Here is a 72,089-nt window from a genome sequence, read left to right as displayed (position 1 = left end):
AAACTTAACTTAAACTACTAACCGGCAAGTGAACCGGTCGACTCTAGTACAGCTAAGTAAGTCCGGATATTGAACCCACGAGACTCTTTAAATTACGAAACTAGCAAATAAGACTCAACTACAAGACACGACTATTTGTTAAATATATTTGAGGGGGAATTTAATACTAATAATTAAAAACTCTAAATAATAAATAACTAATTATTACTTTACTATTAAACTAATACTAAACTAATTAAAACCTAACCCTAATTAATATAATAATAAAACATAATCATTAATTTAAACTTAATTAAATAATTAAACTTAAACCTAATCAATTTTAGACTAATAAACAATTAAACACTTAGATTAATTCAAATGATTAAAATAACTACTAAGGCCGGAATCCCCAAAGTTACGATTATTAATTCAAATGGAAAAACGAAAGTTATGGAACCGAGATCATAAGATAGACCCTTGACAGAAAACCCGAACAGGACCCTTGAATTTCATGAAGACGCCTATGGATTTCTATCAAGTTTTAAGATTCACCAGTTTTATATCAAACTTCCTTACGGTTATTTAATTGCTTATGTCTAAGTATCTTTTATGACGAAACCTACCTTACAGCGCGGAATTCAAAAGATAGCAAAGCAAACCCAATTAATTTAATAGACTAAGCTGACAATCAAATTTATACGGACTCATTACGAAGAACTAAATCTAGCAATCCCGACAAGCAAAGATCTATTAATAGCCTATCACTTTACAGCTTTTTAGACTAGCAGCTCACTTTTATTTGTTTAATTGATTTTATTGTTTCTATGATCTTAATCGATATCAATCATAAACTAGTCAAGAACACACAGTAAATGACCTAACAAAACCCTATCCTATGAAACAATCAACAAGGGCAATGTGAAACGATAAATTCAAGTAAACAAAACCAAGCAATCATACGCATCAACTAAATCAAACTCAACCGTTTACTTAGAAAATAATATCCATAATGAAACGAAAATCCAAATAAAATCAAACCGAACTAAGGTTCATCACGACCTAGGCAGTCTATGGAATTTAGCCTAGCATATTAAAATCCAAATCAAACAAAACAAATAACAACGAAAACATGGTGAAAGTATAAGAAACGGGGAATCGAAGATGATAAAACCCGTAAACTCGTACGTGAACGTGTAGCTCTTCACCGGATGTTCTCTCTCCTTCAAAATCACCAACAAACTCGTAAAATAGCTCCAAGAGCTCTCCAAAATCGGCTGGTGGCTTTCAGGTTATGTCAGGTTTAAGTTAAAGGTGTTTAAATAGCGAAAACAAGGCCCGACAATAACCAAAAACGAATTAAAAACCATCAGTGGTGCCTAGGCGCCGCGCCAAGGGCTTTTTGCCTTTCCCCTAGGCGCGGCGCGGCGTGCTTCTCCAAGGGGGCCGGTCAGACCGGTTCTCTGTTCTGGTTCTTCCTGACGCGTTCCGGATCTCCGTTTTGGCTCGTTTTAGCTCGTTTTCGCCCTTTTTAATCACGATCAAATCCCGGAACCTACGACACACAAAAATGTTAGTAGTATACAAATCTTGACTAAAAACGAACAAAAACAATTAAAATATTAAATAAAATAAACAAGGGAAACATATATATTTAGCATTATATCAGAGTTGTTGGAAATTGTAGAAATTTTATACATGCATAATTAAAATAAAATAACGTAGATCTTTGAATGACCCGAAAGAACGTCATAAATAGGAAATATGACAAGGACACTTATATATAGGATGTACCAGCGGCGTATCCACCATGCCCTTATCATATTGTATTTGCCCCGTTCTCCAAAAATCGTTCCAAGTTCCAAGTTATTTCACACAACCGGACTTATTATATTTTCCATGCGAGGACTTTGATAATTACGTGTCGACCCATAATTACCTCTATCATCGGATGGTCCATATAACTTGCTCTATTGTGTGGTTTTAAGACATGGACTTTATAATTACATAAAATTCTCATATAGAACGTTGAAAATAATAATAAAATAATGAATTTAAAGGGTAAGCATTACTAAAACATATTGATAGACCATTCAGATCAAGGACGACGCGAAACACTAAGTCAAGTAAATAAAATCATTGAGTCTAAACTAAGTAAAGTATTTAAAAAAACGAAATAAACGAGGTAATGAAGTTAAAGAATGAAGCATTTAGAATTATGAACATCGTAACATGTGATTGAAATATTGGGGTCGAGAATAACGTGGTAAGTTAACGTGGCATTTAACCAACGAAATATGAATAGGGTAACTTGATAACGCATTAGGTTCGAGAATATCTTAAATAAACAAAATTTTTAAGTATCAAAATATCATGATGTTTAACAAATGAAAATCTCCAATAAAACATAGACGTGACCAATGGAAATGTTGAGATGAATAAACAATTATATCTTATAAACATGTAAATTGGTAATAACTCGAAATGAAATGGATAAACGAAATTTTAATATTAAACTATTTAAATCGATTAAGTTTGTGAAAAGAAAAATTTTCCAATAGTAACTTTGTGCTTATCAAGTATATAATTAGAACTTCAAAATTAAAATAAAGTATTTGTCTTAGATTGATGAAATCAAGAAAAATATATTGGTTCAAATAAAACATTGAGATGAAATAGAGTGAACATTACAACATATAAATTAATAATTTGAAATAAAAGATAAACAATATTCTATTATCACAATATGGAAATCCATTAAGTTTGTGAAAGAAAAGTTCCAATAGCAACCTTGAGTTTATCAAAGTAAACAATTAAAATTTTGAAATTAGAATAAAACATATGTTCCAAATTGATGAAATCAATAACCACAAAATGGTTTAAATAAAACATCGAGTGAAAAAGAAGTACACGAATAAACAAAACAATTTGTGTAAAAATATAACGTAACATAAACTTGGCATGTACATGGGACACAGTTCGGGGTTCTAAGTAAACGAATTCGTTTTGGGAGAACCGGTCACCGATAGTAAATGTAGAAATAAAAATGAAAATACGGTTTCTACTAGGTAAGTATGTACACATACATGTTCATAGTCCCAATTTCCACTTAGCGATTACATTGATGGAAAAATTGGTCATAGATCCCGAGGTAACAAACGTAAACCGATTCACAAAATGCGACTAAGGATGATGTACGAATTTGCGTTTCGTAAAATACAAACGAATATGGATTAAAGATTAATGAACAATCGAAATAACTTCGTAAACAATATTCTAAAGAAGTGGATATAAAAACCAATTTGGGTAAGTTCGAAACATACGTGAAGAAGAAAATAAAGAAAAGTAAATGTAGCTTTCGCCAAAGGGGTATGTTCACCGAGCCGGAGAAAAAACTGAGTATGGGTCGAAACACTAAATCGGATCAAAAATTCGGTCTTGAAGACTTCCATACAATATTTTATAAAAATACGATAGAATCAGATCAATAATTATGCCCTGACGCCACCCCAGGGCCCGTTCGAATTTTTGCCAATATTGCCAAAAGGGTATGTTCACCGAGCCAGAGAAAAAACTGAGTATGGGTCGAACCACTGAATCGGACCAGAAATTCTGTCTTGGAGACTTCCATACAATATTTTATAAACACACGAAAGAATCAGATCAATAATTATGCCCTGACGCCACCCCGCGACCGGTTCGAAATTTTGCTAGTATTGCCAAATGAGTATGTTCACCGAGCCGGAGAAAAAACTGAGTATGGGTCGAACCCTTGAATCGGATCAGAAAATCGGTCTTGGAGACTTCCATACAATATTTAATGACCCTACGAAAGAATCAGATCAATAATTATGCCCTAACGCCACCCCGGGGCCCGTTTGAAATTTTGCCAGTATTGCCAAGGAGGTATGTTCACCGAGCCGAAGAAAAAACCGAGTATGAGTCGAACCACTGAATAGAATCAGAAATTCGGTCTTGAAGATTTCCATACAATATTTTATAAACATACGAAAGAATCAGATCAATAATTATGCCCTGACGCCACCCCGCGACCCGTTCGAAATTTTGCCAGTATTGCCAAAGGGGTATGTTCACCGAGCCGGAGAAAAAACAGAGTATGGGTTGAACCACTGAATCGGATAAGAAATTCGGCCCTGGAGACTTCCATACAATATTTTATAAACATACGAAAGAATCGAATTAATAATTATGCCCTAACGCCACCACTGGGCCCGTTAGAAATTTTGCCAGTATTGCCAAAGGGGTATGTTCACCGAGTCGGAGAAAAAACTGAGTATGTGTCGAACCCCTGAATCGGATTAGAAATTCGGTCTTGGAGACTTCCATACAATATTTTATAAACTTACGAAAGAATTAGATCAATAATTATGCCCTGACGCCACCCCAGGGCCCGTTCGAAATTTTGCAAGTATTGCCAAAGAGGTATGTTCACCGAGCCGGAGAAAAAACTGAATATGGGTCGAACCACTGAATCGGATAAGAAATTCGGCCCTGGAGATTTCCATACAATATTTTATAAACATACGAAAGAATCGGGTCAATAAGTATGCCATGACACCACCCAGCCACCCGTTCGAAATTTTACCAGTATTGCCAAAGGGGTATGTTCACCGAGCCGGAGAAAAAACAGAGTATGGGTCAAAATACTGAGTCGGATCAGAAATTCGGTCTTGGAGACTTCCATACAATATTTTATAAACATACGAAAGAATCGGATCAATAATTATGCCCTGACGACACCTCGGAGTGCGTTCGAAATTTTGCCATTATTGCCAAAGGGGTATGTTCACGGAGCTGGAGAAAAAACTGAGAACGGGTTGAATCACTGAATCGGATAAGAAATTTGGTCTTGGAGACTTCCATAGGGTATTTTATAATCACACGAAAGAATTGGATTAATAATTATGCCCTGACGCCACCCCGTGGACTGTTCGAAATTTTGTCAGCATAGCAAAATGGGTATGTTCACCGAGCCGGAGAAATAACTGAGTATGGGTCGAACCACTATATCGAGGCAGAAATTCGGTATTGGTGACTTCCATACAATAATTTATAAATATAAGAAAGCATCAGATAAATAATTATGCCCTGACGCCACCCCGAGGCCCTTTCGAAATTTTGCAAGTATTGCCAAAAGGGCATGTTCACCGATCCGGAGAAAAAACTGAGTATGGGTCGAACCACTGAATCGGATCAGAAATTCTGTCTTAGAGACTTTCATACAATATTTTATAAACATACGAAATAATCGGGTCAATAATTATGCCCTGACACTACCCAGCGGTCCGTTCAAAATTTTGCCAATATTACCAAAGGGGGACGTTCACCGAGCCGGAGAAAAAACTGAGTATGGGTCGAAACACTGAATCGGATCAGAAATTCGGTCTTGGAGACTTTCATACAATATTTTATAAACATACGAAAGAATCGGGTCAATAATTATGCCCTGACACCACCCATCGGCCTGTTCGAAATTTTTCCAGTACTGCCAAAGAGGTATGTTCACCGAGCCGGAGAAAAACTGAGTATGGGTCGAATCACTGAATCGGATCAGAAATTCGGTCTTGAAGACTTTCGCACAATATTTTATAAACATACGATAGAATCAAATCAATAATTATACCCTGACGCCATCCCGGGGCCCGTTAGAAATTTTGCCAGTATTCCCAAATGGGTATGTTCACCGAGCCGGAGAAAAAACTGAGTATGGGTCGAACCACTGAATCAAATCAGAAATTCGGTTTTGGAGACTTCCATACAATATTTTATAAACATACGATAGAACCAGATCAATAATTATGCCCTGACGACAACCCGGAGCGCGTTCGAAATTTTGCCAGTATTGCCAAAGAGGTATGTTCACCGAGCCGGAGAAAAAACTACGTATGGGTCGAACCACTGAATCGGATCAGATATTCGGTCTTAGAGATTTCCATACAATATATTATAAACGTACGAAAGATCGCGTCAATAATTATGCCCTGACACCACCCAGCGGCTCGTTCGAAATTTTGCTAGTATTTCCAAAGGAGTATGTTCACCGAGATGGAGAAAAAACAGATTATGGGCCGAACCACTGAATCGAATAAGAAATTCGGACCTGGAGACTTCCATACAATATTTTATAAACATACGAAAGAATCGGATCAATAATTATGCCCTAACGCCACCACTGGGCTCGTTCGAAATTTTGCCAGTATTGCCAAAGGGGTATGTTCACCGAGCCGGATAAAAAACTGAGTATGTGCCGAACCCCTGAATCAGATCATAAATTCGGTCTTGTAGACTTCTATACAATATTTTATAAACTTACGAAAGAATCGGTTCAATAATTATGCCCTGACGCCACCCTAGGGCCCGTTCGAAATTTTGCAAGTATTGCCAAAGAGGTATGTTTACCGAGCCGGAGAAAAAACTGAATATGGGTCGAACCACTGAATCGGATCAGAACTTCGGTCCTGGAAACTTCCATACAAATTTTATAAACATACGAAAGAATCGGGTCAATAATTATGCCTTGACACCACCCAGGCGCCGGTTCGAAACTTTGCCAGTATTGCCAATGGGATATGTTCACCGAGCTGGAGAAACTGATTATGGTTCGAAGCACTGAATCGGATCAGAAATTCGGGCTTGAAGACTTCCATACAATATTTAATAAACATACGATAGAATCAGATCAATAATTATGCCCTGACGCCACGCCGGGGCCCGTTCGAAATTTTGCCAGTATTGCCAATGGGGTATGTTCACCGAGCAGAAGAAAAAACTAAGTATGGGTCGAACCACTGAATCTGATCAGAAATTCGGTCTTGAAGACTTCAGTACAATATTTTATAAACATACGAAAGAATCAGATCAATAATTATGCCCTGACACCACCCCTGGGCCCTCCGAAATTTTTCCAGTATTGCCAAAGGGGTTTGTTCACCGAGCCGGAGAAAAAACTGAGTATGAGTCGAATCACTGAATCGGATCAAAATTTCGGTCTTGAAGATTTACATACAATATTTTCTAAACATACGAAAGAATCGGATCAATAATTATGCCTTGACGCCACCCCGCGACCCGTTCGAAATTTTGCCAGTATTGCCAACGGGGTATGTTCACCGAGCAAGAGAAAAAACTGAGTATCGGTCGAACCATTGAATCAGATCAGAAATTCTGTTTTGGAGACTTCCTACAATATTTTATAAACATACGATAGAATCGGATCAATAATTATGCCCTGACGACACCTCGGGGTCCGTTCGAAATTTTGCCATTAATGCCAAAGGGATATGTTCACGGAGCTGGAGAAAAAACTGAGAATGGGTTGAACCACTGAATCGGATAAGAAATTCGGTCTTGGAGACTTCCATACGGTATTTTATAAACACACGAAAGAATTGGATTAATAATTATGCCCTGACGCCACCCCGCGGACTGTTCAAAATTTTATCAGTATTGCAAAATGGGTATGTTAACCGAGCCGGAGAAAAAACTGAGTATGGGTCAAACCACTAAATCGAGGCAGAAATCCGGTATTGGTGACTTCCATACAATAATTTATAAATATAAGAAAGCATCGGATAAATAATTATGCCCTGACGCCGCCCCGAGGCCTTTTCGAAATTATGCCCTGACACCACCCAGCGACTCGTTCGAAATTTTGCCAGTATTGCCAAAGGGGTATGTTCACCGAGCCGGAGAAAAAACAGAGTATGGGTCGAACCACTGAATCGAATAAGAAATTCGGCCCTGGAGACTTCCATACAATATTTTATAAACATACGAAAGAATCGGATCAATAATTATGCCCTAACGCCACCCCTGGGCTCGTTCAAAATTTTGCCAGTATTGCCAAAGGGGTATGTTCACCGAGCCGGAGAAAAAACTGAGTATGTGTCGAACCCCTGAATCAGATCATAAATTCGGTCTTGGTGACTTCTATACAATATTTTATAAACTTACGAAAGAATCGGTTCAATAATTATGCCCTGACGCCACCCCAGGGCCCATTCGAAATTTTGCAAGTATTGCCAAAGAGATATGTTCACCGAGCTGGAGAGAAAACTGAATATGGGTCGAACCACTGAATCGGATCAGAAATTCGGTCCTGGAAACTTCCATACAATATTTTATAAACATACGAAAGAATCGGGTCAATAATTATGCCCTGACACCACACTGCCGCCGGTTCGAAATTTTGCCAGTATTGCCAAAGGGGTATGTTCACTGAGCTGGAGAAAAAACTAAGTATGGGTCGAAACACTAAATCGGATCAGAAATTCGGTCTAGAAGACTTCCACACAATATTTTATAAACATACATTTGAGTCAGATCAATAATTATGCCCTGACGCCACCCCGGGGCGCGTTCGAAATTTTGCCAGTATTTCCAAAGGGGTATGTTCACCGAGCCGGAGAAAAAACTGAGTATGGGTCGAACCACTGAATAGGATAAAAAATTCTATTTTGGAGAATTCCATACAATATTTTATGAACACCCTAAAGAATCGGAAAAATAATTATGCCCTGACGCCACCCAGTGACCTGTTCGAAATTTTGCCAGTATTGCCAAAGGGGTATGTTTACCGTGCCTGAGAAAAAACTGAGTATGGTCGAACCACTAAATCGGGACAGAAATTCGGTATTGGTGACTTCCATAAAATAATTTATAAACATACGAAAGAATCGGATCAATAATTATGCCCTAACGCCACCCTGGGCTCGTTCGAAATTTTGCCAGTATTGCCAAAGGGGTATGTTCACCGAGCCGGAGAAAAAACTGAGTATGTGTCGAACCCCTGAATCAGATCATAAATTCGGCTTGGAGACTTCCATACAATATTTTATAAACTTATGAAAGAATCGGTTCAATTATTATGCACTGACGCCACCCCAGGGCCCGTTTGAAATTTTGCAAGTATTTCCGAAGAGGTATGTTACCGAGCAGGAGAGAAAACTGAATATTGTTCGAACCACTGAATCGGATCAGAAATTCGGTCTTGGAAACTTTCATACAATATTTTATAAACATACAAAAGAATCGGGAAAATAATTATGCCCTGACACCACCCAGCCGCCGGTTCAAAATTTTGCCAGTATTGCCAAAGGTGTATGCTCACCGAGATAGAGAAAAAACTAAGTATGGGTCGAAACACTAAATCGGATCAGAAATTCGGTCTAGAAGACTTCCACACAATATTTTATAAACATACATTTGACTTAGATCAATAATTATGCCCTGAAGCCACCCCGTAGCGCGTTCGAAATTTTGCCAGTATTGCCAAAGGGGTATGTTCACCGAGCAGGAGAAAAAACAGAGTATGGGTCGAACCACGGAATCGAATAAGAAATTCGGCCCTGGAGACTTCCATACAATATTTTATAAACATACGAAAGAATCGGATCAATAATTATGCCCTAACGCCACCCCTGGGCTCGTTCGAAGTTTTGCCTGTATTGCCAAAGGGGTATGTTCACCGAGCCGGAGAAAAAACTGAGTATGTGTCGAACCCCTGAATCAGATCATAAATTCGGTCTTGGAGACTACTATACAATATTTTATAAACTTACGAAAGAATCGGTTCAATAATTATGCCCTGACGCCACCCCAGGGCCCGTTCGAAATTTTGCAAGTATTGTCAAAGAGGTATGTTCACCGAGCTGGAGAGAAAACTGAATATGGGTCGAACCACTGAATCGGATTAGAAATTCGGTCATAGAAACTTCCATACAATATTTTATAAACATACGAAAGAATCGGGTCAATAATTATGCCCTGACACCACCCTGCTGCCGGTTCGAATTTCTGCCTGTATTGCCAAAGGGGTATGTTCACTGAGCTGGAGAAAAAACTAAGTATGGGTCGAAACATTAAATCGGATCAGAAATTCGGTCTAAAAGACTTCCACACAATATTTTATAAACATATATTTGAGTTAGATCAATAATTATGCCCTGATGCCACCTTGGGGCGCGTTCGAAATTTTACCAGTATTGCCAAAGGGGTATGTTCACCGAGCCGGAGAAAAAACTGAGTATGGGTCGAACCACTGAATAGGATCAAAAATTCTGTTTTGGATAATTCCATACAATATTTTATGAACACCCGAAAGAATCGGAAAAATAATTATGCCCTGACGCCACCCAGCGACCTGTTCGAAATTTTGCCAGTATTGCCAAAGGGTTATGTTCACCGAGCCGGAGAAAAGACTGAGTATCGGTCGAACCACTGAATCGGATAAGAAATTCGGTCTAGGAGACTTCCATACAATATTTTATAAACATAAGATAGAATCAGATCAATAATTATGCCCTTACGATACCCCAGGGTCCGTTTGAAATTTTGCCAGTATTGCCAAAGTGGTATGTTCACGGAGCCGGGGAAAAAACTGAGAATGGATCAAACCACAGAATCGGATAAGAAATTAGGACTTGAAGACTTCCATACAATATTTTATAAACACACGAAAGAATTGGATCAATAATTATGCCCTGACGCCACCCCGCGGATTGTTCGAAATTTTGTCAGTATTGCAAAAGGGGTATGTTCACCGTGCCTGAGAAAAAACAGAGTATGGGTCGAACCACTAAATCGGGGCAGAAATTCGGTATTGGTGACTTCCATAAAATATTTTTTAAATATACGAAAGAATCGGCTCAATAATAATGCCCTAACGTCACCCCCGGGCCCGTTCGAAATTTTGCCTGTATTGTCAAAGGGGTATGTTCACCGAGTCGGAGAAAAAACTGAGTATGGGTCGAACCACTGAATCGGATCAGAAATTCGGTCTTGGATACTTCCATACAATCTTTTATAAAATACGAAAGAATCGCGTCAATAATTATGCCCTGACACCACCCAGCGGCTCGTTCGAAATTTTGCCAGTATTGCCAAAGGGGTATGTTCACCGAGCCGGAGAAAAAACTGAGTATGGGTCGAACCACAGAATCGAATAAGAAATTCGGCCATGGAGACTTCCATATAATATTTTATAAATATACGAAAGAATCGGATCAATAATTATGCCCTAACGCCACCCCTGGGCTCGTTCGAAATTTTGCCAGTATTGCCAAAGGGGTATGTTCACCGAGCCGGAGAAAAAACTGAGTATGTGTCGAACCCCTGAATCAGATCATAAATTCGGTTTGGAGACTTCCATACAATATTTTATAAACTTATGAAAGAATCGGTTCAATTATTATGCACTGACGCCACCCCAGGGCCCGTTCGAAATTTTGAAAGTATTGCCAAAGAGGTATGTTCACCGAGCTGGAGAGAAAACTGAATATGGGTCGAACCACTGAATCGGATCAGAAATTCGGTCCTGGAAACCTCCATATAATATTTTATAAACATACAATAGAATCGGGAAAATAATTATGCCCTGACACCACCCAGCCGCCGGTTCGAAATTTTGCCAGTATTGCCAAAGGGGTATGTTCACCGAGCTGGAGAAAAAACTAAGTATGGGTCAAAACACTAAATCGGATCAGAAATTCGGTCTAGAAGACTTCCACAAAATATTTTATAAACATACATTTGAATCAGATCAAAAATTATGCCCTGACGCCCCCCCGGGGCGCGTTCGAAATTTTGCCAGTATTGCCAAAGGGGTATGTTCACCAAGCCGGAGAAAAAAACTAAGTATGGGTCGAACCAGTGAATATGATCAAAAATTCTATCTTGGAGAATTCCATACAATATTTTATGAACACCCGAAAGAATCGGAAAAATAATTATGCCCTGACGCCACCCCGCGACCTGTTCGAAATTTTGCCAGTATTGCCAAAGGGGTATGTTCACCGAGCCGGAAAAAAACTGAGTATCGGTCGAACCACTGAATCGGATCAGAAATTTGGTCTAGGAGACTTCCATACTATATTTTATAAACATACGATAGAATCAGATCAATAATTATGCCCTTACGATACCCCGGGGTCCGTTCGAAATTTTGCCTGTATTGCCAAAGGGGTATGTTCACCGAGCCGGATAAAAAACTGAGAATGGGTCGAACCACAGAATCGGATAAGAAATTCGGTCTTGTAGACTTCCATACAATATTTTATAAACACACGAAAGAATTGGATCAATAATTATGCCCTGACGCCACCCCGCGGACTGTTCGGAATTTTGTTAGTATTGCAAAAGGACGTTCACCTTGCCGGAGAAAAAACTGAGTATGGGTCGAACCACTAAAACGGGAATGAAATTCGGTATTGGTGACTTCCATACAATATTTTATAAACATACGAAAGTATCGGCTCAATAATAATGCCCTAACGTCACCCGGGACCGTTCGAAATTTTGCCCGTATTGTCATAGGGGTATGTTCACCGAGTCAGAGAAAAAACTGAGTTTGGGTCGAACCACTGAATCGGATCAGAAATTCGGTCTTGGATACTTCCATACAATCTTTTATAAAATACGAAAGAATCACGTCAATAATTATGCCCTGACACCACCCAGCGGCTCGTTCTAAAATTTTGCCAGTATTGCCAAAAGGGTATGTTCACAGAGCCGGAGAAAAAACAGAGTATGGGTCGAACCACTGAATCGAATAAGAAATTCGGCCCTGGAGACTTCCATACAATATTTTCTAAACATACGAAAGAATCGGATCAATAATTATGCCCTAACGCAACCCCTAGGCTCGTTCGAAATTTTGCCAGTATTGCCAAAGGGGTATGTTCACCGAGCTGGAGAAAAAACTGAGTTTGTGTCGAACCCCTGAATCAGATAATAAATTCGGCTTGGAGACTTCCATAAAATATTTTATAAACTTATGAAAGAATCGGTTCAATTATTATGCACTGACGCCACCCCAGGGCCCGTTCGAAATTTTGCAAGTATTGCCAAAGAGGTATGTTCACCGAGCTGGAGAGAAAACTGAATATGGGTCGAACCACTGAATCGGATCAGAAATTCGGTCCTGGAATCTTCCATACAATATTTTATAAACATACGAAAGAATCGGATCAGAAATCCTTGTGTTCGACACTCGGACTTCCTTAGTGCTATACTATTAGTGATCGGTACACTTGCCGGTTTTGTGTGGCTTCTTTAGGATTTTCTTTTAATTAATTTAAAGCTTAGTTGTGAGAGCATCATTATACACACATCAAGTTTTTGGCGCCGTTGCCGGGGACACGATTAGAGGCATATTGAGAACGACTCGAGTTAGGACTTGTCTTGTTTACTACTTGTTTTTCTTATTTGTTTTGTTTGTTAGTTTAAAATAGTCTAGCTAATTATAGTTTATTTTGTTTATTTTAATAATTGTATGCGACGTACTCGATCTCTAAGACCACCAGAAACCAAAGGATTTTCCGAACCAGAGGGAGAGCTTCATGAGAGACGTCGTACAAAACCGTCTTCCAGTTCATCTACGTCCGTCAGTAATACATTCTCTTCTCCTACTTTTTCTGAACCCGTCATTAGAGATAGGATTATGGGCTACGCGAATCCACTACCGAGGAGGACAGTTGCAGACCGGGCCCGTCCGGTCAACACTGGCGCGAGATCCAACATTGCTCCAGCAGCTATCGGAGTTCTCACGACTTGGCAGATTCCATCTAATATTCTGACCAAGATTTCTCATTCTGCTCAATTTCACGGGTTGCTCCAAGAGAACCCACATGCTCATCTCACTCGCATTGCACGAATTTGCGACACTTTCATCTTGCCGGCGTATCCGAAGACGCCATCAAACTCCGCATCTGTCCGTTCTCACTCGTTGATCATGCGAGTCTGTGGCTTGAGTCCCTCCCACAGGGATCCATTATTACTTGGGCTGCCATGCAGACCCAGTTTCTCGAAAAATACGATCCTCCGGCTAAGGCCGCTCGTTTGCGTAACCAGATTCATTCATTCCAGATGGAGGACACCGAGAGCTTCTACGAGGCGCGGGAGAGATTTAAAATATACTTGCTTTATGTCCGAACCACGGCCTACAAGACTGGGCGGTTGTTGAGAAGTTCTACAACGGAGTGACGTACGCGACTCAGAGTATGCTCGACACGGCTGCAGGAGGTAACCTATTGACAACGAAGGATACGGATGAGTGCATTGATTTGTTTAACTGGTTAGCCATGAGTGGATATCAGCGAACACCAGCTAAGAGTACCAAAACCGTCGACTCCTTATCACGCGGCATGCATTCGGTCGACACGAGCACCGCACTTGCAGCACAGGTTAAGGTGTTGGCAAAGATCGTGAAGGACCTGCAGGTGAAAAGTAAGTTATGCGAGATCTGTGGAGGGGGGGCATGATAGTGTTCAGTGCCCCGTAGGTTTCCAGGAGGAGGCAGTCGACTTTGTTAATAATCCAAACCGAAATCAAAACTCTTTCAATTCTTATAATTCGGGGTGGAGGGGTAACCTAAATTCCAACTGGAGGAACGAAAATCAGTCCGGCTTCTAGCAATGTCAGAGCCTATTCCAGGATTCCGGTGAGGGAACGAGTAGTGGGGAGAAGAAGCCCACGTTAGAGGAGATGATGGCACAGCAGACACAGATGTTGTCGCAGCTTATGACTCGAGAGGACTCCCGTCACAAAGAGACTCAAGAAAAATTTCGGGAGCACGAGTCATTCATGAGAAATCAAGGAGCGTCAGATGGGAGAGATAGCAAGTCGTCTGAATGAAAGGTCGCCAGGTACACTTCCAAGTAATACCGAACAAAATCCTAAGGCGTTCGCGAAGGCTGTGACGACGAGGAGCGGTGCAGGGGCACGTAGCGAGCCCGTGATTCAGGAGGTGACGAGAGGAGTCGTTAACGAACCTGCGGTAGATGTAGAGGAGCAGGTAGACGAGGATATTCAGTTGGAGTCTCCACAATCCAAGGTGCATCAGAGGCATAACCCAAGAATTACAGCACAGGCCGAGAACCAACCATTACCCAGCACACCACTGAGAGTCTACAAACCTAGACTCCCATATCCCGGGAGAGTCCGTAGGGATAGAGACGAGGAGCAGAACTCCAAATTTCTTGATCTTCTGAAGCAGCTTCATTTTAACATTCCATTCCTTGAGGCACTCACGCAAATGCGGGAATATGCAAAGTTCCTGAAGGATATTCTTTCGAACAAAGAGAAGTTAGCCGAAGTCTCTTCCATTCCTCTGAGTGCTGGTTCCTCTGCAGTCTTGCAGAGAAAGTTACCAGAAAAGATGTCCGATCCTGGGAGTTTCATGATTCCCTGCACTTGAGTGATAATACGGTTGTTCATGCGTTGGCGGATCTTGGTGCCAGTATTAATCTCATGCCGTATTCCATGTATCGCAAGTTGGGTCTAAGCGAGCCAAGGCCTACCCGTATGAGTATCCAGCTTGCTGATCGTTCTGTGAAATACCCTCGAGGGGTGGTCGAGAACATGCTTGTTCGTGTCGACAAGTTCATCTTCCCGGTGGACTTTGTCATCTTGGACATGAATGATGGCGATAGTGTCCCACTTATCTTGGGCCGACCATTCCTTTCCACTGCACAGGCGTTGATCGACGTCTGCGAGGGTAAATTAATCTTAAGAGCTGGGGATGAGAACATCACCTTTGACGTTCGACAGTCACTGAACACCCCAAGTCTGTTGATGACACCTTATACTTCATTGATACCATCATGGAGCATGTCGGGGAGTTTCTCAGCGAAATCTGTGGAGGATCTGCCTCCGACACCCAGATTCTCGATAGGGAGATTCCGGAGATTGAAATGGTTTCCGTAACCAATCAGTCCTTAGATGACGACACCGAGTCGCATACCCCTGAATATGGCGTGTCTACTGAGATCGTACGAGACGATCCTATGGACCGACCTTCGGTCGAGAGTCCTCCTTCTTCCTTAGAGCTTAAGGATTTGCCCGCCCACCTTGAGTATGCATTTTTAGATGAAGAGAGGAAGCTGTCGGTTATTATTGCATCTGCTTTGACGGAGGTCGAGAAGGAGAAGTTGTTGAGGGTGCTACGGGAGCACAAAGAGGCTATTGCATGGAAGATTATCGACATCAAGGGTATCAACCCTTCGTTTTACACTCATAAAATCCTCATAGAGGAAAATTTCAAAACTGTCGTTCAGCCGCAACGGCGGGTTAATCCGAAAATGCAAGAGGTCGTTAAGAAGGAGATCATTAAACTCCTTGATGTGGGGATTATTTTCCCCATTTCGGATAGTACTTGGGTGAGTCTAGTCCAGGTGGTTCCTAAAAAGGGTGGCATGACTGTCGTCACCAATGAGAGGAACGAGCTTATTCCCACTAGGACTGTGACGGGATGGCGAGTCTGCATCGACTATTGCAGACTAAATGATGCCACCAGGAAAGACCACTTTCCTCTACCCTTCATTGATCAGATGTTAGAGCGTTTAGCAGGTAAGCAGTACTACTGCTTCTTAGATTGTTTCTCCGGGTACTTCCAGGTTCCGATAGCTCCCGACGACCAGGAGAAAACCACTTTCACTTGCCCGTATGGAACGTTTGCCTATAAACGTATGCCGTTCGGACTTTGTAACGCTCCGGCCACATTCCAGAGGTGTATGGTGGCCATTTTCCATGATATAATCGAGGACTCCATGGAGGTATTCATGGACGATTTTTCCGTATTTGGGAGTTCCTCCGATCATTGTTTATCAAATCTTGAGAGGATGATGTCCCGCTGTGTAGACACCAACCAAGTCCTTAACTGGGAGAAGTGTCATTTCATGGTGCGCGAGGGCATTGTTCTGGGGCATCGGATTTCAAGTGCGGGGATAGAGGTTGACAGAGCAATGGTCGAGACCATTTCTAAGCTTCCCCCGCCTACTTCTGTGAGATCCATTCGTAGCTTTCTAAGTCATGCCGGGTTCTACCGCCGGTTCATCAAAGATTTTTCTAAAATCGCAAGACCCATGACCAAACTTTTGGAGAAGGATACTCCATTTGTTTTTTCTTAGCAGTGTATCGAGGCATTTGATCTTCTAAATGACAAACTCGTAAACGCCCCGATCATGGTTGCTCCCGACTGGTCATTACCATTCGAGTTGATGTGTGACGCGAGCGACTTCGCAGTCAGAGCGGTTCTTGGACAGCGGAAGGATAAACATTTCCATCCAATCTACTACGCTAGCCGGACCTTAAATGGCGCACAGGAAAGCTATACCACCACCGAAAAAGAGCTTTTAGCTGTGGTGTCCGCTTTCGACAAATTTAGGTCCTATTTGGTCCTGTCCAAGACGATTGTTTACACGGATCATAGTGTTATTAGATATCTTTTCAGTAAGCAGGATGCTAAGCCTCATCTTATCCGTTGGATCCTGTTGCTTCAAGAGTTTGATAGAGAGATCCGTGATAAAAAGGGGGCCGAGAATCTGGCGGCCGATCATCTTTCACGTCTAGAGGGAGTTGATTTAGGAGATTCGTGGGTCAGGATCGACGATCGTTTTCCGACGGAGAGTCTGATGTTTGTTACTGCACAAGAGGAAGGTTTTCCTTGGTTCGCTGATTTCGCGAACTATCTTGCTGACGGATACCTCCCGAAGATGCCTTACCAGCAAATGAAGAAATTCTTTGCTGACATTAAATTTTACCTTTGGTTCCGCATCGGTGCTGATCAGCTTATTAGGAGGTGTGTAGATGTCAAGGAAGGATGGCATATTTTGAGCCATTGTCATGTGGGACCGACAGGAGGTCACCACGGTGTGAGTTCTACGGCGAAGAAAGTCTTTGATTCTGGTTTTTACTGGCCGTCTCTCTTTAAGTATACTCATTTGTTTGTTAATAGTTGTGATCGTTGCCAGCGTGTCGGCAACATTTCTTCGCGAAAAGAAATGCCCCAAAATGCTATTCAAGTTTGTGAGGTTTTCGATGTATGGGGCATTGATTTCATGGGACCGTTTCCATCTTCGCGTGGAAAGAAGTACATACTCGTGGCCGTCGATTACGTGTCTAAGTGGGTTGAGGCCAAAGCTCTACCCACGAATGATGCCCGAGTGGTAGTCCGTTTTCTTAAAAGTCTATTTGCTCGTTTTGGAGTCCCGAAAGCCTTGATCAGTGATCGAGGTACTCACTTCTGCAATTCGCAGATGGATAAGGCGTTGCAGCGCTATGGGGTCACCCATCGGCTTGCGACCGCCTACCACCCACAGACTAGTGGGCAAGTAGAAGTGAGTAATCAGGGAATACGTATTATCGAGAAAACGGTTGTTTCAAATCGTCGGGATTGGTCCGACAAATTAGATGACGCTCTGTGGGCCTTTCGTACTGACTACAAGAGTCCGACTGGTTCCACGCCATTTCGGATGATTTATGGGAAGGCCTTTCATCTTCCAGTTGAGTTGGAACACCGTGCTTTATGGGCCCTTCAGAGGGTTAATCTTGATTTATCCGCCGCAGAGGGTAATCGTTTCCATCAGTTACACGAGTTAGAGGAGCTCCGGGATCACACATATGAACAATCATTTAGGTATAAGGAGCACACGAAGGAACTGCATGATAGAAAATTGAAGGGTAATAAGCAGTTCAAGTATGGGAATAAGGTCTTACTGTATAATTCCCGGTTGAGGTTATTCTCAAGAAAGTTAAAATCCCGATGGTCGGGACCGTTCACGGTCACTGAGGTATTCCCATATGGCACCATTGAGATACAAGATCAAAGCGGGAAGTTTAAGGTGAATGGTCATAGATTGAAGCACTACATAGGCGAGCCGATAACTGATCAGACAGTCGAGGTGTTCTACCTTGACTCATTCACCGAGGAGTAGACGTGATGGATGCATCACTCGGGAGACAGCCCGAGTTGTAGAGTTTGTATTACGATTTTCTTTATTATCTGTTTTTATTTGTTTTATTTTTATTTATAAAAACGTAAAAATACAAAAAAAATCAAAAAAATAGTTAATAAAAATCAAAAAATCTACAAAAACACAAAAATATGTTTATTTCTTATGTTTTTGTTTTCTGTTTTGTATGCCGCTACATAAGAGCGAGTTTGAGTTATTGCAGGTATTATTATGCGCATGGTAGCTCTGATGGCGTTTTGGAACTGGTTCACCCGAGGATGCGGCCGCGAATGAAATGCTATACGGTCGTTCGATTCATACACGGCTGATGAAGAATCTGCATCTAAACCAGGGGAGTAACCCGCTCTCTGTTTTACTTTTTGCTTTAAGTTTTAATTTTATTTTTCAGTTTTTATTTGATTTTATTTCTTTTCCTTGTTCTCATCGAGGACGATTTCATTCTAAGTGTGAGGATGAGAATTTATTTTACTTAGTTGTAGGAGAAAAAAAAAGTTAAAAGTTAAAAAAAATTAAATTAAAAAGTTTGAAAAATTATATAAAAAGTATTTTAAAAAAAAAATTGTCCCTTGAAAATTGTTTTTTGTTCTACCTTAAGCAGGAGATGATATTATTACCAATGTGCTAACGAACTCTAGGATACTTTTGAAATAAATAATAATAATAATTATAAAAGGGATGGTTTGCATATCTGATTTGGGATGTGTCAGTAGGCCCAACTAGCTTTGATAGTCCTCTTTAGCATGTTTATATATATATATATATATATATATAATAATTTAAAAACGGTGAAACCGAATTTCGATGCTTAAGGAAGATTACCATAATCTGAAAACTTTGAGATGGTAAGAATTAAATGCACTCAAATCAGCACACACCACATGTCCATCTTTTACGGGCTTAAAAATAGTTATATATTTTAGGGTGATATAAAAGATTAAAAAAAAGAAGTACGTTTTGAAAGTTTGTTATGTATTGTATTATCCAAAGTTGTCAAGACAAGCAAAATGCTTATAAAGAAAGTTATGTATTGTAAAATGCCAAATGAGCATTGTTTAAAGTTAGAAAAAGAGGCCAATGGTGCACATACTAGATGGGACTTAGAGTTTACGTGTTACCTTGGGGATGCTGACTCTGAGTATACACTATTAGGGCTCGAAGGTTCTTAGTCAATAAATATGAAATTTGGAATTTATAGGACAAAGTCCAATAATATTTAGGAATAGCTCGTACGACCTCCACATGACCATTCATCCATCCAAATTTCACCAAGTGCATCTAATTAGTACTATCAACGAGTCCTTGGCTTATGGTGATTTGTCGAACCAGGTTACTTCGACTCTAGTTTTTTCTAGCTCTCTTTGTCTGAGATGGGGTAGGTGTAGCCTTAATTTTTGAACTTAAAATGTTTAATGCAAAAGGGAGGCTTGATTGGCTGGTGGCTGGGTTTAAGTGGATAAAAATATCGGCAATCGCGGTCAATATGTTAGGTTGTTTCTTGTGCTTTGAAAATAATAATAATCTGATAGTTTGTTGTTTTTCACTTGGTTATGATCCTGTGTAGATTACTTATTCAGGGACGAAAAAAACTTAAGTGTGGGGATGTTTGATGTGTTGTAAAACACACTTACTTTCCTTATCGTTTTAGCATGATATAAGTACTTTCTTAGTTTAATTATTAAGTTTTATGGCTTGTTTATGCTTAATTTTACAAAGTTGATTGTTTACTTGTAGGTTATGAGATTTGGTGGAAAAAGAGTGAAATTTAAGACTTTAGGGGATTATTTGGTCAAGTTTTAATAATACAAGTCAAGGCCCGACCCAAGCCCACAAATTAGAAGCCTTTCTTGCTTATTATATTAATTAAAAAATAAAACAAAATAAAATAACAAAACCCTAACTCTAGGGCAGATTGCGATCGGCCAGAAGGGAGAAGAAGAAAAAAGAAAGGGTGGCGGCTGTTCTTGGTGGCTAGTGACGGCTGGAAGAGAAGAAGAACACCAAGGAGAGTTGTGTGCAGCTGCTAGGCTTCTTATACACTCATAAACTCAGCCTATAACCTTAAGTAATTCATTCACAAACTTTGTCTTTTGTTCAAGAACCCTAACTTGTTAAGTTTAAGTTTTTTGTTGGATTGTTTTGCAAGTAATTTGAAGTTTGACTTGTGTTTGATTGTTCTTGATCATTGAATGAGTTTTATTATGGTTATGTTGATGTTTATGATGTTTATCTTAACCATTGAATCGGATCAGAAATATGATGTTGGAGACTGCCATACAATATTTTGTTACACTAAGAAAGAATAGGCTCAATAATTATGCCCTGACACCACCCAGCGGCCCGTTCGAAATTTTGCCAGTATTGGGTCGAACCCCTGAATCGGATCAGAAAATCGGTCTTGGAGACTTCCATACAATATTTGATGACCCTACGGATCAGAAAATCGGTCATCGAGACTTCCATGCAATATTTTATGACCCTACAAAAGAATCGGATATATAATTATGCTCTGACGCCACCCCGGGTACCGTTTGAAATTTTTCCAGTATTGCTAAAGGGATATGTTCACCGAGCCGGAGAAAAAACTGAGTATGGGTCGAACCACTGAATCGGATCATAAATTCGGTTTTAGAGACTTACATACAATATTTTATAAACATATGATAGAATCGGTTAAATAATTATGCTCTTTCGCCACCCCGTGGGCCGTTCGAAATTTTGCAAGTATTGCCAAAGAGGTAAGTTTACCGAGCCGGAGAAAAAACTGAGTATGGGTTGAACCATTGAATCGAATAAGAAATTCGGTCTTGGAGACTTTCATACAATATTTTATAAACATACGAAAGAAACGGATCAAAAATTAAGCCCTGTCGCCACCCTGGGCTCGTTCAAAATTTTGCCAGTATTGCCAAAGGGGTGTGTTCGCCGAGCTAGAGAAAAAATTGAGTATGGGTCGAATCATTGAATCGGATCAGAAATTCGGTCTTGGAAACTTTCATACAATATTTTATAAACATACGAAAGAATCGGATCAATAATTATGTCCTGACGCCACCCCGAGGCCTATTCGAAATTTTATCAGTATTGCCAAAGGGGAATGTTCACCGAGCCGGAGAAAAAACTGATAATTGGTCGAACCACTGAATCGGATCAGAATTTCAGTCTTGGAGACTTCCATACAATATTCTATAACCCTACGAAATAATCGGATCAATAATTATGCCCTGATGGCACCCGCGGCCAGTTCGAAATTTGGCCAGTATTGTCAAAGGGGTATGTTCCCCGAGCCGGAGAAAAAACTGAGTAAGGGTCGAACCACTGAATTGGATCTGAAATTCGGTCTTGAAGAATTCCATACAATATTTTTAAACATACGAAAGAATCGGGTCAATAATTATGCCCTGATACCACCCCGCCACCCGTTCGAAATTTTGCCAGTATTGCCAAAGGGGTATGTTCACCGAGCCGAAGAAAATACTAAGTATGGGTCGAACCACTGAATCGGATCAGAAATTCGGTCTTGAAGGCTTCCATTCAATATTTTATAAACATACGAAAGAATCGGGTCAATAATTATGCTCTGACACCAACCTGCGGTCAGTTCGAAATTTTTCCAGTATTGCCAAAGGGGTATGTTCACCGAGCCGGAGAAAAACTGAATATGGGTTGAAGCATTGAATCGGATCAGAAATTCGGTTTTAGAGACTTCCATACAATATTTTATAAACATACGAAAGAATCGGATCAATAATTATTCCCTTACGCCACCCCGAGACTGTTTCGAAAATTTGCCAGTATTGCCAAAGGGGTATGTTTTCCGAGCCGGAGAAAAAACAGAGTATGGGTCGAAACACTGAATCGCATCAGAAATTCGGTGTTGGAGACTTCCATACAATATTTTATTACCCTATGAAAGAATCAGATCAATAATTATGCCCTAACGCCACCCAGCGGGCCGTTAGAAATTTTGCAAGTATTGCCAAAGGGATATGTTCACCGAGCCGTAGGAAAAACTGAGTATGGGTCGAACCACTAAGTCAGATCAGACGTCGGTTTTCGAGACTTCGATACAATATCTTATAACCCTACGATAGAATCGGATCAATAATTATGCCTTGCGCCACCCCGCGGCCCGTTCGAAATTTTGCCATTATTGCCAAAGGTGTATGTTCACCGAGCCGGTGAAAAAACTGAGTATGGGTCAAACCACTTAATCGGATCAGAAATTCGGTCTTAGAGACTTCCATATAATATTTTGTAAACATACGACAAAATCATATCAATAACTATGTCCTGACACTACCCCGGGACCGTTTCAAAATTTTGCCAGTATTGCCAAAAGGGTATGTTCACCGAGCCGGAGAAAAAACTGAGTATGGGTCAAACCACTAAATCGCATCAGAAATTTGGTGTTGGAGACTTCCATACAATATATTATTACCCTACGAAAGAATAAGATCAATATTTGTCCACCCCGCGGCCGTTCGAAATTTTGCAAGTATTGCCAAAGGGGTATGATCACCGAGCCGGAGAAAAATATGAGTATGGGTCGAACCACTGAATCAGATCAGATGTTCGGTCTTCGAGACTTCGATATAATATTTTATAACCCTACGATAGAATCGGATCAATAATTATGCCCTGACGCAACACTGAATCAGATCAGATGTTCGGTCTTCGAGACTTCGATATAATATTTTATAACCCTACGATAGAATCGGATCAATAATTATGCCCTGACGCAACCCCGCGACCCGTTCGAAATTTTTCCAGTATTGCCAAAGGTGTATGTTCACCGAACAGGTGAAAAAACTGAGTATGGGTCGAACCACTGAATCGGATCAGAAATTCGGTCTTGGAGACTTCTATATAATAATATATAAACATACGATAGAATCAGATCAATAATTATGCCATGACGCTACCCCGGGACCGTTTCGAAACCTTGCCAGTATTACCAAAGGGGTATGTTCACCGAGCCGGAGAAAAAACTGAGTATGGGTCGAACCACTGAATCGCATCAGAAATTCGGTGTTGGAGACTTCCATACAATATTTTATTAACATACAAAAGAATCAGATCAATAATTATGCCGTAAAGCCACCCCGCGCGCCGTTCGAAATTTTTCCAGTATTGTCAAAGGGGTATGTTCATCGAGACGGAGAAAAATTCTAGTATGGGTCGAACCACTGAATCGGATCAGAAATTCGGTTTTGGAGACTTACATTCAATATTTTATAAACATACGATAGAATCGGATAAATAATTATGCTCTGACGCCACCCCACGGCCGTTCGAAATTTTGCAAGTATTGCCAAAGAGTTATGTTCAACTAGCCGGAGAAAAATCTGAGTATGGGTCGAACCACAGAATCGGATCAGAAATTCGCTCTTGGAGACTTCCATACATTTTATAAATATAAGAAAGAATCGGATTAATAATTATGCCTTGATGCCACCCCGCGACCGTTCGAAATTTTGCAAGTATTGCCAAAGGGGAACGTTCACGGAGCTGGAGAAAAAACTGAGTATGGGTCGAACCACATAATCGAATCAGAAATTCGGCGTTGGAGACTTCCGTACGATATTTTATAAACATACGAAATAAACGGATCAATAATTATTCCCTGACTCCACCTCGGGGCCGTTCGAAATTTTGCAAATACTGCCAAAGGGGTATGTTCACCGAGCCGGAGAAAAAACTGAGTATGGGTCGAACCACTGAATTGGATCATAAATTCGGTCTTGGAGACTTTTAAACAGTATTTTATGACCCTACGAAATCAATTCAATAATTACGCCCTGACGCCACCCCGGGGCCCGTTAGAAATTTTGTCAGTATTGCCAAAGGGGTGTGTTCACCGAGACGGAGAAAAAACTGAGTATGGGTTGAACCACTGAATCGGATCAGAAATTCTATCTTAGAGACTTCCATACAATATTTTATAAACATACAAAAGAATTAGATCAATAACTATGTCCTGACAGACCCCTCGGCCCGTTCGAAATTTTGCCCGTATTGCCAAAGGGGTATGTTCACCGAGCCGGAGAAAAAACTGAGTATGGTTCGAACCACTGAATCGGATCAGAAATTCCGTCTTGGAGACTAACATACAATATTTTATTAACATACAAAAGAATCGGATCAATAATTATGCCCTGACGCCACCCGGGGCACGTTCGAAATTTTGCCAGTATTGCCAAAAATGTATGTTCACCGAGCCGGAGAAAAAACATTGTATGGGTCGAACCACTGAATCGGATCAAAAATTTGGTCTTGGAGACTTCCATACAATATTTTATAAACATACGAAAGAATCGGATCAATAATAATTCCTTGACACCACCCCGGGGCCCCTTCGAAATTTTGCTAATATTTCTAAAGGGGTATGTTCACTAAGCCGGAGAAAAATCTAAATATGGGTCGAACCACTTAATCGGATCAGAAATTCGGTCTTAGAGACTTCCATACAATATTTTTTAAACATACGATAGAATCGGATCAATAATTATGCCCTGACGCCACCCCGGGGCCCGTTCGAAATTTAGTCAGTATTGCTAAAGGGGAATGTTCACCGAGCCTGAGAAAAAATGGAGTATTGGTCGAACGACTTATACGGATCAGAAATTCGGCGTTGGAGACTTCCACACAATATTTTATTACTCTACGAAAGAATATGATCAATAATTATGCCCTGACGCCACTCCGTGTCCCGTTTGAATTTGGCCAGTATTGCAAAAGAGGTATGTTCACCGAACTAGAGAAAAATCTGAGTATGGGTCTAACCACTGAATCGGATCATAAATTCGGTGTTGGAGACTTCCTTACAATATTTTATTACCCTACGAAAAAATCGGATAGATAATTATGCCCGACGCAACCCCGCGGCACGTTCGAAATTTTGCTAGTATTGTCAAAGGGGTATGTTCACCGATTCTGAGAAAAACTGAGTATAGGTCGAACCACTGAATCGGATCCGAAATTTGGTCTTGGAGACTTCCAAACAATATTTTATAAACATACGATAGAATCGGATAAAATTATGCCCTGACGCCACCCCGGGCCCCGTTTGAAATTTTGCGAGTATTGCCAAAGGGATATGTTCACCGAGCCGGAGAAAAAACTGAGAATGGGTCGAACCACTGAATCGGATCAGAAATTCGGTCTTGGAGACTTCCATACAATATTTTATAAACATACGAAAGAGTCGGACCAATAATTATGCCCTAACGCCACCCCGGGGCCAGTTCGAAATTTTGCCATTTATGCCAAAGGGGTATGTTCACCGAGATGGAGAAAAAACTGAGTATGGGTCGAACCACTGAATCGAATCAGAAATTCAGTCTTGGAGACTTCCATATAATATTTTATAAACATACGATAGAATCAGATCATTAATTATGCTCTGACGCCACCCCGGGACCTTTTCGAACTTTTGCCAGTATTGCCAAAAGGGTATGTTCACCGAGCCGGAGAAAAATTTGAGTATGGCTCGAACCACTGAAACGGAATAGAAATTCGGTGTTGGAGACTTCCATACAATATTTTATTACCCTACGAAAGTATTAGATCAATAATTATGCCCAAACGCCACCCCACGGGCCGTTCAAAATTTTGCTAGTATTGTCAAAGAGGTATGTTCGCCGAGCCGGAAAAAAATTTGATTATGGGTCGAACCACTGAATCAGATCATAAATTTGGTCTTAGAGACTTACATGCAATATTTTATAAACATACGATAGAGTCGGATAAATAATTATGCCCTGATTCCTCCCCGTGGGACGTTCGAAATTTTGCAAGTATTGCTAAAGATATAAGTTTACCGAGCCGAAGAAAAAACTGAGTATGGGTCGAACCACTGAATAGGATCATAAATTCGTTCTTGGAGACTTCTATAGAATATTTTATAAACACACGAAAGAATCGGATCAATAATTATGCCTTGACGCCACCCCGGGACCGTTTCAAAATTTTGCCAGTGTTGTCAGAGTGGTATGTTCACCGAGCCGGAGAAAAAACCGAGTATGGGTCGAACCACTGAATCGAATCATAATTTCGGTGTTGGAGACTTCCATACAATATTTTATTACCCTACGAAAGAATCAGATCAATAATTATGCCCTAACGCCACCCCGCGAGAGGTTCGAAATTTTGCAAGTATTGCCAAAGGGGTATGTTCACCGAGCTGGAGAAAAAACTGAGTATGGTCGAACCAATGAATCAGATCTGAATTTCGGTCTTCGAGACTTCAATACAAAATTTTATAACCCTACGATACAATCGGATCTATAATTATGCCCTGACGCCACTCCGCGGCCCGTTCGAAATTTTTCCAGTATTGCCAAAGGTGTATGTTCACCAAGCCGGTTAAAAAACTGAGTATGGGTCGAACCACTTAATCGAATCAGAAATTCGGTGTCGGAGACTTCCATACAATATTTTATTACCCTACGAAAGAATTAGATCAATAATTATGCCTTAACGCCACCCCGCGGGCCGTTCGAAATTTTGCCAGTATTGTCAAAGGGCACCGAGCCAGAGAAAAATTTGAGTATGGGTTGAACCACTAAATCAGATTAGAAATTCGGTCTTGGAGACTTACATACAATATTTTATAAACTAACGATAAAATTGGATAAATAATTATGCCTTGATACCACCCCGCGGCCCGTTCGAAATTTTGCAAGTATTGCCAAAGAGGTATGTTCACCGAGCCGTAGAAAAACTTGGTATGGGTCGAACCACTGAATTGGATCATATATTCGGCTTTGGAGCCTTCCATAAGATATTTTATTACCATACGAAAGAATCGAATCAATAATTATGACCTGACGCCACCCCGGGGCTCGTTCGAAATTTTGCAAGTATTGCCAAGGGGGTATGTTCACAGAGCCGGAAAAAAAACTGAGTATGGTTGGAACCACTTAATCGGATCAGAAATTCGGTCTTGGAGACTTCCATACAATATTTCATAAACGTATGAAAGAATCGGATCAATAATTATGCCATGCCGCCACCCCGGGGCCCGTTCGAAATTTTGACAATATTGTCAAAGGGGTATGTTCACCGAGCCGTAGAAAAAACTGAGTATGGGTCAAACCACTTAATCGGATCAGAAATTCGGTCTTGGAGACTTCCATACAATATTTTATAAACATACGATAGAATTGGATCAATAATTATGCCCTGAAGCTAGCCCGGGGCCGTTCGAAATTTTTGTCAGTATTGCCAAAGGTGTATGTTCATCGAGCCGGTGAAAAAACTGAGTATGGGTCGAACCACTGAATCGGATCAGAAATTCGGTCTTAGAGACTTCCATATAATATTTTTTTAAACATACGATATAATCATATCAATAACTATGTCCTGACGCTACCCCGGGACCGTTTCAAAATTTTGCCAGTATTGCCAAAGGGGTATGTTCACCTAGCCGGAGAAAAAACCGAGTATGGGTCGAACCACTGAATTGTATCAGAAATTCGGTCTTGAATACTTCTATACAATATTTTATTACCCTACGAATGAATCAGATCAATAATTATGCCCTGACGTAAGCCCGTTGCCCGTTAGAAATTTTGCCAGTATTGCCAAAGGGGTATGTTCACCGAGCCGGAGAAAAAACAGAGTATGGGTCGAACCACTAAATCGGATCAGAAATTCGGTCTTTGAGACTTCCATGCAATATTTTATAAACATACAAAAGAATCAGATAATTAATTATGCCCGTTTGAAAATTTGCCTGTATTGCCAAATAGGTATGTTCACCGAGCCGGAAGAAAAACTGAGTATGGGTCAATCCATTGAATCGGATCTGAAATTCGGTCTTGAAGACTTCATACAATATTTTATAAACATACGAAAGAATTAGATCAATAATTATGCCTTGACACCTCCCCGGGGCCCATTCGAATTTTTGCCAGTATTGCCAAAGAGGTATGTTCACCAAGCCGGAGAAAAAACTGAGTATGGGTCGAACCACTGAATCGGATCAGAAATTCGGTCTTGAAGACTTCCATACAATATTTTATAAACATATGAAAGAATTGGACCAATAATTATGCCCTGACGCCACTCCGGGGCCTGTCAAAATTTTGTTGTATTGCCAAAGAGGTATGTTCACTAAGCCGGAGAAAAAACTGAGTATGGGTCGAACCACTTAATCGGATCAGAAATTCGGTCTTGGAGACTTCCATACAATATTTTATAAACATTCGATAGGATCAGATCAATAATTGTGCCCTGACGCCACCCCGGGGCCCGTTCGATATTTTGCCTGTATTGCCAAAGGGGTATGTTCACCGAGCCGGAGCAAAAACTGAGTATGGGTCGAACCACTGAATCGGATCAGAAATTCGGTCTTATAGACTTCCATACAATATTTTATAAACATACGAAATAATCGGGTCAGTAATTATACCCTGACACCACCCCGGGGCCCTGTTAGAAATATTGCCAGTATTGCCAAAGGGGTATGTTCACCGAGGCGGAGAAAAAACTGAGTATGGGTCGAACCACTAAATCGGATCAGAAATTCGGTCTTGGAGACTTCCATACAATATTTGATAAACATACAAAAGAATCAGATCAATAATTATGCCCTGAGGCACCCCGCGGCCTGTTCTAAATTTTACCTGTATTGCGAATTGGGTATGTTCATCGAGCCGGAGAAAAAACTAAGTAAGGGTCGAACCACTGAATCGGATCTGAAATTCGGTCTTGAAGAATTCCATACAATATTTTATAAATATACGAATGAATCGGATCAATAATTATGCCCTGACACCACCCCGGGGCCTGTTCGAATTTTTGCCAGTATTGCCAAAGAGGTATGTTCACCGAGCCGGAGAAAAATCTAAGTATGGGTCGAACCACTGATTCGGATCAGAAATTCGGTCTTGGAGACTTCCATACAATATTTTATAAACATACGAAAGAATCAGATTAATAATTATGCCTTGATGCCCCCCCCCCCCCCCCCCCCCGAGGCTCGTTCGAAATTTTGCCAGTATTGCCAAAGGGGTATGTTCATCGAGCCGGAGAAAAAACTGAGTATGGGACGAACCACTGAATCGAATCAGAAATTTGGTTTTGGAGACTTTCATGCAATATTTAATAAACATACGATAGAATCGGATCAATAATTATGCCCTAACGCCACCTTGGGGCCCGTTCGATGTTTTGTCAGTATTGTCAAAGGGGTATGTTCACCGAGCCGTAGAAGAAACTGAGTATGGGTCGAACCACTTAATCGGATCACAATTTCGTTTTTGGAGACTTCAATACAATATTTTTTAAACATACGAAAGAATCGGATCAGCAATTATGCCCTGACGCTACCCCTGGGCCCATTAAAAAATTTGCTAGTATTGCCAAAGGGGTATGTTCACCTAGCCGGAGAAAAAACTGAGTATGGGTCGAACCACTGAATCGGATCAGAAATTCAGTCTTGGAGACTTACATACAATATTTTATAAACATACGAAAGAATCGGATCAATAATTACACCCTGACGCCACCTCGGGGCACGTTCGAAATTTTGCTAGTATTGTCAAAGGGGTATGTTCACCGATCTGGAGAAAAAACTGAGTATGGGTCGAACCACTGAATCGGATCAGAAATTCAGTCTTGAAGACCTCCATACAATATTTTAAAAACATACGATAGAATCGGATCAATAATTATGCTATGACGCCACCGGGGGCCCGTTCGAAATTTTGCCAATATTGCCAAATGGGTAGGTTCGCCGAGCTGGAAAAAAAACAAAGTATAGGTCGAGCCACTGAATCGGATTAGAAATTCGGTCTTGGAGACTTCCATACATTATTTTATAAACATACGAAAGAATCGGATCAATAATTATGCCCTGAGCTACCCCTGGGCCCGTTTGAAATTTTGCTAGTATTGCCAAAAGGGTATGTTCATCGAGCTGGAGAAAAAACTGAGTATGGGTCGAACCACTGAATCGGATCATAAATTCGGTCTTGGAGACTTCCATACAATATTTTATAAACATGCGATAGAATCGGATCAATAATTATGCCTTGACGCCACCCCGGGGCCCATTCGAAATTTTACCAGTATTGCCAAAGGGGTATGTTCATCGAGCCGGAGAAAAAACCGAGTATAAGTCAAACCACTGAATCGGATCAGAACTTTGGTCTTGGAGACTTCCATACAACATTTTATAAACATACGATACAATCGGATCAATAATTATGCCCTAACGCCACCCCGGGGCCCGTTTGAAATTTTGCCAGTATTGCCAAAGGGTATGTTCATCGAGCCGGAGAAAAAATTGAGTATGAGTCGAACCACTGAATCAAATCAGAAATTCGGTCTTGGAGACTTCCAAACAATATTTTATTACCCTACGAAACAATCTGATCAATAATTATGCTCTGACGCCACCCCGCGGCCCGTTCGAAATTTTACCAGTATTGCCAAAGGTGTTTGTTCACCGAACCGGAGAAAAAACTGAGTATGAGTCTAACCACTGAATCGGATCAGAAATTTGGTTTTGGAGACTTCCATACAATATTTTATAAACTTACGAAATAATCGGGTCAACAATTATGCCCTGACACCACCCTGCGTCCCGTTCAAAATTTTGCCAGTGTTGCCAAATGGGTATGTTCACCGAGCCGGAGAAAAAACTGAGTATGGGTAGAAACACTGAATCAGATCAGAAATTCGGTCTTGGAGACTTCCGTACAATATTTTATAAACATACGAAATAATCGGGTCAATAATTATGCCCTGACACCACCTAGCGGCTCGTTCAAAATTTTGCCAGTGTTGCCAAAGGGATATGTTCACCGAGCCGGAGAAAAAACTGAGTATGGGTCGAAACACTGAATCGGATCAGAAATTCGGTCTTGGAGACTTCCATACAATATTTTATAAACATACGAAAGAATCAGGTCAATAATTATGCCCTGACACCACCCAGCAGCCCGTTCAAAATTTTGCCAGTATTGCGAAAGAGGTATGTTCACCGAGCTGGAAAAAACTGTGTATGGGTCGAACCACTGAATCGGATCTGAAATTCGGTCTTGAAGACATCCATACAATATTTTATAAACATACGATAGAATCAGATCAAAAATTATGCCTTAACACCATCCCGGGGCCTGTTCGAAATTTTGTCAGTATTGCCAAAGGGGTATGTTCACCAAGCCGGAGAAAAAACTGATTATGGGTCGAACCACTGAATCGGATCTGAAATTTGGTCTTGGAAACTTCCATACAATATTTTATAAACATATAAAAGAATCGGATCAATAATTATGCCTTGACGCCAACCCGGGGCCCGTTCGAAATTTTGCCAGTATTGCCAAAGGGGTATGTTCACCGAGTCGAAGAAAAAACTGAGTATGAGTCGAACCACTTAATCTGATCAGAAATTCGGTCTTGGAGACTTCCATACAATATTTTATAAACATACGAAAGAATCGGAACAATAATTATTCCCTGATCAGTAAATTATGAGATAACATTATGGAAGAAAATTATGAGATAAAGTAACATATTTTATATTGATAAAGTAAATTTGTAAATTTATGTCAATAAAGTATAATATGACTATTTTATTCTTGTTGTTAGATTAAGATCTGGTCACAATCTTTCTTATTACTTAATAATATTTAATATTTCAAAACCAAACTTACACCCTTCTTTAATGGTTTTTGATTTGATTTTGAGTGTAATACTTTCCCTTAAACAAAAGAATTATCAATTTTACTACACGATTTCGATTGAAAGTTTCTGTAACGGGAAAAAATTAACTAATCGATGAAGATGATTGAAGGTATTAGCATATTTAATTGTCTATGTTTAAGAGTTTAGATATATTTTGATTTTTTTAATAAAAAAATGAAAAACCTGTGTTTACCGGTTCAGTGGGCGGGTCGCCGGTTCCTGTCACCGTCACCCGCCAGAACCGGCCGACCGGGTTTTTTTGATAACAGTAGAACATCCGGTATGCTTACTGGTTCCCGGTCCGACTGGGTCTAGGTTTCAAAACATTGTCATAAACCCAATATTCCGGCATGTGGAAGATGGGCACCGGCCTTGACATCATACATGTGTTTACTTTATAGTTTACCGCATAATGAATGTATGTGTGTATACTTTATATTATGACAGAAACAAATATTGACCCGGAACAGGGGGCATATTTAGCAATTCGATTTTGACAACCATTATCAATTCATTGTAAGTACCAAATGATGTTGACAAGTAAATTTTGACAACCATTATCAATTCATTATAAGTACCAAATGATGTTTACCAGTAAATTATGAGATAAAATTTGGGAGAAAACTATGAGATAAAGTAACATATTTTAGATTGATAAACTAAAATATTTTAGATTGATAAAGTAAAATTTGTAAATTTATTTCAATAAAGTATAATATAACTATTTTATTCTTATTTTTTTATTAAGATCTAGTCATAGTGTAAGTTTAGTTTTGAAATATTTAATATTATTAAGTATAATATAGCTATTTTATTCTTATTTTTTGATTAAGATCTAGTCATAGCTTTCTTAGTACTTAATAATATTAAATATTTCAAAACTAAACTTACACGGTTTAAAAAAGTCACATTTGTGTGGTTATTTAAACCGCAGAATGTGTTATTGTAATTTGACTACCAATTGCTTTATCTTTACCGCTATCTTAATTTTATGCTTTTTGCTTTATCTTTACCGCTATCTTAATTTTATGCTTTTTAAAGTACTTAACGCAATTGAATAGTTCAAACCTAAACTTACATGGTCAAAATTAGTTAGATTTTTGTTTCTATATAAACCAAACAATGCACTATGGTAACTTGATTACAAATTATAACATGATTTATATTTGAATTTTAATGCTATCTTAAAAGTGTTCTTAGAACGCCATACCTCCAAGAAGTGAAAATGTGCCAGTTCCAAGAAGAGTAGGAACATCAGCAATAGTTGGTGGTGTTTTTACAAATATATCCCTAGATGGGGCCACATGCAAGATTAATTTTTTCACATCTGTAACATCTTCTTTTCTCGTTTCGGTTAATAAAATAAAATATGAGTTGTTATAAGTCGGGCTAGTATTGGGTTAAATAGATATGGGTTATGGACTTGGATTAAAAAGGAAGTAAGAAAAGACCATGAGCTTAAGCCCATGGCCAATAATATATAAACATAAATTACTCATTAATCCGTCCATTTCACCCATTCCATACACCACCCAAAACACACACTTAGCTCTCTCTCATCCTACTTTCTCTCTCTAGCCGAAATCACCAAGAAACCCGAGCATCAGCCCGAGGTAATGATAGTATAATATTATATAGATCCAAACCCGCTAAATCTAGTCGCGAAACGACAAGCCGACACCCTAAACCGTTAAAATCACGAGATCCGGATGGAATCGGGTATAAACAGATCAAAAGATGAGCTTAAGGGTCACCCTAGCTCAGATCTGGATCGAACGGAACGAAAAACGATGAAAAAGGTGCGAAAATACGTTTTTCCGGCCACCGCCCGTTTTTCCGGCAATGACGATGCCGGAAAGGCGGTGCCGGAGAATGTGTGTACGAGGTAAGGAATGTCAGAGAATGTTTTTGACATTCTCTGACCTAACCCTAGTTCGCAAACGGAGAAGTAACGAACTGACATCAATTCGTTATGTCAATTCGTTAATGAAGAATAACGAACTAGCTTCATTCGTTAATCAATTCGTTATGTCAATTCGTTAAGGAAAGAATGACGAACTAACCCTAATTCGTCAAAGGCCAGTTCGTTAATAAGACCAATTCGTTATATGGACCGATTCGTTATATGGGCCAATTCGTCAAGAGATAACAAAGGAGCCTCCTTCGTTAACGATCTGGATAACGAAGTAGACTTTGAAAGAATGACCAAAAGATCCCCTGGACTTAGAAGAGAATTATATAATTACAAAGAAGCCCTCGAACTTTATGAGTTAGTAAATAAAATAATAATTAAGAATTTTAATGAAAAATGTGTTAAGACGGTTAATGGAAATAAAAATTTACCAAGCTGACCTGGCAGCTCCACCCCATCCAGGGGCTCTGCTCCTTGGACCCTGCTAGGGGATGTCGCCCCTAGAACCCTGCTACCAGGGGCGCTGCTCCCGGACCCCCGTTCGTTGAGGGTTATAATTAGACTAGAAATGCGATATGGGTAGTGATAGTTAATTGATACGTGTAATTGTTATACAGTTAGTCGCTCACAGCTAAAGAATGGAATAACTATTAACGGTGAACGTAACCGCATTCAGGTGAGTTTCTAGCCCCATTCCTTGTTATGTTTTCGGGGTTGTGTGCATACTCGATGTGATTAGTTAATACACTTATCCTAAGTGATAAGTGTATGCCATATATGATTTATGTTAAAGGTATGAATGTTTGCTTGTCGGTACGTGAACGATCTTCGGATATTGCATGTATCGTCAAGTTATAATTACAGATAAGAATGTTATATATAATGTATGAATGATATATGTATGTTATGAATGAATTTAAGAGATGGCTAGGTACAGAAGAGAGGGACTGAGCCCTAATAATACTCAAGTTAGAAAGGGACCGGACCCTAATAATATTCGAGGCAGAAAAAGGACCGAGCCCTAATAATACTCGAGGCAGAAAGGGACCAGACCTAATAATATCTGAGACAGAAAAGGGACTGATCCCTAATAATATCCGAGACAGAAAAGGGATCGAGCCCTAATAATACTAGAGGCAGTAGGGCGTAATGTTCTTTAAAACGTATAAGTATGTAAAGTATGAATATATGTAAAGTATGTAAATAAAGAATAAAGGAAAGATTTAAAGAAAGAAAGAATGAAAGTATATACTCTTGTATGTACTAAAGAAAGATAAGCAGGTTAAGTATATCCTAAGTAACTACGGATACGTATGTATAAGTATGTGAAAGTATTGTATGTTACTTGATTTAGACAAATATTTGTGTTCATGTTTGTTCATTTAAAAAAAAATCTACATGTTCGTGTTTTTTTGTTCGTTAAAAATCTAAAAATCTACACATCTCAAATGAAAATACCCAAACGAAAAAAAATATAATAACAAACTAATATATATATATATATATGTATTAAATTAAAACAAACTACGTTAAATAATAAAATAAATCATCATAAAATAGCAAAACGATTAAAAATAAAAACTTAAATAAACTCTCGTAACACAGGAGGATCAAACTAGTTTATATTATAAACACATTAACTAAATAAAACAAGTATTATAAACTCAATGAAACTAACCCCAAGGGGCCAAGACCCGAGTTATAAATTGCAAGCCCAATAAGCAAGTATTATAAAACCCATAGAAATAAGCAAGTTCATAAACTCAACAGACCTAAGCCCATTAGTTAAATAAAAATAAGCAAAAGAAATTAAACTCACTAAACAATTTAACCTAAAACCCAATCAGAAATCGAACTGGGTAATTAATGACAATTAACAAAATAAAAACTCAACAGACCTAACTCACATAAGCCCATTATTTAAATAATAATAGTGGCAAATGACAAGTAATTGGATAAGGGCCCAACGGGTAAGTAATGGCTTATAACCGACCCGTTTGAGCCCGATCTATTTTGACATGTTTTAATGAACCCAACTTTTTGCTCCCGCTAAAGAAAAATACCGGATCCAACACTGATCAGAACAGGAAGAACACGTACTTCATTTGCATCACATATTAATGGAGTAATGGTAATAAGAACAGTAGGGTCACGGACATCACTTAACATTGATACGTTTGAGTTTTCATTTACTTTGGTGATTTGCGTTCTCAACGACGAGTGATTGTCAATTGATGGTGACTCGTAGGGGTGTACACGGACCGGACCGGACGAGAGCATGTTCGTGTCCGTCCATTAAGTTTTTGACGGACAAACGGACGGTTCACGAACACTCTACCGAACGAAAATTCGTGTCCGTGTCCGTCCATTAAGAAATTGAGTTTGTTCGTGTCCGTCTATGTCCGTCCGTTAATATTTTAAACGGGTGTTAACGAACAATAATGGACAAACGGACACTAATGGACATTAATGTACCAACGAACATGTGAACATTAATGCACAACGAACACTAATAGACAAATATAAACGGTTACATATTAATATCAAACATAAATCTAAACAACTTCACATACAAATTTGGAATTACACCATATAACATCTAAATATACTTAACATTTAATATATTTACATAAAGTGGATCACTATAATATAAAAGACATCAGACATGTGTAGTAATATAAAAATGTTATTAATAACACTAGAAATTCTATAATTAAATTACAATAACGGATACATCTACACACTAATGACACCGGACGGACATTACCGGACGTTCACGAACACTATCGAACGAACTTGACCCATGTCCGTGTTCGTCCGTTAAGCTTATCGAACGAAATTTTTTTGTCCATGTCCGGTTCGTTTATTAAACGGACGAACATAAACGAACTTCTTGCCGAACAGACAACCGGACGTCCGGTTCGCTTACAGCCCTAGTGACTCGTTATCTTCAAACATGTGGGCCTTTAAGGATAAACCATCCTATCAAATGCTTGAAAGAAACTCTTCATCTATAAAAGTGAATCTTATTATTCTAGAAAAGTACACTAAAAAAAACCATTTCAAAACTATGCAGACTTGCTACTTTTATGTATGATTTTCTTTTGAATATTGTACCAAACTAATCCTATTAATCCAAATCCAAATAATATATACACACGTTGAATTTTATGTACAATTTTTTTTACCTTTTTTTTAAATTTTCTTTGGTGGTTTACTCAAGTAGAGCCTAATTCAAATAAGATTATTGGAACTGTTTTTGAAGGTTACTCAAATTCGAAATATTAAATATTATTTGACTTCGGTTATAATATTAGTTTTAAAAATTTCAAATTTGAATAACATGATGAACACTAGGGGCGCAAACTACTTGATCTGCTCACGAGCTAATCGAGCTCGGATCGATAAAAAAACTCAAAACAAGCCGAGCATTTCAAGCGGAGCCCGAGCTCAAACATTGTGTATTTTTAAGTTTTACATCTTTTGAACTTCTATGTATTAAGTAAACACGTGATAGTCGAGCTCAAACCGAGCTTTGGCTTGTTTCAGTACTAATCGAGCTCAAACAGAGCTTAGTGCCACGGACCAAATATTTGAAGATCGAAATGCTTAATTTGTGTTGCAACGCTTGGGTTTGTTGGCTCGTCCCGGACTTCATTGGGCACGGCCTCAGCGGGAAGGAAGGCGTACATGCCTAGTCGTGCTGGCACGACGAACACATCGCTGGTTGCGAGCTGTTGCCGCTCGCCTGATGAGTCCAAGGCAGGACGAAACCAGCAAGCCCTGATCATGAGCAGACCGATTGGCTGGCCTTCGGGCGCCACACGGAGTCAAATGGATAGCTCCGTGACAAGTGGTATCAGAGCAGGTCGAACCTCGGATACGTTGGAACGTGTACACTCAACCAAAAAGAGCTTAAAAATGTCGAGAATGAGTTATGCAATGGTGGTGGGAGAAGATCGAATGGTCTTTGTAAGCTGCGAGTATGGGATCGTGAGCACCGCCCTAGTCCAATGAGGTGAAGGACATCGTGTTCGTGTTAAAAGTTTTACGGTGTGGCAGAGCCGTAATTTGGGTTGAAGTCTGCTAATTTGGCGAACGTCGCCGACGTTACGTCGGCGTCACATAATCCGACGGCATAATTAACCGACACGGCTAACTCACATTTTGGTTGAACTACAGGGTGTCCCATTTATCCGAGTGAATCATTATCAAAACGCATGGCTTCGGCTAGTGAGCTGGTATGGGACGACGAGCTTGCCCTTCAGACATGCATGGCATAGGGGAAGACCAACGTCTAAGTCTTGCACGTCGGTATGGGACGACAAGTGCATGCACGAGGACGTGCATGGTTATGGTGGTGGAAGAGTGTCACGGACCAAATATTTGAAGATCGAGATGCTTAATTTGTGTTGCAACGCTTGGGTTTGTTGGCTCGTCCCGGACTTCATTGGGCACGACCTCAGCGGGAAGGAAGGCGTACATGCCTAGTCGTGCTAGCACGACGAACGCATCGCTGGTTGCGAGCTGTTGCCGCTCGCCTGATGAGTCCAAGGCAGGACAAAACCAGCAAGCCCTGATCATGAGCGGACCGATTGGCTGGCCTTCGGGCGCCACACTGAGTCAAAGGGATAGCTCCGTGACATTAGGCTTGTTTAAGATTTTTCAAAAAATATACAAGAAAAATGTATATAAATTAATTAATAAATAATAAACGAGCTGAGCCCGGGATTTGAAAGACAACTCGGAAACCATACTCGAACTTTAGTAAAAGAGCTCAAAATGATCCAGGCTCGAGTCTGAGCCCTTATAAGTCAAAACGAACCTAGTTGAACCGGGGCTTTACACCATTAAACACCTTAGAACAAACACATCACATTAAACCTTGAGCCCAATTGTAAGGTTTTATTGCTTGACCAGTTGATAACGACCCATACACATTAAAATCACCCTAAATTTCCAGAAGAAGTATATGCAAATAATGCAATTACTTGGGTCAGTTTGGGCCATAAGAAAAATGCTTTATGGGTCCAAATGGGGGTTGTTGCACAAAAGCACTATTGCACTAACATATGGTGCCGTGGTTGTATCTCCTACATAATATAACATAATATAACATACAATAAAACAAAATAATAATAAAACTTTTTTATTTCTTAATTTTTGTTATAAACATAAAAACTTTATGCCTTCAGCTATACGTCTTTAAATTTAAATTCGTCCATAAAGTCAAATGATTTCTTCGCCGACCATCTTCCGCCGTGAGAATTAGTAAAGTATGTAAACAATATTGAAGATGATTGAAGTTAATTACTGAATGCTCGATTAACTTAACATAGTTGACTAAGGAGTAGGGGTGTTCAAGAAATCCGATATCCGGAAAAAACCGAAATCCGAACCGAAGCCGAAACCCAAATAAACCGATCCGAATTTTTATTCGGATCGGATCAATCCGATTATCCAAATAATTAATTCGGATTCGGATCAGATTGGATATGGAATTTTAAAAAAATTCTGATTATTCAGATTATTCGGATATCCGTTTAATCCGAATAAAAAAACATGTTTTTAGTGGTATTTTCCGGTTTTGTATATTTATTAAACTATTATTTGAAGTTTAAACTTTAAATTTGTTAATAGTAATTTGTATATTCTGGTTTGTATGTTTATTGTGATTCTAAACTATTAAATGTTAGGAACAAAAAAATAGGAAATGATTTTGGTTTATTTCGGATAATTTTGGATTATTTAGATATTATCCGAATCCGATCCGAATTGAATTCGGATAGATTCGGATCGGATAGGAATATTCTTTATTCGGATCAGATCGGATTTCGGATAGGGTCCAAAAATTTTCAAATCCGAATAATTTGTTATCCGATACGATAAACACCCCTACTTAGATGGTATATATGCCTACAAGATTCTTTTGGGCCTAACACATCGGGATTAGTTACTATCACAGTTAGTTACATTATGAGCCCATAACAAAAGGTCAGTGTCATTTTGTTATGGGCGGGGCCCAATTGGTTATCTCATCAGAATCATAGTGCATCTGTAGCCTAGGTGACACGTCTAGCACGTTACAATGGTCTTATCCGGACTATACGCTATGTACTGAAAATGCCGGCAAGCGTGAAACGATATGACGTATTATATTGCTTAATTATATGGAACGACTGAAAGAAAAAAAATGGTGAATGAACCTGGATTTTAACACTACTTTCAGACCATACTTTATTTTCTTGAACTTATTTATTTTCATATATATATTTTTTTCTTTTTTGTTGATAGATAAAGAGGTTTGTTTGGTAGTGTTGCTTAAGTCCGAAATATACCTAGAAAAAAGTGAAGCAAATGCAAATGGTTGTGGCCATAGATTAAATTTTTATTCGTGGTGTCCAATCCATGCACTAGAATGTGCCCACAATTTATTTTTTATTCCAAACAATAAACATATGACAGATTCATAGGTCTGATTTTATTTTAACGTTACAAGTAACATGCCCGATAATAATTTGATGCGGAATACCGAGCACATGTTGTTTCATTTTCAATATATATTTAAAATTACATGATCGGCCGTCATTTAGGTCTGTTTGTTTTTTAAGATAAAATTGTCTGCAATCTGATTTCATCTTATTTAATGTATGCAACTGAAGATATGGTCTAAAGGTCTGCAATCTGAAAATATAAGATTATTTGTTTTATAAACTGGATATTGTCTGCATAAGCTGAAAATTAGTTGCATGTCATATATATCACAGTAGATATAAGTCATTTAACGTTTGTAGACTGCTAAAATAATTGTTAGTGGTTTATGAACTATGGAAGTGAGTGGTGGTAAACGATTGTGGTAGGTGGTGAACGGTGGATGGTGGTGGGTGGTGGGCCGTGATGGTGGCTGACAATGGGTGGTGGTGGTGATGAACGGTGGGTGGTGGACTATGGTGGTGGTGGATGGTGGTGGCGGCGGACGGTGGGTGGTGGCGGTGGCGGGTGGTGGTGGATGGTGGTGGCGGGTGGTGGGGACGGACGGTGGGTGGTGGTGGTGGTAGTGGACGGTGGTTGTGGCAGACGGGGGTGGTGGTGGCGACGGACGGTGGGTGGTGGTGGTGGATTGTGGTGGTGATGGACGGTGGTGGTGGTGGGTGGTTGACGGTGGTGGTGGCGGACGGTGTGTGGTGGTGGTTGAGGGTGGTAGTGGCGGCAGACGGTAGTGGTGGGTGGTGGTGGCAGACGGTGGTGGTGGGTGGTGGTGGCGGTGGACGGTGGTGGTGGGTGGTGGTGGCGGCAGACGGTGGTGGTGGGTGGTGGTGGTGGTGGCGGCGGACGGTGGATGGTGGCGGATGGTGGGTGGTGGTGGTGTTGGACATTGGGTGTTGGTACTTGGTATGATTTTAAAAAGTGTGAAGATGTGTGAAGATTGTGAAAAAAGCTTATTTTGAAGACCATAAAAGCAATTTTCAGATCTTCTTTTTTTCTAAAAAACAAACAGTCTTCAAGAGCTTATGTCTGCGCACCCGCAGACATAAGCTCCTTGTAGACCTTATAAGCAAAAACAAGCACAACCTTAATAAATATAAAAAATACAATGCTTTACAAGAACGAATGGATAATAAAAGTCACACAATTTAAGATGAAGTATAACTTAAAACTCGATTATAATAATCGCTTATACATTAAGTAATTAACCCTAAATATTCCTAAATATTGCTATGTATTTTTAAGGTTGACCAATTCTTTACTTGTGGCCACTAGGTAGGAGGCTTGATTTTTTTTTAATATAAACTCTAGTTCGATCCTTGTTTACGGCACTTTAGGTGGATAATGACAATGAAAATTTTGAGTTTGGCCTTTCGAGGTTGTTAGTTTGAATCCCATGAACACCCGGGTTTTAATCCCACAATGTGTTACGCAGAGAGTTCTGCTCTTGACCTCTTGTGGTGACACAACGACTGTCAAGTAGTGGCTCCCGGCGATATGATTTACGGGAGAAAACTCAAGCCAAACTCTGAAGCAAGTGTGGACCCGGTTAAGACAAAATAGTTTGGCTAGAGCGGGCAACATGGCTCTCCAAATTAGAGAGTGCGGTTGTCTAACACATAAGAAAGTTGTCATTGTAAAAAATAGTTTTAAAATTGACCCGACTTGTTGACAAATAATATGAAATATAATAAAATATTAATTGCTACTCTATAAATTCATTACATTATTAATGAATCTCATTTACTCGTATAAATCTAACTCGACCACCTACAGATGACATGACTGATAAAGTGATTTAAGTGACTAATAAGTTGAGGTAGGGACGAATATCTATAAAGTATTTTACTTGGGTAGCATTTCGTTTCAAAAATTGTAAACCTACTCCCACTGGCTGCAGCCTGCAGGACCACCTTCTTCCTTGTTTAGCTTTACTTTTTAAGTCCTAAAATCGACATGAACCACCAATTCACTTGTAACCCCTCAGATATATATAAAGGCGTTAGTTGTGTCCATAGGCGTTAGTCGTGTCCATTACAAAATGTCATAATCTACGTTAGTGTGAACCACATAAGTACCTAGATGTACTATGTTATGAATATAATGAACAAGATAAATATAGACTATGTGTGTGGATGGGTGACCAGTCTTTTTTTTTTTTTTTGAACGACCAATTAAGTAACGTCAGGTACTCCGTACGTGGCCCCTATTGGCTAAAGGTAGCCCGAGCCGGCCACGAGCCGGACGGACGGAGTCCCTAACGGTCCACCTATTGAGGGATTCCCCGGATAAAACCCGACCTCCACGCCCACCAAACGGCAAGACAGCGAGGAGCCGGTAAAACCTAAATGTTCAATTTTTTTGCGAGAAACAAAAAAGATAAACCTAAATGTTTAATTTTTTAGCAATAACTAATACTTTTTATCATTTACATCCAAATGTGTATTTTATATGCATAATCACAAATCATTCAACACATTTGTTTGCATTTATATAATGTTTTTTTCAACATTTAACTACACATATAAATGTTATGTATTAGTATAAGTAATATACTCTATACATAACTCACATGTGCTAGAAGTTTTAGGTATATGTGTGTGAATGAATGTTTTAAATATAAAAGTGATAAAACTTGTTTCACATCGATTTGGGAACAAAATGAGGAGTTGTTTATAAGGTTTAGCCTTCACTACTCCATTGAAGCTTTATGATGTGTTTTACCACAAGTTGTTTATAAGGCGCGTAAGGGGGGGTTGCAAATTTTGGTTTCTGGAATAGAATTTCTTTGAACTCATGTGTGCCCGCACGTCTTGTGGGCACAAATGTAGCTCCAAAAACCCGGGCCCGCGTGAGGCAATTTTTGCACTTGTTTTTGAGACTGCTCACTAAGCTATAAAACCAGATGAAATGTTGGGGTTCAAATACACCAAATATCACATCTCTCTCTAACTCTCTGCTGCAACATTACCACGATTTCGTTTTAGGCAATCCGCTGTTGCTTCGAAACAAAGTACCCTGGGAACAGACCGCGAATCTGTTTAAGGGAATTGTGTCAACCACAAGTCCGATTTCACTATTATCGTTATTGTTTTATTGTTTCAGGTTCTAATACAGGTTTACCAACAACATGTTTGCATTGCATTTCAATAGTGTTCTTGTATTTTAAATAATAATTTGTTTTAATTGTTTCTTGAAAAAACTTTGTGAAACGAGTGAACTCTCATCCGTAGTGTATATATAAAGACCTAAATGCTAGAAAGCATAATTTGTAGCTAAAAATAGTTATTCACGATGAATGATTAGGAGGGACCATTGCATCTTAGGCTGAGGGGTGTGGGGGGCGCGAGAGGGGGCGCGAGTGGGGGCGCCAGCCAATAATATTGTGACGTGTGGCAGAGAGAGAAACTTGATAAGATGGGTGTTGGTTGTGGTGCTCGCGCCCCGGGCCCTGGTGTGGAGGGGCGCGAGAGGGGGCGCGAGCGGTTTATTTTTTTATTTTTTTATAAATGTATTAAAAAAACGTATTATTAAAAAAACAAGAAATTATTTAAAAAACACACATTTTTTTGAAAATTCATAATAAAAAAAAACATACTAAAAATTAAACAAACAATAATATTTAATAATAAAACTAATCTAATACAAGATCATCTGGTCGCGACGCCCACAAATGTTCAACCAACTCATGTCGAAGATACCCGTGTATCTCACGGCTCTTGATATTTGCTATGTTATGAAGTTTTTGTTGATCACTGATTGTGGACGGTTGTGGCGGAATGTCACCTTGGTAGTTTTGGCATATAGCTTTGCCCTCGTCTTCTAACGTCATGTTGTGTAGGATAAGACACGTGTAGACGACGTCCATTATCCTCTCCCGAGTCCAATAACGTATCGGGTTCGCCAGAACATAATATTGTTTTTTTATAGCTCCAAAAGCTCTTTCAATATCTTTTCTAGCAGACTCTTGCTTCTTCGTAAAATACTTCCGTTTGTCGGCGATTGGATCTGTAAAAGCTTGAACTAACACAGCCCATTCGTTGTAAATACCATCGACCAGATAGTACCCGTACTTGAAGAGTTCTCCATTTGCAACAAAAGATTGAGGTGGTTCAACCCCGTCGATTAGGTCGTTGATCAAATGTGACTGATCGATAACATTAAGGTCGTTATTTGACCCAGCAACACCAAAAAAAGCATGCTAAAACCAAAGATCCTGTGACACCGCCGCCTCAAGTATGAGGGTCGGCCCTTCATGATCACCACGGTGGAACTGACCTCGCCAGGCCGTTGGACACAAGCCCATCCAACATGCGTACAATCGATGCTACCTAGCATCCCAGGAAAACCATGTTTTTCTGCGTGCACGTCATATATGCGTTGGATGTCATACGTTGTAGGTTTACGCAGATATCTCCGAGCGTAAGTCGATATGACTCCTATGTAACACCCCGACCAAAGGCGGATTATACATCGGGGCGCCACATATTGTTTCATTACTCGTGACACTATTGGGTGTCAATATTTAATAAATACATTCATTCGCGCACGCGCAGAGTAAACATAAGATAACATAAATCATCATAAATCAATATATTATAAATCATAATATTCGAACAGCAATAACTTGTCTTGATACATTTTAATCTAGGTCCAAAATAAAGAAAACTTCCTACGTGTTCTCAAGCTCCAAAACAGCTACTGCAAACCTGAACATGTGTTAAAATAAACGTCAAACACTTGCGTGTTGGTGAGAAATCAAGTTTAATACAATACATAGATAACAATAAATCTGCGCGCAACACGTGTATGTCTGGTGTTTAACAAGGGTGTAATCAGATTGTGATCAAGCCTAAATAGATCATAGCTCATAGTTCATAGTTCAATCCGTGCTCCCAAATGAGCACAAAAACAAGAAAACATCTGTGCAAGTGTAAACAAAGAAACTGTAAACGATAGGTCTCCCGTGTTCATCTAATGGATCCATGAAAACTTCGGAATAGGCCGAACAAAGCGGTTAATGATACACACATACAAATAAACAGCCAAGTAAACGTCCTCAACACATGGGATACTGCGCGACTAAAGTTCATAAACAAGTTTAAGACTCTAAGTTTGTACGAACACATGAACATCCCAAAACATTAAAAATAAAAAGGGATTAGGTACGAGATTACTCACTTGATAAACGATGCGGTGTAAGATAAAGCAAGAACCAACTTTAAACAAGCACAAGTTAACCTATAATTAAAGATTATTGTTTTAATGATTTGTTTTAAGTCTTGATTACAAGTTAGCATAATTAATAAGTAAGTTATTATATATAATATATAATATATATTACCGGAAAAGCAGGGCAGAACAGGGAGGAAGACGGAGGACGGCAGAGGAAGAACAACGGCAAGGAGCAAGAGAGGACAGGAGAGATTAAGTGTTTTGTGTGTGCAGTGTTAAGAAAATTAACATTATTATTTATAGAGAAACCCTAGGGAACACAATCCCTAGAAAAAGGGGAAAAGATCTCAAAAAGCAAAAGATTCCAAAAGCAAAAGATATCAAAAGATATGGCAGCTGCATGGGGCAAGATAAAGCTGACAGGTAACAGTAAACAGGCATGGGCGGGTCAGATAAAGGTACTGGTCAAGCATGGAAAAGCAGATCTCAAAAGATAATGTCAGTCACTTTTTCTGTCAACCAATGGGGTTGGTGCGCATGCTGCGCCAAAAGTGGCTTTTCAGACATGAGATAGGTCAGGTCAACAGCACAGAAGATAAGACAACACAAAAGCAAACGGCTAGATTAAACAGAAGAAAAGATAAGTCTAGCGCGAGAAAGCTGCGCGCGAGAAGGCTAAGGCGCGCCGCGGGAAGAATCACATTTCTTAGCGCGCCGCGGGAGGAGCTATAATTCTTCGCGCGTCGAGGGATGAACTACGATTCTTAGCGCGCTGCGAGAAGAACTACAAATCCTTAGCGCGTTGCGGGAAGAACTACCGTTCTTAGCGCGCTGCGAGAAGAATTACAATTCTTAGCGCGCTGCGAGAAGAGTTCGTCTCGCGTATCGCTGGAACAGATGGTCTTCACGCAGGCTTCCTTGTAAGGAGTCTGGCGCGTGGAGCTGCGCAGACAACCTTAGGCGGGAAGAAACAAAGGACAAGGAGAGGAGAAAAAGAAGGAAACAAGGCTTAAGGGCGGGACGGCGACAAGAGGGAAAAGAAGGCGGAAAGAGAGAAGAAGAGGGACGGGACGGCGGAAAGAAAGAGAGAGAAGGAGGCGGGAAGTAAAATATATATTATTATTAAAAGTAAAATATAAGTATAAATAAATATTAAATCATAAAAGAAAGAGATCGGGTCAGAGAAACGGGTACCTGGGTCGGGTCGGATCGGGGCAGATGTCACATCCTACGTACGATATATATTACAAAATGTAATAAATATTTAATAAAAAGTAAAATTAATGTTTTTTACCTTGGCAGAAAAAATGAAGGGATTCACGTGCAACCCTTTTCGACATCTGTAAATACTCATCCAAAGCGTCCGACGAGATGCCGTACGCTAATTGACGGATAGCAGCCGTGCATTTTTGAAGAGGGGTAAAACCGGGAAGACCCCTAGCATCCTCCCTTTGTTGAAAAAAGGGATACCGTGCCTCTAAATCACTCGCTATACGCGTGAACAATTGCCTGCTCATTCGAAAACGAGTTCGAAAATCCGACTCCGCGTATACCGGTTGAGGGCTAAAATAATGCCTCATCAAAGTATCGTTAGCACCCGATCGATCACGATCACGAGGTGGTGCTCTAACCCTCGGGAGTCGGGGTTGATGGGCTTGATTTTGCAAGAGATTGACCACGGTTGCGGTCAAAACTCCCCCTACATGAAGAAGCAAATCATCCTCTTCGGAGGAGTCGGAATCAGACGAGTACGACGACATTATTAAAAAAAAAAAAATTGGGACGATGGGTTGTTTTTTATATGGTAAAAATGGGTTGATTTAGGGGTATTATATAGGATTTTGTAAAGGTTTTTTTAAAAAAGTTTGAAAGAAATGGTTAATATATAGGAAGTGTTGTATAAAGAAATGGGTAAGTTTGGTTTTTTTTTGAAGTTGTGTGTATAAAATGGGTAATATTTAGGAGTAAAAAAATTTTTTTTTTTTATTAAATAAAGAGCCAACGGCTCATTTTACCACTCCAACGTCTCTTTCACAATTCCCCAAGTCCCTTTACGCGCAACAGTTCCCGCGAGACCCCTGGCGCCTGCCTCTCGCGCCCCTCTCGCGCCTCGGTGGTGTGGTGCTCGCGCTCCGGGGCGCGAGCGGCCGAGCGGCTGGCCTCTTGCGCCCTTTCTCGCGCTCCACACCCCTCAGCCTTAATGACCTTGGTTGGTTTCATCACTATATTAATATTAAATTAAATAAATTAATAGTGTATGATTGTGACTGCCAAAATAGCAATCACAACTTTTTGCCCTTTTAATACAAACATGAGCCAACAGTTTCAAACACCTTATTTTTCACATCTTGTCACAAACATAACATAACTTAAAACTTATATTTATATCATCAAACTTGCATTGTTCAAGAGAGAGCAATTAAAAAATTGAGCATTGAACTTATTTAATCTGGTCCAAATACTACATCAAGACGGCTGATTCAATGACCGGTCCGGTATTCGTTATTACATATACAAACGATTAACGCCCGTCATCTCCTCCCACGCATAATCGAATCTAGGAGAAACAATTGTATTATACAATATTAAAGGTCATTTAACCTCTCCTATAAACAAAAATCTTAATTTTCATCATTATTATTATTCACCATTAATCACACTTCTTCAATTGGGCTAGACCGAGGAGTTTCGCTACTCGAACCTCTATGTAAATCTTGATACTTTTCGGTCACCTCGGCCACGACAAGTTTAGTCAAAAACAACCCTGCCACGAAAGCCGAACCCATAAGCATTGTGAAAACCGCACTCCAACTTTGGGTCGAAATGTAGCCCGTTAACACGGGCCCAATCGCAGCACCGATTGAACCCGTTCCATCTATGATCGCGGTCACCGTTGCAAGTGCCTTCGAGTTGCCTTTTAATGACTTGTGGGTCCCGAGATCCGCTGAGACCGCGGTTGTTATCAAAGCATACGGTCCGTTAACAAACATCCCAATGACAAGCATTAGAATGATGTTTACGGGCATGGATAAATGCCCGTAACTCCTGTATAGGTATAGTGCGGGAATCGCACAATATGTGAAGCTCGCTGCTGTAATTGCACGAGCGTTTAGCCGGTCAGATATATGACCGGCTAAGATTCCTCCCACCACACCCCCTACATCAAACAATGTAGTTAAGTTCCCGGCAGCCGTGCTTGATAAATACTCGCCATTTATAGCTGCAAAGATAAAAAAATATTTAATAAACAAACGTATCCAGTATAATCTCACTAAAACACAAATCTTTATTTTTTAAGAAAAAACGAATATTCACGTACCAGTGTGACTAATGTAAAACGGAAGCCAGTAAAGAAACGTATAAGCGACCAACTTCGCGAAAAAGAGGCAAAACGCAAACGGGGCAACCCCGGGTATTCTCCAAGCTTCTAGAAACCCAACAGCCGACCCGTTCTCAGTATCGGGCTTCGGGCTCAACAAAGGATGCCTTACCCCCTTTTTAGGCGATTCGGTTTCATCTTCGTCTCGATCGACCCCGACCGATTCCGGGTCAACGGGCAAGAACATAAAAACGACGACGCCAACGACCGCGATCATCAAACCCGGGACCACCATGGACCAACCCCAACCGTATGCCAAGAAATACGAAGCGATTAACGAGCCCGATATGTTACCAACCGATGTATGCGCGTTCCAAATCCCCATTATAAGCCCTCGCTTACTCTTCCCGAACCAATTCCCGACAACCGCAACCACCGAGGGCCACCCGGTCGATTGAAACAACCCGGCTGCCATTTGAACTACCAAGTAGTAGTAAAACATATGAACATTAGCCCAGTACCCGAGCCCGAATAACGAAGTAAACAAGCCCGTTCCAACCATCCCGATCGTTAAAAAGATCCTTAAATTCATTCGGTCCCCAATATGACCCGAAAAGAACATCCCAACCGCGTAAACTAACAAGAACGCCAAATCAAGGTCCCCGAGCAAAACCGTCCCGTTCGATCCAGCAAACGGGGCCCACCCGTTTCCGAGAACCCACGAAAGCGCATTCGATCTTTTCAAAAACGAGGCCGATTGCAGGGTTTCTTCGGGCGTTTGAGGATCTAACGCGCTTTTGATGATACTCGTTGTTTTACGAGTGGCATGATAACTTGTGTAAGCTAGAAATGTAACAATTAACACAATTGCTTGATGGGTTTTGAATGAAATGTTTGATTTCTTTGTGCATTCTATTAATTTGATTCCTGGTGGCTTTGTGTTTGATGATTCATGGACTGGTTCTGATATTGAACCCATTGATGAGTTACAATTACTACTAGTGACCTTCAACTTTCTTTATAATATCAACCAAGCTGAAAAACAAGATATGAAAATTTAGATAGGTATAATATTTCAAGTGTTAGGATAAAATAAATACCGTTCTTAACGTGAGAAAACATACAAATAAATAAAGTAATTATGTTAACAGTAGAGAAATTACTGTTACCTAGAGGAATTATTTCTTAGCTTCATTTTTTATTGTAACTATTATAATACCTCTCCAAATTATTATTTTTTATTATTGTCTTTTCTAAAACAAGCAAGTACATGTGATCAAGATCAATATGATAGATAAAAGACAAAAGGGGAAAATACTATTATTCCAACAAATCTAAATTATTCCTGAAAATCTTGGGATTAATTCTTTACAGTCTAATCAATAGCAGTGTGGAACCTAATTCTACCAAAAATAAAACATGGAAATCCAATTAAAATATTTCTTATTAATATTTAATTTTTTATAGTTTTCAAAATCTCTCCAATATTTAATAATTTTGTATAAAATACTTATGATAATTTCGGATATCTGAATTTCGGAATTGAATTCGGATGGAAATCCAATTAAAATATTTCTAATTAATATTTAATATTTTATAATTTTCAAAATCTCACCAATATTTAATAATTTTGTAAAAGAATATTTATGTTAATTTCGGGTATCTGAATTTCGGATTTGGATTCAGATAGTGTTTAGAATTTCAGATAATTCGTGTTCAGAATTTCAGATAATTCGGGTTTGGTTTCGGATTCAGATATTTTTTTATAACAAAAAAAAAAGTGAAAAACAATCCATAACTTTGTTTTCATCAAATTCATACGTCATCCGATTAACATCTCAAAAGTTTGCCAGAAATTAGTTAACTAGCCGACAATTATTCGAACATATGTTCCATAATTACACCAATAATCATTAACCTTTACGAACCTAATTAAACCTAACTCTTGTTTTCGAATATAAAACATATATATTAATATTAAATAAACTAATGCAAACATAAACAAGAAAGTACAATGATACCTAGATAACTGGATATGATGACAATCAGTTGCTTCTCTCTTTAGATTTCTTGTACTTGTTTTTCTAAGAATTTATGATCTGTGCATGTATGTATCTAATCTCAATAACCTCGGATCGATGTCTTTGAGTTGATAGGCTTCTGCTTTACTCTCTTATGTTGTTGTTGTTGGAAGCCAAATGGAGAATATGTTCCTTTTTTATAGCGAAAGGTTTTATTTGCTTCAAATTTAAATTACCATAATGTCCTTTGTTATCTTTTTATTTGTCATTTATCCAAATTAAATGTTTTGGTTGATATGACGATACTACCCTTAGGAGGGTACAACATCCCTTTTAAATAATAATAATAATAATAATAATAATTTAGTTAATTTTACCTGCTAATCTCCACTATCAAAATGTTTTGAGATAATATTTTTTAACTACGATTTTCCTCTTTACACTCTTCAATTTAGAGGTCTCGATGTCTTATTTAGTTATTCTGGTCAGATTATGTTGTTTTAATCAGGTTTACGCTGATTTCAAAGTTTGGATTGGGCGTTCTCCTGGGAAACTATACAGTAGACCGCCACTTGATAATCGTTGTGCCGCCACAAGAGCAGAACTCTCTGGCGTAAAACTCGGTGGGATGAAAATCCGTGTGGGCTTAAGATCTGAACTGACAACCTCGCAAAAGTTAGCTCGAATTCTTCATTTTCAATATATATCTAAAGTGACACAAGTGGAGATCGAACTTGAGTCTCTACTGGAGAACCAAAGTCTTTCTATCACTAGACCATAAATGACGGATAAATTGTGTCATTAAATATAATATTTTTGATGTTGTTTTATAAACATGAGTCAATTTGGACTCAACTTGTATGCGACGTAGTTAACTGTAGTCAAATAAAAATGAAACTTTACCAAATAGGCAAATGAGCCAAAACGATTTCAAGGCCAAACAATACAAATATGCCAATATTGACTCGTATGGTATAAGGAGTCAAAAAGTTTTCCATGCTGGTTTAGTGTATGTTTTATCCTAATAAAAAATAGCTAAATTAAAGTTATCATATGCAATGTTTTCAGACCCGGCCCAGACGTCGATCCGGGCGTCTTACTGGGTCAAAGGTCGGACTGACCCGAGAGGTGATAAATAATATAAAGAAATATTTATATATTTATATGATAATATACATATAAAAAATAATTATAACAAAAAATTATCAATAATAGCCTACTTTAATATTCATTTATGTTTTAAGCATTGCTTTTTAAGTATATAGTATTTATTTTTCAAATAAAAAGACAACAAGGAAGCATGGTTGGTGGGTAAATAGGTTGTTAGTTAAAGCTTTCATACTCCAATTCGCCCAGATTTGAATCCCGGCTCAGCCAAACTGCCATTTGATTTTTGATTTAATTAAAAAACAAGGATTTACCGGTTCAACCACCGGTTCACCGGTTCCGGTCTGACCGGAAACCGTCCAACCCGGCCGGTTTGTTAGAAAACGGGTTTAGAGTGCGAACCGGATCGGAATATCCAGCGTGTCCCGGTCGGACCGGTCCGACCGGCCAGGCCGGGTTTCAAAACAATGATCATATGAATTCATCTATATAGAGGTTAGATTAAAACAGTCCTGAGATTAACGTTGCAAGTCTTTCTGAAAGAGTATGACAGTTGCTATATAAACCTTGATGGTTAAATTAGCAAAATAACTCAATCACTGGTAGTTAATGACAGTCATGGTGTCGTTGTATTAGTCATTTTTAGATAAAAGATTTAAGAAGTTGTTTGGTTATTTTGTGAAGTTGAAATGCCTGTCCTTGGTTTGGTAGGCATCATTAAATATTGTTGGAATTATATTGAGTATGGTAATTAATTATATATAAGAGTAAACTGCGGATTTCGTTTATGTGGTTTAATAAAATTTGTAGTTTTAGTCAAATAGTTTCAATTTTGCGATTTTTGTCTATGTGGTTTCATTTCATTTGCAATTAAACCCAACCACACTAACACCTTTAAGTTTGGTCGTTAAACCCCATCAGTGCACCCTTAACGTGAGAGGCAGTTGTGTCATGTTCCCCTCAAATACACTCCAGCCCTCCCGTACGAAGGCTTGCGAATTAGGGTTAAGGTTTATTTGGAGAAAAAAAGAACAAAATTTCCCCTCACATGAGGGGCACGTTGATGGGTTTAACGAACAAACTTAACGGGGTTAGTGGGGTCGGGTTTAATTGCAAGTTAAATGACAAAAGGACGAAAATTACAAATTTAAAACTATTTGACTAAAGCCGTATATTTGAACAAATCAAAGAGACGAAAACCGCAGTTCTCTCTATATACAATAACAAAAATAATAATCACAATTATAGTATCATTAAATTAAAAGCTTATATATGTTAGGGGTTTTTTTAGTCATTTCCACAAATTGAAAGTGTAGTTTTAGTAGTTGATCTAAAATCAATTAAATATGGGACACTAATGTCCATTATTTGTTAAAGTAACTACAAAAGACGAACCGACTCAAAGTGTAAATCCAATTTTAGTTTCTATAAACATTACATTATTTGTATTGCTAGTACTATAATGTGACAAGATGGGTAGTATTAATTCATATATACTTGTTAAATAAAATCTTATATATTACTTGTTTATCAATTAATAAAAGCAACTCATAGATTTTTATATACGACAAACGATACCCGTTGTTCTTTGCTTCAGCCATAAAACATATGTTTTCTTACTCATAACTTAAATTCAAAAGTATATAAGGCTATATCAAGAAGGGATGTGATCCTCATACATCACCCCCACATGGCTATACGGCCCGTATAGGGTAAAAATGACTGACAAGGGGACAAAATAAACAGTCTTTTGCGGCCTATATGACCGTATAGACCTATATGAGCCGTATAGGCATTAAATGGCCCGTATTGCTCTCTGACAAACCATAAAACCTATATGGTCGTATAAGGCTATACGACTGTATAGAAAACATTTGCAAAAAATATCAGACTGTCTTTTGACCACTGTTAATTGCTGCCGGAAAAACAACTATACGAGCCTATACGAGCCATATAGTGCTATATGACCCGTATAGACAGATTTTCAGTTCTCTAAGCTTAAAACATGAAATTTTCCGGAAAAACAACTATACGAGCCTATACGAGCCATATAGTGCTATATGACCCGTATAGACAGATTTTCAGTTCTCTAAGCTTAAAACATGAAATTTTTTTATGATGGTTGATAGGATTAAGCTGAAAGTAATTTGACTGAATGTAATATCAGGATTAAAGCTTGAAACGTGAAATATTTGTTTGAAGTTTAATAAGATTCTACCGAAAGTTACTTAACTTTAATACAAAACATAATTTTATATAAGTGAAAAAACACATGAAAGGGTCGAAAATGAATTGTCACACAAATTCAAACAATCTGTGAAAATTTGATTCAAATTAGGTAAAAGGTTCACAAATCTAAAACTAGTCAATCAATTTTAAAAGAAAAAAAAATTGCGTGTAGTGTTTACATGAATAGACATGCGTGAAAGCACAAACCACGAATTTCACTTTCACCACCTTATTTTAAATACCAAAATGTGTAAATATTAATTTCTTTTTAACGGATTTGCTAGATGGAAAACAGGTGTTGGATCTCAAATATTTTAATTCTACCATTAAAGTGATTGTTGGTGTTGGGATGGATGGGGACAACGGGTAAATGGGTAATGTCTTCTTGTAAGTTACCGAAGAACGGTTTGTTAAATTTGAGATCGGCCTGTTAAAAGATTAAACTGAGTTAAGAGCTTAAACAATCTCGAGTCAGAACCTGAGTCCGAACTTCATATATCAAGTTTGATTAGATTCGAAAGCCCAAAACAAAACTATTATTAAATTATTTAAAATAATAAATTTTGTTTGGTATAATATATATATAGTTATAAACATATATAATAATAGAACATTAAATAAATAATAAACGAGCTGAGTCTTAGATGAATTCGGCCTTTATACGTCAAGCTCGACAAAGCCGAGCTTTTAGCTAATATCTCTTAAACTAAACGAGGCACACTCGAGATTTAACGAGCTCAAGCTTGTCTAAGTTAACTCGTTCAACATAAGGGTGAGTAAATGGCACCGGGTACCGGTACCGAATCAGGTACCTACTTGGTAGCAAATTTATAAGATTTCGGGATCGATATGGTACGGTTTTTTACTGAATTTTTGCATTGGCTACTAGTATCATACGTAGCATTTTTTATACCAGTACCCTTTTTTTTCAAGTTTCAATATTAGTATTTTCGATGCAGATACTTTCGATACCAAGCTCATTTCTAGCTAAACAAACATTTGGAAAAAGTAAAAATAAATTTATAGTGTCGCCTAAAAGATATTAAGGCCACTTGAATTAAAATAATATTAGTTACACAGATTCCTTTTTGAACTAAAGAAATATGGGTAGATTCGTCAATCCAAGGAACATAATCTAAATATGACAAAAATAATAATATTTTAATAGTAAAGGGTATTTTGGTAAACTCAGCAGCCGACTTGTTAGACACAAATTATTGTCAAGGCCAGTTGATATATGCAGAGGCAGGATGTAAAAGCATATTCGCATATCCGCATAGTATTATACCTTCCGTGTTTTATCCCATGATTCGCTACGAATATACCCGGGCCCACTTGTCCTACGTGGCAACAATGCTGACGTGTATTCTTTAAGTGGCCATACATAGGATTCCACGTGGCATCAAGTTCTTGGCTGGTAACAAATGCTTGTCCGAATCGGATCATTTGCTATTCTCTCGTCCACTAATAAAGATTTAACCTTAGATTAATTAATAAAATAATGATTTTGGTTATTGTTTATTTATTACCATGTGCATTCTTTTTAAAGTAAATAAAACAAGGGGTGTTATAGTGGTTTAGTTGTTAAAATAAAACAAGTTAAATTGTAACTTGACTATATTGGTTTTTCAATGTTCCTTTGATACATTAATCAAAAAGGGTGAAGAAATACGGATATAAACCGGAGTCTATATGGTATTTATACGGTATGAATGAATAGTGAAAGCCTTGAATTCGAGCAAATGATCTGCGTCTAGGAGATTAACAAATAACAACGTCATTATCCTCGTACAAGAAAGTGGGCTTCCTGTAACCATTAATTACCATCCGTCTTGAGGATCAATATGACAAGTAATAAGTATGAGTGAGAGTAGAGAGAGTTGAATCCTTATACTGCTTGGAGAAGGCTCATATATAGTTGAATCCTATACATGTGGTGCTTCCCCGTTGGACTATTTCTCCTTATGCAATTGTCAAGTAACATCAGTAGTTCCTGCACGTATCTTTTATTCAAGTTGCGATTCTAGAATGGCAGTTCGAGGGTGTGTGTCTGCGGGTTTGTCCCTGTGGCGTTTTCCTTTTGAATCTGATTCTATATCTCTTCAAAAGGGCTAGAGGCATAGCTTTTACCCATTTGTATTCTATTTTCCATGTAAAACTACTATACGTTAATTCTACGTATGATAAAGCGATAAGTTTTACTCAAGAGTTAATGATAACCCCATGAAACGCATGTTTGAATTTTGTATGTTTAAATCCATTAACTTGTATCAACGTTAACAAATTAACACTACACATGATTCCATGTAGAAATATCCTTATTTAAAAATTGTTGAAATTACTAAAGCATAAATAGTACTTTATTCATAATAATAAAAAAAGTTACAAGAATCATGTGATGAAAGTTAGATGTGATGCAAATAAATTATTTTGCGACAGTTTGACACTGACACTTGATTAGCATCATTAATTCACAAACGAGTAACCAAATGGTTTGTAGCCCAATTGTATCAACACGTTTAATAATGTGGAGACATCTAATGGTGAAGGCTCAAGTCCCATAATGATATCGTATTTGCTGTTAAAAAATTTCACTAAAGAGTGATCGAGGAGTGTATTACTATTTACTGATTACAATTATTATGTATATAAATTGTAGGTTAATAAACTAATCTTTAAATACTATAAAAGCAATACACTTTGCCCACATGGAATTATTATAGCATGTCCACATATGCATCCAGTCAGCAACTTTCTATTATCAGATTGTCTATTATGCTGCCACGTGTCATCTTCACCAAATCACCCCTATATTTAAACCTTAACTATTCATAATTTTTCATCATAAACATATTTTTCTCTCTTTCTCTATTAGCCGGATCTCCTTTCACTCTTTCATATATTTCGGCTACTCTAGATCCAGATTTGTATTAATCGTTTTCCGGTAAGTTTATATTTTATAATAAGCATCCGATTGTTGATATATGTATTTCCGGCAACATTATATTTTCTTTCGATTATTGTTTCCTCTAATCTTCTTATCTTTATTTTCATTGTTAACTGATATTTTTAATATCAGTTTACGTTGTAATAAAAAACGGCGATGAAGCTAATATGTTGACGTATTTACGTTTTTCCGGCAAGTTTTTCCGGTAAGTTTTCCATTTAGTTTTTCTGGTTATATGTTATACTTAAAACAATGGTTGTTTTATATTTATTTGAAGTTTTATATTTTTCTTTCCTCTCATATATTCTGGCTAATCTAGATCTAGATTTGTATTAATCGTTTTCCGGTAAGTTTATATTTTATAATAAACTTCCAATTGTTGATACATGATTTCCGGCAACTTTATATTTTATTCCGATTATTGTTTCATCTAACCTTTTTATCTTTATTTTCATTGTTAACTGATTTTTATTAAAATCAGTTTAGGTTGTAAATCAAAAACGGCGATGAAGCTAATATGTGGACGTATTTACGTTTTTCCAATAAGTTTTTCCGGTTATGTGTTATACCTATAACAATGGTTGTTTTATATTTATTTGAAGTTTTATATTTTTCTTTCCTGATTTTTTGTTTTACATGTTTGTTCTTTTATGTTCTAAATAAAAATCACGTTTATTATTTCGTTTTTCTGGTAAGACACATTTAAATTATCCATTTAAGTATATCATTAATACAATTTATTGAGTTTGACTATCCTTATTTGTTTAAATAACTAATAAGGATAGTCAAACTCAATAAATTAGATTAATGATTTTAATACAATTTAATTAACATATTTAAACTTCTTTTAAATTCAAAATTCTAACAAAATAAAGATGGTGAAGACACGAAATTTTAACAACCTATGTTTAAACATAAATCAATACCAAAATTGCAATAATATTGACTTTACTATTGTCAACCGATTTCTAAAATAAAAAATCGTTGCCAAAATTGCAATTCAATGTTGATTTTTAAATTGCTTTGATTTACACATATGTTACGGTTATTATTTAATTACATCTATAACAATTTCCATGTTTATAAACTTCTAAGAATAACCTGTTGTCAATCACTATATGACATACATAATATGTTGACATGTTGTTGGATCCATTTGGCATTTTATTTTGTTAACCTCTATCGGGTTTGATTTTCTGTAGGTTTTTTTCGTGTATGCACGAGATTGGCCCGAGACTAAATGTGCTAGGAATTGAGGACTAAAAGGCACGTTTAAATTTTTTGGCATTTTATATTTTTCCTGTTTTTTTGTTTTACATGTTGTTCTTATAGGTTCTAAATAAAAAATCAGCTTCATCCGTGGACAATATCATTATTTCGTTTTTCTGGTAAGACACATTTAAATTATCCGGTTATAAATTATAATTCTAATCTTTCATTATATCAATATTATAACAAAACTTTATTATTTCAGGTTGTTTACCCGATTGATTTATAGAATATTTCAGTTTACCTTCTAAATCTAAATCTGAGATACCATTGTTATTATCATTATATTGTTTTTTTTTTCCGGTAAGGCATTTAATTTTTTCGGTTATAAATTAAATACCAAATTTTTCATAATATCAACATTAATATTCTACTTTATAATTTCAGGTTAATGTCCCGACTGATACAAGCTAATATTCATGGATTGAGCATTACTTTATAAGATGTATTTTTGTATATTGATGTATATTTCTTTTTTGAATATTCAATTATATTCATTATTTTTAGATAAAATAATATATTGATGTACGTCGGAGATACCTTGCTGTATATTTTTTTTCGGCGTGCCTTAGTATACATAAATTACACATTTAAGTATCCCATGAATACAATTTATAGAATTTGACTATCCTTATTTGTTTAAATAACAAATTAACAACTTAATTAACTTTCCAACTAAAATAGTTTTCCGACCATTTCTAAATTAAGCATGTTGCATACTTATTTTTAAAATATACTAAATTTACTAAACTACATATGATATTGATTTTTAAATATACTAAATTAAGTTTTTTAAATTAAGCATTTTGCATACGTATTAATTAAGTTTTTTTATCAACATTTACTAATTATAAATATACTGAATTTACTAAACTAAATATAATATTGATTTTTAAAATTAAAATACATATTAAATTATAATATTCACCTTTCACATATAATTTATTCTACAATTTAATAATGATAATAATGTACATAACTGATTTCATTGTTAATTAACCTTTTGACTATAATTTGAAATTCAAATTCAAATTATTACTGACTATATTTAAAGGTTTAACTAAATTAACTATAATTAAGGAAATAATTTATGTTTTTATATAATATTAAATAAAATTATATAACCGTATATAATCATAAAGTTTCTAAATTTTATTAATATTTATTGAATTATAAATTTATTAAAATTACTAAATCATAATAGGGATTTTTAAAATTAAACAAAAAAGTATAATATTGATTTTCCAAATATGATCTATTCTAGAAGTTTCTAAAAATATTAATCTACATTAAATTAATTCGTTATTATTCCAGAATTTTATAATTTATTATTAATAATAATAATAATTGACATTTTTACAAAAATTTGAAATTCAAATATATTTAAAGGTTTGACTATAATAACGATATTTAATAAACTATTATGTTTTTTTATTATTGTTATTGTTATTTAATTCCTAAATTAAGCAACGTATTATTATTATTAAATATTAAACGATTTTGAATAACCTTAAGTATTGAAATATTAAATTTATTATATAATAATACATTCTAAATATACATTTTGAATATAATCAATCGTTTATTTTAGGAAAAAAAATAATAGGAAGAATGGTCTCAAGAAAGCTAGCCTTGGATTTCTAATTGTTTAAAACTGACCGGTTTGCCCATAACTGGTAAATGTACCGGACCACCTTTTGTTTTCAAAATAAACATATTTTATTATTTATCTCAATTAAACTAATTATGAATTTCTTACGATTATATTATTAACAGTCTCTAATTATCTAAATATTGTTATATGAGAAAAGATTGTTAAGGTGTTTATTCGTGATCTGAAATTATATAATATTACATAAAATTATATAATAGTATATAATCATAGATTATAAATATACTTTGTTTTATGATCAATCTTTTACTTTTCCAAATATAATATATTCTAGAAGTTTTTAAAAATATTAATCTTTTATTTTACACCAATTTGAAATTCAAATATATTATAATGTTTGACTATAAAAACGATAATTAAGTAGAGAGTTTAATGTTTTTATATTATTCTTATTATTATTTCATTTTTAAATTAAGCAACTTATTATTGTCTTTGTTAACTGATTTTGATTAACGTTAAATATAGTAAACCATTCTAAATATACATTTTCAATATAAATTCTTTAGATATTGTTGTTAGATTTAATACAAGTAGTAGGTGGTCAACACCTCTTTACACTTTCTAATAACTATAATTTGAAAGTTAAGATTTATTGGTTCCATATAACAACTTTAGTAATGTTTATATGTTACTAATTATTATACATGTTGTTTTGTGTGGTTTATATTTTATATAATCTGCTATCGTGTTGTAATAATTTTCAGGTGTGTTAGGAAAATTGATTTTCTTTTGATTGAAGTTTTCAAGATGTTGATGATGGTTTAATAGCAAAGAACATTATGAGTTATTTTGTTGATGTGTAATGGTTGTTATGCTCAAATTAACTTCTTGTAATTTGAAAGTTTTAATAATAAGACAATGTAAATCTATTAATTTTTGGTTGGTATGGTGATGTGTTTGGTGACAATGTAAATCTATCAAGTTTTAATAGTTAAAGAAATATATGTTTGTTTAAATTGATGTTTAAGTTGATTATGTTTAGTGACATGTTATTCCACCCGCGTGTCACGCAAGCTATAACCTGGTAAGAGCTTAAAAGGATACATAAAGAAATTAAAGCAAATTAAATTGTTATTTGATTTTCTTTGTATTGTTAGACACGTTATATGAATAAATAGTAATTATGTTAGGGTCCAAACTAATCATGTAAAGTTAAACGTGAGTACCAGACACTTTTATTAAGCAGTGTATCCTCTAATACGGATTACTAGATTTATTTGCCTTTTCTAGTTTAAAAAGAGGGCTTGAACTTTGGTATGGTCACTTAAAGTTATAGTTTCCAACTGGTCAATTATCCCTAGCTTCATCAGAGGTGTACACATCGGTTTAAAACTCAAAATCGGTTTGGGTTAGAACCGATTTGATTTGGTCAATAAAAGCCCAAACCGGTTTATGATCTGTTCGGTTCGGGTTCAAACCGATTTCTTGATAGGTTACGATCGGTTTCGGTTCAGGGTTTGACCAATTTTTGCCCATTTTGGCAGGTTGCGGTTCAGTCAGTTGTTTTGTGTGGAGAAAAATTAAAATCAGTATATTGGAATATCCAGTTTGTCTCCTCTGTGACCACACCAGTTTATTGAAAAATTAAAACAATACGATTTCAATCGTTTCCAAACCGGTTTCTACATAATCGGTTTCGGTTTGATTTTCTGATCGGTTTAGTTATCCGGTTTATGCCCACCTAGAGGTGGCAAATGGGTTGGGTTGGGTCGAACGAGTCATGGGTTGAAATGAGTCATTGGTCAAAACGAGTATGAGTCAAAATGAGTTTGGGTCAAAACGAGTCAATTAAAAAAAGGGTTGTTTTGGTTTGGGTCAAAATAGGTAAGGGTCAAACCGGGTTTTGAGGTTTTTTTTTGGTTGTGAACGAGAATAGCGGCGGAAACATTTTAGTATTTTTAGATTTTCCTTTTTTACTTATATTTTAAGTTATGATTTTTTTAATTATTTTTTTTGAATTTTTTTGAAGGGTTTTCTATTAAGATAAAGAACCCTCAAAAAAATATTCAAAAATAATAATAAAAAAATTATAACTCAAAATATAAATCATAAACAAAAAAAGTAAAAACATTAAAATATTTCATACGTTGTCCTCATTCCATAAAAAAAAATTCTAGAATCGAACCGAAACCGAAAGAATCGACGAAAATGAAACAAAGAAACAAAAAGCCAAAACCGGACCACATCAATCGAAATCGAAAAAATCAATCAAAACGAAATTAAAAGAATTCAAACCGAACAAAAACAAAACTGAAAAAACGAACAAAAACGAGTCCGAAATCGACCAGAAAGAAACAAAAGAAACTAAAACCCAACACGTCACGGGTGAAAGCTCGTGTTGACTTGAAACCTGAACCGAACCCGTTCCGATCTGAACCCCGTTTCGTGCGGAAACCTGTCTTGTACGAAAACCCGTTCCGATTTGAAACCTGTCACGTTTCTTTAGGACACTAACTCACATCCCTATTTCTTTGAACTTGTCGACCCATTTTTACCCGAAAATAAAAGGCTGAAATTTCAAATGACTCAATTTGACCCATTTATTTAAAAACCTTTTACCCAAACCAACTCATTTAACTTTTAAAACAACTCAAATTGACTTATTTGAAAGGGTTTGTGTCAAGATTGCCACCCCTATGCCCACCTCCTAGCTCCATGGTCAAGGTTAAGACACCCTAAGACTTTATTATAATGAGAAAAAAGAAGAAAAGGGAAGGGGGAGGATATATTGGGTTCTAGTCCCACGTGTGACAAAAATAGAAGCTATAGATTCGGCCAGGTGATTTCTCACTTATGGTGTATATTTTTCTGAAGGTGATCTTCGAGTCGGGAATGATGTACATGATTTCTTTTATGGACATGCCAGCCTAGTTACCGAAGGTTTTGTAACCGAGAAATGATGATAATTGGGTGTGACAGTGGTCTATCAGTGATCTTAATTAGCCATTAAAAAGAAAAGGTAGTTTCCATATGTTAATTTTTGTTTGTTTTAAAAGTTTGTAAAAGTATACGAGTAAATGAAAATGAAAAATTAATTGTGAGAACACAAGGGGCCCAGAAATGAATGTAACTACTATGTAAGTAACGTATCATCACGTTAAATTATTTGTTTGAATTTGTTACACGATATCACATCTCAATATCTTTAAATATTTTAAGTCACGTGTGATATTGCTAAGATATTCACTTATGAATTATGATATATCGGTACGAGACACCGACAAAACATAAATGTAGTGTTGTAAGGGTAAATGTTAGTTATAAACTTGAAGATGTTAATGAGTTTATGAATCCATGAGTTATTTGCTCGAAAGTCAGAAATTATGTCGTTAAAAAATATAGTAAAAACATCTCATATGAGATTTAAAGTTCAAAAACCATAAATATAATTAAAACTAAGATTGAGCAATAGGGTTCTTGGTTAGACTAATCAGAGGTATTTAGTTCACTTAAAAAGTTGGCTATGTCTTTATACTACGGAAAAGACGTGTCAGATCTATAAAATATTTGTTAAATTGGAGAAAAATTCGAGTGGTACACACTACATTCAATACTGACCTAACATAACATCATAACATAACGTAAAACCATTGTTTTTGGTTTTGTGCATTAGGTTGAGGTTAGTTTAAACACACGAACACGTTTAGCTAAGTAGGCTGGGTTTAATTGTACCAAACGAGTTTACAATATTGATCTGTTTAACGTATTGATTTATTTTCTTTGATCTTTGAATTTATTTTGGTATGTGTTTTTATGTCATAATTTGATTTTGTTTTTGATATTTTATGGCAAACTTAAAAGTCCGTTCATATAAGCTTTTTAATAATTTAACGTTTTTTTGTTGTAAATTTATAGTTTTAGAGTACTAATTTGTAAAAAATTATTAAAAACTACGGGTTAAAAAGGTTTTGTTCGTATCAACTGGTGCCACGTTCAAGTTCACATTTGTGGCACCATTTCACGTTCTCATCATGTTCGGATTTAGGTGTCTTGCACAATTTTTTTGTTAGCGTCGAGTATGGTTTCAATCTGTCAACACATTAACACAAACCTGTTTAATGTACTATTGGATTAGAATGTTAAATTAATAAAATATTTAAATGTTGGTTGGTATTTGATGTAGGTGTTCTTGATCACTACTTAAATACTTAAATTATCTATATACCGTTCATATTTTATAAATTATAATTACTAGACGTGTGCCCGCGCGATGCAGCGGGGGTAACAAAAATCATAGTAATCATCTAACAATAGTGGATGTTCAAGGTTCGTTTGAACCAATCATCACTTTTTGTCAACCGATTTCCGAATGTTCAAACCATAGCAAACGGTTTGTTTTATGGTTTATGCAGAAAATTGGCAATAAAAAACCGGACTGGACGGTAAACTTATTATTGAAGCTCAATTCGTGAAACCAAACCATTAGTAACGATTCGCTTTAAAGTTTCTACGGTCCAGTTTCGGTTCTCAATAATGAAAAAATCGAATCAACGGTTTGACTCACGGTATAACTTAGAAACCGTTAAAACCAAATTGTGAACATCCATACGTAATATGTTAAAAAAAATTATTTGAAAAATTATAGCAATACCATACCCAAATTAAAGACAATAAAATGTTCATTTTTATGGTGCAATTTTTTTATAAAAAATATTAACGTATGAAAAAGTTATGGCCGTTGAAAAATCGTTGGTGGGGAAGTTATTTAAAATTAAAATTAAAATGAATATATAAGTAAAGATAAAGGTCCAAAATAGTAACTATTTTCTCAAATTTACGAAAGTTGAGTAGAGTTGAAGGGGCAATGTTGTAACTATTTCACGACATATTTTCTAATGGACAAGTTTGTCTCTCTCTTACATGCTATATAAGGTGTATATTGCTTTACAAGTTATAAATTACTTAAAAAGTAGATGTCTTAACTTGCCCATGTTTCATGTATTATATATAGTATAGATATTAATATATTTTCTATGTTAAAGAAAACTTGGTATACTAAAAAAAAAGTTAGCCAAAATTAAAACAAAGACATGGTCATTGTGAGAACAATTAAATGCAAATTTTTTGCTGATTTCTATGGCCAAGATGAGCCATAAACAGAAACACCAAAACCCGGAAAAATAATGCTACATTTTTTGTTTTGACATATTCATATAACAAGATATAGTTTTATAGGATAACATGAAAACAATATTGTCCATCCATTACACAATATATTTGTTTTATCCAAAACTCTTCTTAACTTGTGGCTCTCCCTTATACACTCATCATTACTTCTTCCACAAATCACACAAATTCTAACCCTTAGAACACTTATCAAACCACACCATGAATGACAAAGTAGACAAGCTAGTGATCTTCCTAGCAAAGAGAGACGGTATTGACAAGCTTGTCAAAACATTCCAATATGTATCAAAGCTTCTCGTTTGGCGTCTCGAACCAACCAATCCAAACGCGGCCCATCAAGCCAAACAGTGCGAGGTGGCATCAGGGTTGAGCCGAAAAGCCTTTAGGACTGGACGATTTCTCACGGGCTTCAACGCCCTTAGGAGAAATCCAGGCCCAACCCCGACTTACAGGTTTTTGTCAGTCTTTGCTAACGCAGGGGAAATGGTCTATTTCTTTTTTGACCATTTCCTCTGGTTATCGAGAACGGGTGTTTTGGATGCAAATCTAGCTAGGAGAATGGGCTTTATATCGGCTTTTGGGGAATCGCTTGGGTATGTGTTTTTTTGTGTTATAGAATTTATGATGGTTAAAGAAGGGATTGAAGAGGAAAGAAGGATTAAAAATAGTTTGTTATCAGAATCAAAGGAAAAAGGTGATGAAATTAAGAAGATTAAAGTTGATAGAGTAATGAGATTAATGGCAGTGGCAGCAAATTTGGCAGATTTGATTATTGGGCTAGCTGATATAGAGCCCAACCCATTTTGTAATCATGCTGTAACACTTGGTATTAGTGGGCTTGTCTCAGCATGGGCCGGATGGTACAGAAATTGGCCCACTTGAATTATAATTAGTAGGAAGCTTAATTATTTCCCTATCACTAATCACACTATGTAAGTATGTATCATGCTCTACAATATACTTTGTATTTCTTTATTTGGTAGTTGTGTATATGGGAACAAAAACATAAGTTAAAAATACATTACGGGTTTGTAAACTGTAACATATTAACACCGATAAAAATAAATGCTCAAATTTCAAAACAATCAATTCAAGTAAATAATGTCATATAAACTTTGAAAACAGTTGGTGTATAAGTAATATCTTGTTTTTTTAAACGGCTCCTAAGCCTAGATATCCACTTGACCACGTGTACCTACACGACCGCACTTTATGGGATTTAATCCCCCACCACGTATATAAGCATAACATTTTGTAAATAAAACTTGGTATAAATAATTTAACGTTATATTAGGGTCATTCAAAAGATTGTGGCTCGAGTCACACTTGAAATTTCACATGATATGCATGACAAGAGGAGTTTAACAAATAAATGAATTAAAATTATGTGCATGTTAAAAATTAGTGGCGGATGTAAACAAATTCTCAAGAGTAACATTTAAATATTTTTTTTATCATATTTCATACAATGTAGACAAAATTCTTTTTATCGTATTTTATATAATAATCGAACTGTCTTTTACCGTATTTCATATAATAATTTTTTTTTAACTTGGTGTTGATGCGATATTATCATTTTCTTGGAATTTCGTTTAAAAGTATTACTAATAGGACTTTGTCGTTTCATCTTCCAAGCTCCCTAATTTTCGAAGAAACAAAATTTAAACTATAAATACATAATCAATTCCAATATACATATAAACCTTAAATCCCTAATCAATTCCAACTTGTATCATTCAAATATCCAATAAACCATAATCAATCATTCAAATATCAATTTCCCTTGAACATTTCCAAATTAATAATTTATATAAACAAATTAAACAATTGAATGAAACCTTGTTTTGTTAAATATTGAATGTTGAATGTCGAGCTTTAATTTGGTTGGGCTTCAAACTTTAGTTGGGCTTTAATTAGTTTTAGTTTTTGATTTGGTTGGGCTTTAAACAAAGAGGGTTAACATTATATTTTTTTCAAGGGTAGCGAAATACGAACCACAGGAAAAAAAAATACAATATCGGCGAAAAGTTGAGGGGTAGCGAAGGATACCCTTGATTACTTGCTACATCCGCCCCTGTTAAAAATAGTTTTTTTTACAACATAAAATGAGAGTAAGAAAATAGAATTTAAAACTAAACAAGCAAGTTTAACAATTTTACGAAATAAACTAAAGACCATGACTTATTAGTTCAAATTCTTGCAAATACAAGGTAGAAGTAAAGTTTCGTTAAAAAATAATAAAAACAAACTCAAGCGGTCAAGCTCGTTTAGTCGTTTAGATAACAAAATGTCGGTGGATTATATCATTATTAGTTATTACATTAACATTTGCTTTAGATTAGAAAAATATTTCATGAAACAAATTAATATAATAAAATGTTTTGTGAAAAAAAAGTAACAACCGAAAACATCAAAAGTTAACTAATAACATAAAGCCACGTGGATCAGGCTGTTAAAATTTGAAAAACATTCACAAAACCTGTAAAACTGCTTATGCCAATTTCACAACACTCAACATTCATTTACCATTTACATTTAAAACAATGTCAATGGCTTCTTCTTCAATGCAATTCAATTCAGCATCAATGGCCTCTCTAAGAGACCGATTCGAACACGCACTCACCCCCGCCGCCTACCGTTCATACCTCGCCGAGTTCCTCTCCACCTTCTTCTTCGTCTTCGCTGCCACGGGGTCCGCCATGGCTTCGAGTAATCATGATATATATTTTATTAAATTTATATAGACACAACACAATGTAACATGTTACATGTGCTTATTATATAGTCACAATGTAACATGTTACATGTCTCTTTAACTAATGTTCTAATAAATTATTATTATTATTATTATTATTATTATTATTATTATTATTATTATTTATGGTTTGTTTATTTATAGGGAATATATCGCCCGAATCACCTATGGTTGATCCATCGGGTCTGGTAGCGACTGCGATTGCGACCGCGTTTGAATTATCAGCCGCGGTGTACGTGGCGGTTAATGTTTCGGGTGGCCATTTGAATCCAGCGGTGACGTTTGGGATGGTGATTGGAGGACATATTAGTATACCGTTGGCGATTTTCTACTGGATTTCTCAAATGGTTGGATCGATATTCGCGTGTATGTTATTGAGATTCTTGACTGTATCACAAGTTCGAATACGCTTATTTAGAGTTTAAATTATTCAGTTTGTACCAAATAGGCTATAGTATAAACGGGGTCGGGTGAGTTATCTTCTGACACGACACGAAAACATAACCCAAACCTAACACAAAACTCGTGGGTTTGGGTATGACATAATGGGTTCGGGTCAATTTTGGGTCGAGCTTGGGAATCCGTTTAGCTAAACGGGTTGGTTTGGGTCAAATCGGCAGGCCCATTTTACCCATTTATCTTTTTTTTTTACTTTGGTTAAAAGAAAACAATTATGTTGTTGATTATATTAGTTGGGCATATTATGCCAAAAATAAAACTAAAAATAAATTAAGATTTTAAAATCAAAATGTGACAAAATGTAGTAGTTTTATACAAATTTATACTTTTGTTGTAAAAGTTTAAATTTGCAGTAACAGAAAATAAAAAAAAAAGATTTCGGGTCAAATAGGTCATGTTGGGGTCAACCTGTGAAATTTCGTGTCATGTTTGTGTTCGCGTGTCTGGCTATAATGTTTACTATATCTAGAATGTGCCGGTCCACGAAATTCCGGACGAGATGACCGGATTCGGAGCATCGATTTTAGAAGGTGTGATGACATTTGCATTGGTGTACACTGTATTTGCTGCTGGAGATCCAAGACGAGGTGCATTTGGAACAATTGGGCCTTTGGTGATTGGGCTTATACAAGGAGCCAATGTGTTAGCTTTGGGCCCATTTACCGGTGGGTCCATGAACCCGGCCTACTCGTTTGGGTTGGGTATGGTTGGGGGAAGTTTTAAGAATCAGGCGGTTTATTGGATCGGGCCAATGATTGGAGCGGGTCTTGCGAGTGTTGTGTACGATAATGTCGTGTTTCCCGCTCAGTCGCCCGAGGATGCGGTCCGGGGGGTTACGGATGGGATCAGAGTTTAAGTTGTTCATTGTGTAACTTTTAATTCTGTAACTGTGTAAATCCTTTTATCCTTAATTTTTATAAATGCGTTTACATATAGTTTAAGTTGTTAATTGTGTATGGTCATAATGTCATATAACATGTTTATCAACAGTTTAGTTTGTATTAAAGCCTATGCTAAATAAGGTTTTAGGCCCAACGCAGTTTAGTTGGGCCTTTAGAGCAGCCAAGCCCAATAAGTGAATTGAGGTTTCATTTCAAGATTGTATGCTTGAGGTATAGCCTAGAGGTGGGTGTAAGCCCGGTTCCGAACCCGACCCAACCCGAAAACCGGACCTGGTATACCGTATACTTGACCATGAGTACAGCACAAGTTTCGGTTCTCATAAGCTAGTCGAGCCCATCGAAACATATTTCACCTATGCTGGGTCAAAACCCCAACCCAACCAAAAACCGACTAAACTTATCAAAACATAGTAAAAAACCGACCATAGGTGAATGGATTTTTGTTTGTTGGCCAAAGTCCATAACCGGTTTCTACCCGATTCCTAAAAAAACTTGGTTTGCCCACCTTTAACTGAAGGACATCATCCCGCCCGCCTTAGATACCAAGTTGCACTAAAGACTAGTTAAGACAGATTAATTGTTAATGAAACGTCGCCCTTGGGCATTGGGATGGTACAAGAGGTACGAATCTTAACTGATTAAGTGGGAAAAAGTTATTGCGAGGAGAAAAAATAAATCTCTCATTTTGGTCTGGTACCCCACACCAATTTAGCCAATTTGATACCCGTTGCATACCTGGATCGATTTAACTAAAATTATTACTCGTACCGATAACGAAGATTAAAAAAAGGTTATACAAAACCGGATACCCTACTGAAATACACATACAAAAGATCCAGGTATTGATTTACGGTACGGATCCAACTAGATACTGGTATGGTTACAAGTATTGTACCGTTCTTATTCCGGTAATAATGCCAAGTCCTTTTGCTTGGAGGTAAGTTGTAAGAGTACTTACGCTAAAATAGACAAGTCAGTGAGCTTTATTCTTTTACACAAGCTAAAAAATTATTGAATAAACTTTATAAACAATCGGTGGAGCGTATATAACGAATATCTATATTTCCTTCGAAGAAGAGTCTAATCAAATTAAATAAACTTTCTTCACTTTAGTTATAAAAAGTAAATAAAGAAATATAGATTAAACTTTAAATAATAAAAAAGGGTTATAAATATGAAACTTGTGAGAAGAATTTAAGGCCTCTCGATGGTCGAGATAAAAACTCTTAAAAAAATTCAAATAATAACAAAAAAATTGAAAACTAAATATATAAATAAAAAACTAAAATGCTGGGATGAGATGGGTATTAAACAAGTACCATACCGAAACGAGATGCACCATATACCGAAGCGCGTCGAGTTTTTTGGTTCGATACTATAGCCGAAAATGCCGAAACAAAATAGTACCGACATTAGAAACATGAAAAAAGGAGGCCTAGTACCAACTGTGTTAATTTTGAATTTGATACAAAATAAATATGTTAAAAATTATCAATAAAAATATCAACTTTTTATAACTCAATTTTTTCATTGAATGATGGGTCAGAGACTTAGACTCTCAAAGTGTTATCACTTGTCACACTGTCAAGTGTCAACAGCATAGAGGAAAATAAAAATAAATAAATTATAAATAGGTGTGGTCTTGTGTGGACTAACTTTAGCTTTATAGGACTTTTTAGTTGTTTATTGGAGTTTTTCCATCTCATCTGAGATATAACATGGACTACTTTTAAACACTTAGCTTCATATATATATTGTAGTTTTTTTTTCTTTATACATAAAATTTCATTAAAATTTGTTATACTCTCTCTTCTTTACTACTTTCACTCATCACTACTTTTAAAAAAATTATAGTGTGAATAGCATCTTACCAAATCACCTGATAAACACAAACATTTATCTTTTATTCTTTCACAATCACTTATCTGTTTCCCTAGTTTCAAATTCAAAATTACACTAAAACAAATTAAATTTTCTCTCCATTTTCAATTAAATAATATTTTTTTATAATTTATCGTTATTCTTTTTCTCTTTTTTCACCTACAACCACTTTTTAAAATATTAAAAAATGTATAGGATGTCATAGAACTTTTCAAAAATATACAATAAAAATCATTGTATGTTATCTATTCTTCACTCACACCACATAAATCACTCACTGTGTTACAAAAATTTCACTCACTAATAATGACATTTTTCACGTGTAGCAATAAGAAATCAATTATATAGAGCAATGATTATTCACACACCCTTTTTTGATATCCA

The 72,089-nt window shown here is 37.2% G+C and overlaps 3 protein-coding genes across 4 annotated transcripts; 2 read left to right on the top strand and 1 right to left on the bottom strand.

The window, feature by feature from the left end:
* Positions 1-48,438: 48,438 nt before the first annotated feature.
* Positions 48,439-51,537, bottom strand: LOC143627097 (putative glycerol-3-phosphate transporter 1). 2 transcript variants are annotated; one of them, XM_077096996.1, is made up of 3 exons: positions 51,358-51,537; positions 49,337-50,371; positions 48,439-49,237 (listed from the first exon to the last, which is right to left on the bottom strand). In XM_077096996.1, the coding sequence occupies exons 2-3, from the start codon at positions 50,313-50,315 to the stop codon at positions 48,672-48,674; spliced, it is 1,545 nt and encodes a 514-aa protein (XP_076953111.1). In that variant the 5' UTR covers positions 50,316-50,371; positions 51,358-51,537; the 3' UTR covers positions 48,439-48,671. The 2 variants fall into 2 exon arrangements, with proteins under 2 accessions (XP_076953111.1, XP_076953112.1); XM_077096997.1 differs by lacking the exon at positions 51,358-51,537 and having other exon boundaries at positions 49,337-50,383.
* A 14,263-nt stretch (positions 51,538-65,800) lies between these two features.
* LOC143627039 (peroxisomal membrane protein 11-4-like) lies at positions 65,801-66,666 on the top strand. The gene has a single exon (XM_077096940.1). The coding sequence runs from the start codon at positions 65,910-65,912 to the stop codon at positions 66,588-66,590; it is 681 nt and encodes a 226-aa protein (XP_076953055.1). The 5' UTR covers positions 65,801-65,909; the 3' UTR covers positions 66,591-66,666.
* A 1,600-nt stretch (positions 66,667-68,266) lies between these two features.
* Positions 68,267-69,808, top strand: LOC143627038 (putative aquaporin TIP5-1). The gene is made up of 3 exons (XM_077096939.1): positions 68,267-68,417; positions 68,608-68,861; positions 69,392-69,808. The coding sequence occupies exons 1-3, from the start codon at positions 68,273-68,275 to the stop codon at positions 69,776-69,778; spliced, it is 786 nt and encodes a 261-aa protein (XP_076953054.1). The 5' UTR covers positions 68,267-68,272; the 3' UTR covers positions 69,779-69,808.
* Positions 69,809-72,089: the final 2,281 nt, after the last annotated feature.

Source organism: Bidens hawaiensis, unplaced genomic scaffold (assembly GCF_021521415.1).
Source record: "Bidens hawaiensis isolate Kalapana, Puna unplaced genomic scaffold, B.hawaiensis_p1.1 tig00004595_1, whole genome shotgun sequence".
Taxonomy (NCBI): Eukaryota; Viridiplantae; Streptophyta; class Magnoliopsida; order Asterales; family Asteraceae; genus Bidens; species Bidens hawaiensis.
This window is presented reverse-complemented; position numbering and strand designations above follow the sequence as displayed.

What these genes read in the sequence shown, in the direction of transcription:
- LOC143627097 (XM_077096996.1), bottom strand. Translation starts at nt 50,315, where the DNA reads ATGGGTTCAATATCAGAACCAGTCCATGAATCATCAAACACAAAGCCA. An exon ending in GTTTTACATTAGTCACACTG is followed by an intron (nt 49,238 to 49,336) that starts GTACGTGAATAT and finishes TTATCTTTGCAG; the next exon opens with CTATAAATGGCGAGTATTTA.
- LOC143627039 (XM_077096940.1), top strand. Translation starts at nt 65,910, where the DNA reads ATGAATGACAAAGTAGACAAGCTAGTGATCTTCCTAGCAAAGAGAGAC.
- LOC143627038 (XM_077096939.1), top strand. Translation starts at nt 68,273, where the DNA reads ATGCAATTCAATTCAGCATCAATGGCCTCTCTAAGAGACCGATTCGAA. An exon ending in GGGGTCCGCCATGGCTTCGA is followed by an intron (nt 68,418 to 68,607) that starts GTAATCATGATA and finishes GTTTATTTATAG; the next exon opens with GGAATATATCGCCCGAATCA. An exon ending in GATTCTTGACTGTATCACAA is followed by an intron (nt 68,862 to 69,391) that starts GTTCGAATACGC and finishes TACTATATCTAG; the next exon opens with AATGTGCCGGTCCACGAAAT.